Here is a 72,089-nt window from a genome sequence, read left to right on the forward strand (position 1 = left end):
CCCAAAGAACCAGGTCGCGGGTACAAACAGCCGAAATGGGTTTCCTCAGGAGGCGGGCTGGAGTCTCCCTTGTTGATCTCCGGATCTTGTTCACGAGTGAGGAACGTGCGTTTGGCCGGAGAATTGGAGCAGCGGGGGCGGTGCTGCAGTCGCTCTACCGCACCACTGTGACGAAAAAGAGAGCTGAGGAAGGCAAAGCTCTGGATCTACTGGTCAATCTTGGTTCCTACCCTCACCTGTGGTCATGAAAGCTGGGTCAGGACCCAAAGAACGAGGTTGCGGGTACAAGCGGCCGAAATGGGTTTTCTCAGGAGGGGGGCTGGAGTCTCCCTTAGAGAGAGGGGGAGAAGTTCAGCCATCCGTGAGGAACTCGGAGTAGAGCCGCTGCTCCTTTGCGTTGAAAGGAGCCAGTTGAGGTGGTTCAGGATCATCTGGTAAGGATGAACCCTGGTCGCCTCCCTAGGGAGGTGTTCCAGGCACGTCCAGCTGGGAGGAGGCCTCTGGGAAGACCCAGGACCAGGTGGAAGGATTAGATCTCCACACTGGCCTGGGAACGCCTCAGAAGAGGTGGGGTGAGAAAAATGCAACAAAGGGTCACAGGTCGGAGTCGAACCCGCGGCTTCTTCCTCGAGGACCTTCAGCCTCTTAACACAAGGCGACTGCTCAAATCACTCAGCCACTGCTGGAACATGAATTTTATTTGACTCATGTATTTGTTGCTTAGGAATCTGAGGCGAGCATTTTTTACATTTTTTTTTGTGTCCGTGGGGTGGCTAGTGTCACAGTGGTTTGAGCAGGGTTGGACTCTGACCTGCAGCCCTTTGTCAATGTCTCCCCCTCTCTCTCTCTCACCCCATTTCCTGTCCGTCCTACATAATAAAGGCTCTGAAACTGTCAAACAGATTAATAACAAATAATAATGTTGTGTCCTCAAGCTGGGAAAAACATATTTATTATATACGCAAATACAGCTTTATAAGATGTTCATTTGTTGAATATAATCTGACTTAAGTGTTAGTGTGTTAATATTTAGTCAGGCATCTTTTAGTTCGCCCGTTATTGGGTCAGGCTGTATATGGGACAGCTACTGTATGTTGTGATGGTTGGGTCCTTAGAGTGAGCTACACAGTGTTTACATGTGTGTACGCAACTAGCGGCTAAGAACGTTTTGTATATATAAAATAAGTGAAACTCAGGCCGATGTGTCTCTCTGTCCATAACATATAAGTCATATTCACATTACTATATATATTATTATAGTTACTGGAAATGTGTCTGTGTCTGTCCATCTGTCTGTCTTTGTCTCTCTCTGTCCATCTGTCTGTCTTTGTCTCTCTCTGTCATCTGTCCATCTTTGTGTCTGTCTTTGTCTCTCTCTGTCCATCTGTCTTTCTTTGTCTCTCTCTGTCTTTGTCTCTCTCTGTCTTTGTGCTGTCTTTGTCTCTCTCTGTCCATCTGTCTGTCTTTGTACATGTACACGCTTTGCTTCTGCTGCCTCCGCATTTCGCAGGTGTGTGTGTACCTGTGTTGTAGGAAGGTGTGCACCATGCTGCAGTTGATGAAACTGAGGGCCAGTCACACCATCATGGCCACGATGTTCTTGGTGAGCGCACTAGAGAAGCTTTCTTTTGACCACGCCACAGTGCCCTCTGTCAGCGTGGAGCTGCTGTTTCTCATTAGCAGGTCCAGAGGGACGGAGGAGGTGGAGTTGAGAAACATCTCCTCGTCCGCGATCGATCTGAACTAACACAGAAATGAAATCTGACGTTTGACAGTCAGATACAAACTATGATACACGTGTTTTGTTTTAGAGATGCATTATATGACTTGTGAACGCTTCAGACATCAGAGAAAACATGTCTCTCTCTGTCCATCTGTCTGTCTTTGTCTCTCTCTGTCCATCTGTCTGTCTTTGTCTCTCTCTGTCCATCTTTGTTTCTGTCTTTGTCTCTCTTTTTCCATCTGTCCGTCTTTGTCTCTCTCTGTCCGTCTTTGTGTCTGTCTTTGTCTCTCTCTGTCCATATGTCTGTCTTTGTCTCTCTCTGTCCATCTTTGTGTCTGTCTTTGTCTCTCTCTGTCTTTGTGTCTCTCTGTCCATCTGTCTGTCTCTCTCTGTCCATCTCTCCGTATTTGTCTCTCTCTGTCCATCTTTGTGTCTGTCTTTGTCTCTCTGTCCATCTGTCTTGTACGCATAGTTTGATTGTAAGAAAACACACAATTAGGAGTGTAATCACTTCATTCATAAAGTTAATTCTAACTTATTCAAATACTGTGTTTATTCAGATAAAGATGAGGCAACACCAATGTTATGCATATTTTGACGATGGCTGTGTAGGATTTAATTTCCATTTGTGTGATTCAAACATTAAAGCAGGGGTGTCAAACTCAGGCCTGTGAGCCAAATCTGGCCCGCGGTGTATTTATATTTGGCCCCGAAGACCATATCAAGGTTCTGTGAGAGCAGGGGCTTGTTTCACAAAGCAGGTTTAGTGAAAACTCTGAGTCTGTTAACCCTGAAATGAGGGAAACTCTGAGTTTTCCGTTTCACAAACGGAGGTAACTCAAACCAAAGAGAGACGGGTAACTCTAGCCTGTTTCACAAAGAGAGGTTACTTAACCCTCGGTCAGTTACCATGGTAACATGGTCTCTGAAACTATCCTGGTCGGGAGCAAGTTTTTCTCAGAAAAACTTGAGTATCTCTCTGTCTCCGCCCTCTTTCAGCCACACACGGTGTTTGATTTCCTCAATCATTCACTCAGCACGCGAGTTTTGGCGTAGTATAGTTCCGTCTGTTTTTTCAGAAAATCACTGCAAAAATCAGTCATTAGAAGTTATATTAGGTGGTGACTATTTCACTACCATGGCGTGTCCTTTTGATAACGATCCCGTGGATGAAGGTGCAGAATTACTGCACAGAAAATTAAATATTCGTCGGGAGATGATTATCAAACTATTGATTATAGATGTGCTTGCATTTCCAGGCAATTATCTTTTTGAGCGGTACCGTTTCATATCCCAGCAGATATTCTGTGTTGCGCTGCGTTTTTTTGCAAAAGGGAGTTTTTTTTATACAATGTATGAAAATCAGTCAGTAGGCCTATATAGAAGTTATATTAAGTGGTGACTATTTCACTACCATGGAATGTCCTTTTGATAACGATCCCGTGGATGAAGGTGACGCATTACCGCAAAGAGAATTAAATATTCGTCGGGAGATGATTATCAGACCGCGCATAGACGTCCTTAATATTTTGCAGCCATAATTACAAAATGAATGAAATGGATCTTCTGAGCAAGTTGAATGTGTTTGACTCAGCGTTTCCTAAATATAATCCCAGCTTTTCTTGCAATTCATAGGTTCAAAAGTGTGTGCTTTTAGTTGGGTTACCGGTATATAAACTACTACTATATAGCCTTTGATCCAGAATATCACCTATAATGAGAGGGGTGCATTTCACGGCAGAGGTGCTGAATATGCACAACACCGTTTCATGTCACAGTCCATCTCATCCCTCCTTACATTTCCAACATTAACAACCAGTAATTCTCTTATATCACAGCAGATATTATGTGTTGCGCTGCGTTTTTTTGCAAATGGGAGTTTTTTATACAACATATAAAACAGCCACTTACGGTAATATTTACTTTATAATGTAAAACATGGTCAAAATGAGGCGTCACCATGAGATTGTGCCGATGTTTTACCTGTTTGAACATTGTTTTTATGTTTCATCTTAAGCTGCTGCCAAGTGCGCTTATGCCCCGCCGGGGTTGCACTTAAATTAAATAAATTAATAGGCTCCCACTCAAGCAGTTCCCCCTGTGATATTACTGTGATTGCAACAGGACTACATTTAAACTTACGCACTGACCCGAGCAGCAATGTCCCCCCGCACCGTCTCCCTCTCTTTTGCTGCTGCAGCGCTGTTACACTTTCGGCGAAAACCTGCTCAAACTCTCCGTATAAGCGCATTAATATTTACAGTTGCAGTGTTAGCGTAGCGCTCCGCTTCCCCGTTGCCATGGTGACTCGTCGAATCAGGGCTCCATTGATGCTGTCTTTTTTTACTTGTGGTGCACGCGCTTAACTCCAGGTCAAACTACTCTGAGTTGATCAACCTAACGCAAATCTACTGTTCTGGAACTGAAAACTCAGAGTTTCCTATCTCAGAGTAGATCAACTCAGAGTTCAGGGTTAGACTCAGAGTTTTTTGAACCTGCTTTGTGAAACGGACCCCTGGGCCGTGAGTTTAAAGCACATACACGTCTATTTTTCTGTTAACAAACATGAGCATCCATGCTACCAGTCTCTGCAGACAAACTCAATCCACCCCTCCCCAAAAACGACCCAAAGAAATATTGAGAACAGGAGCTTTCAGCAGCGGTGGGAGGCAGATGATCTGTTTCTGAAGGTAAAGAGCTGTTTGTATCGTTTGCAGAGCCACCGTGGCTGTAAGTGATGAAAAAACATGACAAAACGACTAAAAACAGATTAAAACACCACAAAAATATGACAAAACGACTAAAAACAGATGAAACACCACAAAAATGTGACGAAACAACTAAAAACCGACGCAAAACACCACAAAAACGACTAAAAACAGATGAAAACACCACAAAAAAACGATAAAAAAACAATTAAAAACTGACGCAAAACACCCCAAAAACGACTAAAAACAGATGAAAACACCACAAAAACGACTAAAAACAGACGCAAAACACCACAAAAACAACTAAAAACAGACGCAAAACACCACAAAAACATGACAAAACGACTAACAACAGATAAAAACACCACAAAAACGACTAAAAAAAGAGGAAAACACCACAAAAATGCAACTTTGTCCCAGTTTTTAAATTTGGCCCACTGTGAATTGGAGTTTGACACTGCTGCTCTAAGGCGTGTTAACATTGTCACAATCACAACAAGAGTTATAACTTAAACAGAACTTATATATTATATATTATATAGTTTAATTTACAGACGCACAAAAGTAAGCATCGGTGATGGAGGTAAAAGAAAAACTAGACATTAATTAATGATAAAAACTGTTTTAAATGTCTATTAATGCAATTTCAGCAGTTCATAAATATGCATCACATTAAAATAAATGTATATAGTTGACCTGTTTAAGCATCCAGACTCAAATATTCAACATTTACACAACATCAACTTTATAAAAGAACAAATTTAGAAACACGTTACCTTTGCAAAATCAGCTAAATTAACGTGTATTACGAAGCCCTTCTCACCTGCTGGATCGCCGACTCCCGCCTGTCTTCTCATTTAAGACTTTATATCCCTGCGTCTGTGTGTGTGTATTGATCAGGTCGCCGTAGCGATAATGTCAGGGTCGTGATGTCACAGGTTATGTTATGGATCCTGCAACGAACGTGTGGAGACTTTTCTTATACCTTCGTTATGAAATATACGCGACGGACGAGTCAAGATGAACAACTGAAATAAGCGTCGCAAAACACCCCGAAAAACGTGATGAAACAACTAAAAACAGACAAAAACACCACAAAAATGTGATGAAACAACTTAAAACATGAAAACACCACAAAACGACTAAAAACAACTAAACAAGTAAAACAACAACTAAAAACAGATGAAACACCTCCCTAGGGAGGCGACCAGGGTTCATCCTTACCAGATGATCCTGAACCACCTCAACTGGCTCCTTTCAACGCAAAAGGAGCAGCGGCTCTACTCCGAGTTCCTCACGGATGGCTAAACTTCTCCCCCTCTCTCTAAGGGAGACTCCAGCCCCCCTCCGGAGGAAACACATTTCAGACGCTTGGACCTGGACCTGGTTCTTTGGGTCCTGACCCAGCTTTCATGACCACAGGTGAGGGTAGGAACCAGGACTGAGCGGTAGATCCAGAGCATTGCCTTCCTCAGCTCTCTTTTCGTCACAACGGTGCGGTAGAGCGACTACAGCACCGCGCCCGTTTTCCGATTCTCTGGCCAAACTCACGCTCCATCGTCCCCTCACTCGTGAACATGATCCCGAGGTCCTTGAACTCCTTCACTTGGGGTCAGGACTCATTCCCTACCTGGAGTAAGCAATCCACCGGTATCGAGGACTGTGCGTCCTTTAGGTCCAATATTTTCCTCTAAAGGATAAAGGTCTTCCGTGAGGAACTCGGAGTAGAGCCGCTGCTCCTTTGCGCCGAAAGGAACCAGTTGAGGTGGTTCAGGATAATCTAGTAAGGATGAACCCTGGGCGCCTCCCTAGGGAGGTGTTCCAGGCACGTCCAGCTGGGAGGAGGCCTCGTGATAAGACCCACGACCAGGTGGAGAGATTATATCTTATGTCTATATGTTTGTCAACAAACAGCACATTTTTATCCAGATATCGCGGCGTCGGAACGAAAGAGAGGCCCCTCTCCAATACCTCCCGCTCCACTTGGTCTAATACCAAAGTCCCAGACAAGTTCAAGATATTAGATGGGGTGGGGGTGGAAATTTTCCTTCCCCCATCTTTTAGTTGAACTGTTTCATCCAGTCTTTAAATATCTCGGTAGCTGTTTTGGCTGTCCAATGCACCAGGTCCCGGTTGTTTACTGTAAAGGCGTCATCTTCCACCATTTGTAATGTTATGAAATGTATTTGTAGGAAGGTGTTTGTCTGCTGTGCTATTTTTTTTTTGGGTAGGCCTGAGTTGGTCTGAACGCTGTATCAAGGGAACATAAATTTGTGCGTTCGGGAATGTCCTCCGAGCCAGGGCTACCAACTGTTGGAACTGTTTTGTAATGGTATCCAGCAGGTTCTCTCGCAGGCAGTTGTTGAGGCCCACAGACAGTACTACCTTCTGAGTGGAAGTGCTAACATCCAGTTTGGTGATAACTCCCTTGAGGTGGTGGATTTGAGCTCCCGGGAATCTTTCCACCTGAACTGACGGATAGGCATACCCAGGCAACATAGATTAGAGTCTCCCAGGATCACCACTGGATCTGTCACCTTAAATGACCACATCCAAATTTTTTGGATGGCATTTGGGTGCTGGGTTGGTCTTCTCAGTGGGCCCTGTGGAGCAGGTTCTAGGGTAGGAGGAGGCCCCTGGTCGGTGCGGCTAGTGAGAGTAGCCCTCCCTCCCCCAGGAGGATTCTCACCCCCGTCAGTTATACTTCCCGAGAGTTCCTCCACACCATCCCACTGGATGCAAGCACCGCCACATTGGACAATATTTGATGCCACATATCTGGATTATCAACAGTCTCTCTCTCTAACGGCTCCTCTGTGTCATCTAGTGAGCCCAGATTGAATGTGGGATATAAGAGAGGGTCTCGGAAGTCCTCCACCTCCAGTGGGTCAAATTCCGGCTCCTCCTCACAATGGGGGAGAGATGTTAATGGGCTCAATTCACTCGCTCCCTCCTCTCCCAACTCTCCAGCACGCCCCACATGAATCTCCGCCTGCACAGTGATCGTGCGTCCCTTCCCCGCCTCAGCCCGTAAGGGGGCTGCCACCTTCAAGGAAGGGGCGCAGCTCTCTCGAGTGTCAAAGGCAGGAGCAACAACAGGGGAGCGGCTGGAAACAGGGGGAGAGAGTGGCGGGGTGGGCCGTAGCATCGAAGGACCCAACAAATTAGGACCAGGCGTAGAGAGGGAGCGATGAAGGACAATGGAGGAGGAGAGACCAACACTGGTTGAGGAGGAGGATGGTTTAGAGCTAGGGCCAAGGTTAGGAATAGGGATAGGGTCAGGATTGGGGTAAGGATCAGGGTTAGGGTTAGGGTTAGGGTTAGGGTTAGGGCTGAACTATCTCTAAGAGAGACTCCAGCCACCCTCCTGAGAAAACCCATTTGGCCGTTTGCACCCGCGAGTTGGTATTACCCCTACTGAAATCAGGTATAAAAAAGGATACAGGATTTCAGATCATATGTCAGTCTTCACAGCAGAAATAGTGGCAGTTCTGTGGGCATTAAGATGGGTTGAGGACAATAAACAGGGAATTAATTTATTCGCAATGTTTGACACCAGAGTGAAGGTGCAACCAGACTCCCAAAGATGATTTTTGACTTTTATATTAGTTGTCACTCGGTCTGTGATGGTGGTGCCCCGAGGAACTCTGGTTTAACTAGAGTAATTTTTATTATGAATGTAAATTTCTGGATTAATCTGCAACAACCAGGACAAGAACCTTTCAACCAGCTTCCTTCACAAGGACCAGCCACTGGCATCGAAGCAACGCAACTTATCTTTCCCATGTCATGGACTGGTAACTAACACCAACTGGGCGTTTCTACATGTTATAAGACTTTATGAACGGCTAAGCAAAGAAATGTGACTTTGTCTCAACTAAACCGGAGTTACAGTCCCTTCCATGCGAACATGGTTTTAAGCGTTTCAGAGCCTGAAAAGGCTGTAAATGAGGGTTTTGAAGCGTTTAACAGCTTCTTAAGGCTGGAAATGACATTTCATGTGTTAATCGGCCAAATGCAATACAAAAGTGAAATCAACCACATATTTTTCATGGTTAGGCTGCCTCGCACCTATATTACTGGGAGATTTGTATTGTAAAGCTTCTAAACCGGAGTTATAATCCCTTCCATGTGAACGTGGTTTTAAGCGTTTCAGAACCTGAAAAGGCTCTAAATGAGGGTTTTGAAGCGTTTAACAGCTTCTTATGGCTGGAAATGACATTTCATGTGTTAATCGGCCAAATGCAATACAAAAGTAATATCAACCACATATTTTTCATGGTTAGGCTGCCTCGCACCTATATTACTGTGAGATTTGTATTGGAAAGCTTCTAAACCTGAGTTACAGTCCCTTCCATGCGAACGTGGTGTTAAGCGTTTTAGAGCTTGAAAGGGCTGTAAATGAGGGTTTTGAAGCGTTTAACAGCTTCTTATGGCTGGAAAAGACATTTCATGTGTAAATCGGCCAAATGCTATTGAAAAGTGAAATCAACCACATATTATTCATGGTTAGGCTGCCTCGCACCTGTATTACTGAGAGATTTGTATTGGAAACCTTCTAAACCGGAGTTACAGTCCCTTCCATGCGACCGTGGTTTTAAGCGTTTCAGAGCCTGAAAAGGCTGTAAATGAGGGTTTTGAAGCGTTTAACAGGTTCTTAAGGCTGGAAATGACATTTAATGTGTCATTCATTCATCTTCAACCGCTTATTCCGGGGTCTGGGTGGGGGTCGCGGGGGTGCTGGAGCCGATCCCAGCTGACATCGGGCGTGAGGCGGGGTACAACCTGGACAGGATGCCAGTCTATCGCAGGGCACATAGAGACAAACAGTGACAGACAACCATTCACACGTACGGGCAATTTTAGAGTCATCAATTAACCTAACACGTGCATGTCTTTGGTTTATGGGAGGAAACCCACGCAGACACGGGGAGAACATGCAAACTGCGCACAGAAAGGCCCAGGCCGGGATACAAACCTGTAACCTTCTTGCTGTGAGGCGACAGTGCCAACCACTACACCACCGTGTAGCCCACCATTTAATGTGTAAATAGGCCAGATGCTATTGAAAAGTGAAATCAACCACATATTTTTCATGGTTATCCTGCCTCGCACCTATATTACTGTGAGATTTGTATTGGAAAGCATCTAAACCAGAGTTGCAGTCCCTTCCATGCGAACGTGGTTTTAAGCGTTTCAGAGCCTGAAAAGGCAGTAAATGAGGGTTTTGAAGCGTTTAACAGCTTCTTAGGGCTGGAAATGACATTTCATGTGTTAATCGGCCAAATGCAATACAAAAGTGAAATCAACTACATATTTTTCATGGTTAGGCTGCCTCGCACCTATATTACTGTCAGATTTGTATTGGAAAGCATCTAAACCAGAGTTGCAGTCCCTTCCATGCGAACGTGGTTTTAAGCGTTTCAGAGCCTGAAAAGGCAGTAAATGAGGGTTTTGAAGCGTTTAACAGCTTCTTAAGGCTGGAAATGACATTTCATGTGTTAATCGGCCAAATGCAATACAAAAGTGAAATCAACTACATATTTTTCATGGTTAGGCTGCCTCGCACCTATATTACTGGGAGATTTGTATTGTAAAGCTTCTAAACCGGAGTTACAGTCCCTTCCATGCGAACGTGGTTTTAAGCGTTTCAGAGCCTGAAAAGGTAGTAAATGAGGGTTTTGAAGCGTTTAACAGCTTCTTAAGGCTGGAAATGACATTTCATGTGTTAATCGGCCAAATGCAATACAAAAGTGAAATCAACCACATATTTTTCATAGTTAGGCTGCCTCGCACCTATATTACTGGGAGATTTGTATTGTAAAGCTTCTAAACCGGAGTTACAGTCCCTTCCATGCGAACGTGGTTTTAAGCGTTTCAGAGCCTGAAAAGGCTGTAAATTAGGGTTTTGAAGCATTTAACAGCTTCTTAAGGCTGGAAATGACATTATATGTGTTAATCGGCCAAATGCAATAGAAAAGTGAATTCAATCACATATTTTTCATGGTTAGGCAGCCTCGCACCTATATTACTGTGAGATTTGTATTGGAAACCTTCTAAACCGGAGTTACAGTCCCTTCCATGCGACCGTGGTTTTAAGCGTTTCAGAGCCTGAAAAGGCTGTAAATGATGGTTTTGAAGCGTTTAATAGCTTCTTATGGCTGGAAATGACATTTCATGTGTAAATCGGCCAAATGCTATTTAAAAGTGAAATCAACCACATATTCTTCATGGTTAGGCTGCCTAACACCTGTATTACTCTGAGATTTGTATGGGAAAGCTTCTGAACCGGAGTTACAGTCGCTTCCATGCGAACGTGCCTTTAAGCGTTTCAGAGCCTGAAAAGGCTGTAAATGAGGGTTTTGAAGCAATTAACTGCTTCTTAAGGCTGGAAATTACATTTCATGTGTAAATCGGCCAAATGCTATTGAAAAGTGAAATCAACCACATATTATTCATTGTTAGGCTGCCTTAGCACCTATATTACTATGAGATTTGTATTGGAAAGGTTCCAAACCGGAGTTATAGTCCCTTCCATGCGAACGTGGTTCTAAGCGTTTCAGAGCCAGAAAAGGCTGTGAATGAGGGTTTTAAAGCGTTTAACAGCTTCTTAAGGCTGGAGATGACATTTCATGTGTTAATTGGCCAAATCCTATAGAAAAGTGAAATCAACCACATATTATTCATGGTTAGGCTGACACGCACCTATAATACTGTGAGATTTGTATCGGAAAGCTTCTGAACCGGAGTTACAGTACCTTTCATGCAAACTTGGTTTTAAGCGTTTCAGAGCCTAAAAAAGGCTGTAAATGAGGGTTTTGAAAGGTTTAACTGCTTCTTAATGCTGGAAATTACATTTCATGTGTAAATCGGCCAAATGCTATTCAAAAGTGAAATCAACCACATATTCTTCATGGTTAGGCTGCCTAACACCTGTATTACTCTGAGATTTGTATGGGAAAGCTTCTGAACCGGAGTTACAGTCGCTTCCATGCGAACGTGCCTTTAAGCGTTTCAGAGCCTGAAAAGGCTGTAAATGAGGGTTTTGAAGCAATTAACTGCTTCTTAAGGCTGGAAATTACATTCCATGTGTAAATCGGCCAAATGCTATTGAAAAGTGAAATCAACCACGTATTATTCATTGTTAGGCTGCCTTAGCACCTATATTACTGTGAGATTTGTATTGGAAAGGTTCCAAACCGGAGTTATAGTCCCTTCCATGCGAACGTGGTTCTAAGCGTTTCAGAGCCCGAAAAGGCTGTGAATGAGGGTTTTAAAGCGTTTAACAGCTTCTTAAGGCTGGAAATGACATTTCATGTGTTAATTGGCCAAATCCTATAGAAAAGTGAAATCAACCACATATTATTCATGGTTAGGCTGACACGCACCTATAATACTGTGAGATTTGTATCGGAAAGCTTCTGAACCGGAGTTACAGTCCCTTTCATGCGAACTTGGTTTTAAGCGTTTCAGAGCCTAAAAAAGGCTGTAAATGAGGGTTTTGAAGGGTTTAACTGCTTCTTAATGCTGGAAATTACATTTCATGTGTAAATAGGCCAAATGCTATTGAAAAGTGAAATCAACCACATATTTTTCATGGTTAAGCTGCCTCGCACCTTTATTACTGTGAGATTTGTATTGGAAAGCTTCTAAACAGGAGTTGCAGTCTCTTCCATGCGAACGTAGTTTTAAGCGTTTCAGAGCCTGAACAGGCTGTAAATGATGGTTTTGAAGCGTTTAACAGCTTCTTAAGGCTGGAAATGACATTTCATGTTTAAATAGGCCAAATGCAATAGAAAAGTGAAATCAACCACGTATTTTTCATGGTTGGGCTGCCTCGCACCTATATTACTGTGAGATTTGTATTGGAAAGGTTCCAAACCGGAGTTATAGTCCCTTCCATGCGAACGTGGTTCTAAGCGTTTCAGAGCCCGAAAAGGCTGTGAATGAGGGTTTTAAAGCGTTTAACAGCTTCTTAAGGCTGGAAATGACATTTCATGTGTTAATTGGCCAAATCCTATAGAAAAGTGAAATCAACCACATATTATTCACGGTTAGGCTGCCTTGCACCTGTATTACTGGGAGATTTGTATGGGAAAGCTTCTGAACCGGAGTTACAGTCGCTTCCATGCGAAGGTGGCTTCAAGCGTTTCAGAGCCTGAAAAGGCTGTAAATGAGGGTTTTGAAGCCTTTAACTGCTCCTTAAGGCTTGAAACGACATTTCACCTGTAAATCGGCCAAATGCTATCGAAAAGTGAAATCAACCACATATTCTTCATGGTTAGGCTGCCTTGCACCTGTATTACTGGGAGATTTGTATGGGAAAGCTTCTGAACCGGAGTTACAGTCGCTTCCATGCGAAGGTGGCTTCAAGCGTTTCAGAGCCTGAAAAGGCTGTAAATGAGGGTTTTGAAGCCTTTAACTGCTCCTTAAGGCTTGAAACGACATTTCACCTGTAAATCGGCCAAATGCTATCGAAAAGTGAAATCAACCACATATTCTTCATGGTTAGGCTGCCTTGCACCTGTATTACTGGGAGATTTGTATGGGAAAGCTTCTGAACCGGAGTTACAGTCGCTTCCATGCGAAGGTGGCTTTAAGCGTTTCAGAGCCTGAAAAGGCTGTAAATGAGGGTTTTGAAGCCTTTAACTGCTCCTTAAGGCTGGAAACGACATTTCACCTGTAAATCGGCCAAATGCCATCGAAAAGTGAAATCAACCACATATTCTTCATGGTTAGGCTGCCTTGCACCTGTATTACTGGGAGATTTGTATGGGAAAGCTTCTGAACCGGAGTTACAGTCCCTTTCATGCGAACTTGGTTTTAAGCGTTTCAGAGCCTAAAAAAGGCTGTAAATGAGGGTTTTGAAGGGTTTAACTGCTTCTTAATGCTGGAAATTACATTTCATGTGTAAATAGGCCAAATGCTATTGAAAAGTGAAATCAACCACATATTTTTCATGGTTAAGCTGCCTCGCACCTTTATTACTGTGAGATTTGTATTGGAAAGCTTCTAAACCGGAGTTGCAGTCTCTTCCATGCGAACGTAGTTTTAAGCGTTTCAGAGCCCGAACAGGCTGTAAATGATGGTTTTGAAGCCTTTAACAGCTTCTTAAGGCTGGAAATGACATTTCATGTTTAAATAGGCCAAATGCAATAGAAAAGTGAAATCAACCACATATTTTTCATGTTTGGGCTGCCTCGCACCTATATTACTGTGAGATTTGTATTGGAAAGCTTCTAAACCGGAGTTACAGTCCCTTGCATGCGAACGTGGTTTTAAGCGTTTCAGAGCCTGAAAAGGCTGTAAATGAGGGTTTTGAAGCGTATAACAACTTCTTCAGGCTGGAAATTACATTTTATGTGTAAATAGGCCAAATTCTATTGAAAAGTGAAATCAACCACATATCATTCACGGTTAGGCTGCCTTGCACCTGTATTACTGGGAGATTTGTATGGGAAAGCTTCTGAACCGGAGTTACAGTCGCTTCCATGCGAAGGTGGCTTTAAGCATTTCAGAGCCTGAAAAGGCTGTAAATGAGGGTTTTGAAGCCTTTAACTGCTCCTTAAGGCTGGAAACGACATTTCACCTGTAAATCGGCCAAATGCTATCGAAAAGTGAAATCAACCACATATTCTTCATGGTTAGGCTGCCTTGCACCTGTATTACTGGGAGATTTGTATGGGAAAGCTTCTGAACCGGAGTTACAGTCGCTTCCATGCGAAGGTGGCTTTAAGAGTTTCAGAGCCTGAAAAGGCTGTAAATGAGGGTTTTGAAGCCTTTAACTGCTCCTTAAGGCTGGAAACGACATTTCATCTGTAAATCTCACCTGTAAATCGGCCAAATGCTATCGAAAAGTGAAATCAACCACATATTCTTCATGGTTAGGCTGCCTTGCACCTGTATTACTGGGAGATTTGTATGGGAAAGCTTCTGAACCGGAGTTACAGTCGCTTCCATGCGAAGGTGGCTTTAAGCGTTTCAGAGCCTGAAAAGGCTGTAAATGAGGGTTTTGAAGCCTTTAACTGCTCCTTAAGGCTGGAAACTACATTTCACCTGTAAATCGGCCAAATGCTATCGAAAAGTGAAATCAACCACATATTCTTCATGGTTAGGCTGCCTTGCACCTGTATTACTGGGAGATTTGTATGGGAAAGCTTCTGAACCGGAGTTACAGTCGCTTCCATGCGAAGGTGGCTTTAAGCGTTTCAGAGCCTGAAAAGGCTGTAAATGAGGGTTTTGAAGCCTTTAACTGCTCTTTAAGGCTGGAAACGACATTTCACCTGTAAATCGGCCAAATGCTATCGAAAAGTGAAATCAACCACATATTCTTCATGGTTAGGCTGCCTTGCACCTGTATTACTGGGAGATTTGTATGGGAAAGCTTCTGAACCGGAGTTACAGTCGCTTCCATGCGAAGGTGGCTTTAAGCGTTTCAGAGCCTGAAAAGGCTGTAAATGAGGGTTTTGAAGCCTTTAACTGCTCCTTAAGGCTGGAAACGACATTTCACCTGTAAATCGGCCAAATGCTATCGAAAAGTGAAATCAACCACATATTCTTCATGGTGAGGCTGCCTTGCACCTGTATTACTGGGAGATTTGTAAGGGAAAGCTTCTGAACCGGAGTTACAGTTGCTTCCATGCGACGGTGGCTTTAAGCGTTTCAGAGCCTGAAAAGGCTGTAAATGAGGGTTTTGAAGCCTTTAACTGCTCCTTAAGGCTGGAAACGACATTTCACCTGTAAATCGGCCAAATGCTATCGAAAAGTGAAATCAACCACATATTCTTCATGGTGAGGCTGCCTTGCACCTGTATTACTGGGAGATTTGTAAGGGAAAGCTTCTGAACCGGAGTTATAGTTGCTTCCATGCGACGGTGGCTTTAAGCGTTTCAGAGCCTGAAAAGGCTGTAAAATGAGGGTTTTGAAGCAATTAACTGCTTTTTAAGGCTGGAAACGACATTTCACCTGTAAATCGGCCCAATGCTATCGAAAAGTGAAATCAACCACATATTCTTCATGGTTAGGCTGCTTTGCACCTGTATTACTGGGAGATTTGTATGGGAAAGCTTCTGAACCGGAGTTACAGTCGCTTCCATGCGAAGGTGGCTTTAAGCGTTTCAGAGCCTGAAAAGGCTGTAAATGAGGGTTTTGAAGCCTTTAACTGCTCCTGAAGGCTGGAAACGACATTTCACCTGTAAATCGGCCAAATGCTATCGAAAAGTGAAATCAACCACATATTCTTCATGGTGAGGCTGCCTTGCACCTGTATTACTGGGAGATTTGTAAGGGAAAGCTTCTGAACCGGAGTTATAGTTGCTTCCATGCGACGGTGGCTTTAAGCGTTTCAGAGCCTGAAAAGGCTGTAAAATGAGGGTTTTGAAGCAATTAACTGCTTCTTAAGGCTGGAAATTACATTTCATGTGTAAATTGGCCAAATGCTATTGAAAAGTGAAATCAACCACATATTATTCATTGTTAGGCTGCCTTAGCACCTATATTACTGGGAGATTTGTATTGGAAAGCTTCTAAACCGGAGTTATAGTCCCTTCCATGCGAACGTGGTTCTAAGCGTTTCAGAGCCCGAAAAGGCTGTGAATGAGGGTTTTAAAGCGTTTAACTGCTTCTTAATGCTGGAAATTACATTTCATGTGTAAATAGGCCAAATGCTATTGAAAAGTGAAATCAACCACATATTTTTCATGGTTAAGCTGCCTCGCACCTTTATTACTGTGAGATTTGTATTGGAAAGCTTCTAAACCGGAGTTGCAGTCTCTTCCATGCGAACGTAGTTTTAAGCGTTTCAGAGCCTGAACAGGCTGTAAATGATGGTTTTGAAGCGTTTAACAGCTTCTTAAGGCTTGAAATTACATTTCATGTTTAAATAGGCCAAATGCAATAGAAAAGTGAAATCAACCACATATTTTTCATGGTTGGGCTGACTCGCACCTATATTACTGTGAGATCTGTATTGGAAAGCTTCTAAACCGGAGTTACAGTCCCTTGCATGCGAAGGTGGCTTTAAGCGTTTCAGAGCCTGAAAAGGCTGTAAATGAGGGTTTTGAAGCCTTTAACTGCTCCTGAAGGCTGGAAACAACATTTCACCTGTAAATCGGCCCAATGCTATGGAAAAGTGAAATCAACCACATATTCTTCATGGTTAGGCTGCTTTGCACCTGTATTACTGGGAGATTTGTATGGGAAAGCTTCTGAACCGGAGTTACAGTCGCTTCCATGCTAAGGTGGCTTTAAGCGTTTCAGAGCCTGAAAAGGCTGTAAATGAGGGTTTTGAAGCCTTTAACTGCTCCTGAAGGCTGGAAACGACATTTCACCTGTAAATCGGCCCAATGCTATCGAAAAGTGAAATCAACCACATATTCTTCATGGTTAGGCTGCTTTGCACCTGTATTACTGGGAGATTTGTATGGGAAAGCTTCTGAACCGGAGTTACAGTCGCTTCCATGCGAAGGTGGCTTTAAGCGTTTCAGAGCCTGAAAAGGCTGTAAATGAGGGGTTTGAAGCCTTTAACTGCTCCTGAAGGCTGGAAACGACATTTCACCTGTAAATCGGCCCAATGCTATGGAAAAGTGAAATCAACCACATATTCTTCATGGTTAGGCTGCTTTGCACCTGTATTACTGGGAGATTTGTATGGGAAAGCTTCTGAACCGGAGTTACAGTCGCTTCCATGCGAAGGTGGCTTTAAGCGTTTCAGAGCCTGAAAAGGCTGTAAATGAGGGTTTTGAAGCCTTTAACTGCTCCTGAAGGCTGGAAACGACATTTCACCTGTAAATCGGCCCAATGCTATGGAAAAGTGAAATCAACCACATATTCTTCATGGTTCGGCTGCTTTGCACCTGTATTACTGGAAGATTTGTATGGGAAAGCTTCTGAACCGGAGTTACTGTCGCTTCCATGCGAAGGTGGCTTTAAGCGTTTCAGAGCCTGAAAAGGCTGTAAATGAGGGTTTTGAAGCCTTTAACTGCTCCTGAAGGCTGGAAACGACATTTCACCTGTAAATCGGCCCAATGCTATCGAAAAGTGAAATCAACCACATATTCTTCATGGTTCGGCTGTTTTGCACCTGTATTACTGGGAGATTTGTATGGGAAAGCTTCTGAACCGGAGTTACAGTTGCTTCCATGCGACGGTGGCTTTAAGCGTTTCAGAGCCTGAAAAGGCTGTAAATGAGGGTTTTGAAGCCTTTAACTGCTCCTTAAGGCTGGAAACGACATTTCACCTGTAAATCGGCCAAATGCTATCGAAAAGTGAAATCAACCACATATTCTTCATGGTTAGGCTGCTTTGCACCTGTATTACTGGGAGATTTGTATGGGAAAGCTTCTGAACCGGAGTTATAGTTGCTTCCATGCGACGGTGGCTTTAAGCGTTTCAGAGCCTGAAAAGGCTGTAAAATGAGGGTTTTGAAGCAATTAACTGCTTCTTAAGGCTGGAAATTACATTTCATGTGTAAATTGGCCAAATGCTATTGAAAAGTGAAATCAACCACATATTATTCATTGTTAGGCTGCCTTAGCACCTATATTACTGTGAGATTTGTATTGGAAAGCTTCTAAACCGGAGTTATAGTCCCTTCCATGCGAACGTGGTTCTAAGCGTTTCAGAGCCCGAAAAGGCTGTGAATGAGGGTTTTAAAGCGTTTAACTGCTTCTTAATGCTGGAAATTACATTTCATGTGTAAATAGGCCAAATGCTATTGAAAAGTGAAATCAACCACATATTTTTCATGGTTAAGCTGCCTCGCACCTTTATTACTGTGAGATTTGTATTGGAAAGCTTCTAAACCGGAGTTGCAGTCTCTTCCATGCGAACGTAGTTTTAAGCGTTTCAGAGCCTGAACAGGCTGTAAATGATGGTTTTGAAGCGTTTAACAGCTTCTTAAGGCTTGAAATTACATTTCATGTTTAAATAGGCCAAATGCAATAGAAAAGTGAAATCAACCACATATTTTTCATGGTTGGGCTGCCTCGCACCTATATTACTGTGAGATTTGTATTGGAAAGCTTCTAAACCGGAGTTACAGTCCCTTGCATGCGAAGGTGGCTTTAAGCGTTTCAGAGCCTGAAAAGGCTGTAAATGAGGGTTTTGAAGCCTTTAACTGCTCCTGAAGGCTGGAAACAACATTTCACCTGTAAATCGGCCCAATGCTATGGAAAAGTGAAATCAACCACATATTCTTCATGGTTAGGCTGCTTTGCACCTGTATTACTGGGAGATTTGTATGGGAAAGCTTCTGAACCGGAGTTACAGTCGCTTCCATGCTAAGGTGGCTTTAAGCGTTTCAGAGCCTGAAAAGGCTGTAAATGAGGGTTTTGAAGCCTTTAACTGCTCCTGAAGGCTGGAAACGACATTTCACCTGTAAATCGGCCCAATGCTATCGAAAAGTGAAATCAACCACATATTCTTCATGGTTAGGCTGCTTTGCACCTGTATTACTGGGAGATTTGTATGGGAAAGCTTCTGAACCGGAGTTACAGTCGCTTCCATGCGAAGGTGGCTTTAAGCGTTTCAGAGCCTGAAAAGGCTGTAAATGAGGGGTTTGAAGCCTTTAACTGCTCCTGAAGGCTGGAAACGACATTTCACCTGTAAATCGGCCCAATGCTATGGAAAAGTGAAATCAACCACATATTCTTCATGGTTAGGCTGCTTTGCACCTGTATTACTGGGAGATTTGTATGGGAAAGCTTCTGAACCGGAGTTACAGTCGCTTCCATGCGAAGGTGGCTTTAAGCGTTTCAGAGCCTGAAAAGGCTGTAAATGAGGGTTTTGAAGCCTTTAACTGCTCCTGAAGGCTGGAAACGACATTTCACCTGTAAATCGGCCCAATGCTATGGAAAAGTGAAATCAACCACATATTCTTCATGGTTAGGCTGCTTTGCACCTGTATTACTGGAAGATTTGTATGGGAAAGCTTCTGAACCGGAGTTACTGTCGCTTCCATGCGAAGGTGGCTTTAAGCGTTTCAGAGCCTGAAAAGGCTGTAAATGAGGGTTTTGAAGCCTTTAACTGCTCCTGAAGGCTGGAAACGACATTTCACCTGTAAATCGGCCCAATGCTATCGAAAAGTGAAATCAACCACATATTCTTCATGGTTCGGCTGTTTTGCACCTGTATTACTGGGAGATTTGTATGGGAAAGCTTCTGAACCGGAGTTACAGTCGCTTCCATGCGAAGGTGGCTTTAAGCGTTTCACAGCCTGAAAAGGCTGTAAATGAGGGTTTTGAAGCCTTTAACTGCTCCTGAAGGCTGGAAACGACATTTCACCTGTAAATCGGCCCAATGCTTTGGAAAAGTGAAATCAACCACATATTCTTCATGGTTAGGCTGCTTTGCACCTGTATTACTGGGAGATTTGTATGGGAAAGCTTCTGAACCGGAGTTACAGTCGCTTCCATGCGAAGGTGGCTTTAAGCGTTTCAGAGCCTGAAAAGGCTGTAAATGAGGGTTTTGAAGCCTTTAACTGCTCCTGAAGGCTGGAAACGACATTTCACCTGTAAATCGGCCCAATGCTATCGAAAAGTGAAATCAACCACATATTCTCCATGGTTAGGCTGCTTTGCACCTGTATTACTGGGAGATTTGTATGGGAAAGCTTCTGAACCGGAGTTACAGTCGCTTCCATGCGAAGGTGGCTTTAAGCGTTTCAGAGCCTGAAAAGGCTGTAAATGAGGGTTTTGAAGCCTTTAACTGCTCCTGAAGGCTGGAAACGACATTTCACCTGTAAATCGGCCCAATGCTATCGAAAAGTGAAATCAACCACATATTCTTGATGGTTAGGCTGCTTTGCACCTGTATTACTGGGAGATTTGTATGGGAAAGCTTCTGAACCGGAGTTACAGTCGCTTCCATGCGAAGGTGGCTTTAAGCGTTTCAGAGCCTGAAAAGGCTGTAAATGAGGGTTTTGAAGCCTTTAACTGCTCCTGAATGCTGGAAACGACATTTCACCTGTAAATTGGCCCAATGCTATCGAAAAGTGAAATCAACCACATATTCTTCATGGTTAGGCTGCTTTGCACCTGTATTACTGGGAGATTTGTATGGGAAAGCTTCTGAACCGGAGTTACAGTCGCTTCCATGCGAAGGTGGCTTTAAGCGTTTCACAGCCTGAAAAGGCTGTAAATGAGGGTTTTGAAGCCTTTAACTGCTCCTGAATACTGGAAACGACATTTCACCTGTAAATCGGCCCAATGCTATCGAGAAGTGAAATCAACCACATATTCTTCATGGTTAGGCTGCTTTGCACCTGTATTACTGGGAGATTTGTATGGGAAAACTTCTGAACCGGAGTTACAGTCGCTTCCATGCGAAGGTGGCTTTAAGCGTTTCAGAGCCTGAAAAGGCTGTAAATGAGGGTTTTAAAGCCTTTAACTGCTCCTGAAGGCTGGAAACGACATTTCACCTGTAAATCGGCCCAATGCTATCGAAAAGTGAAATCAACCACATATTCTTCATGGTTAGGCTGCTTTGCACCTGTATTACTGGGAGATTTGTATGGGAAAGCTTCTGAACCGGAGTTACAGTCGCTTCCATGCGAAGGTGGCTTTAAGCGTTTCACAGCCTGAAAAGGCTGTAAATGAGGGTTTTGAAGCCTTTAACTGCTCCTGAAGGCTAGAAACGACATTTCACCTGTAAATCGGCCCAATGCTATCGAGAAGTGAAATCAACCACATATTCTTCATGGTTAGGCTGCTTTGCACCTGTATTACTGGGAGATTTGTATGGGAAAGCTTCTGAACCGGAGTTACAGTCGCTTCCATGCGAAGGTGGCTTTAAGCGTTTCACAGCCTGAAAAGGCTGTAAATGAGGGTTTTGAAGCCTTTAACTGCTCCTGAAGGCTAGAAACGACATTTCACCTGTAAATCGGCCCAATGCTATCGAGAAGTGAAATCAACCACATATTCTTCATGGTTAGGCTGCTTTGCACCTGTATTACTGGGAGATTTGTATGGGAAAGCTTCTGAACCGGAGAAACAGTCGCTTCCATGCGAAGGTGGCTTTAAGCATTTCAGAGCCTGAAAAGGCTGTAAATGAGGGTTTTGAAGCCTTTGACTGCTCCTTAAGGCTGGAAACGACATTTCACCTGTAAATCGGCCAAATGCTATCGAAAAGTGAAATCAACCACATATTCTTCATTGTTAGGCTGCCTTGCACCTGTATTACTGGGAGATTTGTATGGGAAAGCTTCTGAAGTAGAGTTACAGTTGCTTCCATGCGAAGGTGGCTTTAAGCGTTTCAGAGCCTGAAAAGGCTGTAAATGAGGGTTTTGAAGCCTTTAACTGCTCCTGAAGGCTGGAAACGACATTTCACCTGTAAATCGGCCCAATGCTATCGAAAAGTGAAATCAACCACATATTCTTCATGGTTAGGCTGCTTTGCACCTGTATTACTGGGAGATTTGTATGGGAAAGCTTCTGAAGCGGAGTTACAGTCGCTTCCATGCGAAGGAGGCTTTAAGCGTTTCAGAGCCTGAAAAGGCTGTAAATGAGGGTTTTGAAGCCTTTAACTGCTACTTAAGGCTGGAAACGACATTTCACCTGTAAATCGGCCAAATGCTATCGAAAAGTGAAATCAACCACATATTCTTCATGGTTAGGCTGCTTTGCACCTGTATTACTGGGAGATTTGTATGGGAAAGCTTCTGAACCGGAGTTACAGTCGCTTCCATGCGAAGGTGGCTTTAAGCGTTTCAGAGCCTGAAAAGGCTGTAAATGAGGGTTTTGAAGCCTTTAACTGCTCCTGAAGGCTGGAAACGACATTTCACCTGTAAATCGGCCCAATGCTATGGAAAAGTGAAATCAACCACATATTCTTCATGGTTAGGCTGCTTTGCACCTGTATTACTGGGAGATTTGTATGGGAAAGCTTCTGAACCGGAGTTACAGTCGCTTCCATGCGAAGGTGGCTTTAAGCGTTTCAGAGCCTGAAAAGGCTGTAAATGAGGGTTTTGAAGCCTTTAACTGCTCCTGAAGGCTGGAAACGACATTTCACCTGTAAATCGGCCAAATGCTATCGAAAAGTGAAATCAACCACATATTCTTCATGGTTAGGCTGCTTTGCACCTGTATTACTGGGAGATTTGTATGGGAAAGCTTCTGAACCGGAGTTACAGTCGCTTCCATGCGAAGGTGGCTTTAAGCGTTTCAGAGCCTGAAAAGGCTGTAAATGAGGGTTTTGAAGCCTTTAACTGCTCCTGAAGGTTGGAAAGGACATTTCACCTGTAAATCGGCCCAATGCTATCGAAAAGTGAAATCAACCACATATTCTTCATGGTTAGGCTGCTTTGCACCTGTATTACTGGGAGATTTGTATGGGAAAGCTTCTGAACCGGAGTTACAGTCGCTTCCATGCGAAGGTGGCTTTAAGCGTTTCAGAGCCTGAAAAGGCTGTAAATGAGGGTTTTGAAGCCTTTAACTGCTCCTGAAGGCTGGAAACGACTTTTCACCTGTAAATCGGCCCAATGCTATGGAAAAGTGAAATCAACCACATATTCTTCATGGTTAGGCTGCTTTGCACCTGTATTACTGGGAGATTTGTATGGGAAAGCTTCTGAACCGGAGTTACAGTCGCTTCCATGCGAAGGTGGCTTTAAGCGTTTCAGAGCCTGAAAAGGCTGTAAATGAGGGTTTTGAAGCCTTTAACTGCTCCTGAAGGCTGGAAACGACATTTCACCTGTAAATCGGCCCAATGCTATCGAAAAGTGAAATCAACCACATATTCTTCATGGTTAGGCTGCTTTGCACCTGTATTACTGGGAGATTTGTATGGGAAAGCTTCTGAACCGGAGTTACAGTCGCTTCCATGCGAAGGTGGCTTTAAGCGTTTCAGAGCCTGAAAAGGCTGTAAATGAGGGTTTTGAAGCCTTTAACTGCTCCTGAAGGCTGGAAACGACATTTCACCTGTAAATCGGCCCAATGCTATGGAAAAGTGAAATCAACCACATATTCTTCATGGTTAGGCTGCTTTGCACCTGTATTACTGGGAGATTTGTATGGGAAAGCTTCTGAACCGCAGTTACAGTCGCTTCCATGCGAAGGTGGCTTTAAGCGTTTCAGAGCCTGAAAAGGCTGTAAATGAGGGTTTTGAAGCCTTTAACTGCTCCTGAAGGCTGGAAACGACATTTCACCTGTAAATCGGCCCAATGCTATCGAAAAGTGAAATCAACCACATATTCTTCATGGTTAGGCTGCTTTGCACCTGTATTGCTGGGAGATTTGTATGGGAAAGCTTCTGAACCGGAGTTACAGTCGCTTCCATGCGAAGGTGGCTTTAAGCGTTTCAGAGCCTGAAAAGGCTGTAAATGAGGGTTTTGAAGCCTTTAACTGCTCCTGAAGGCTGGAAACGACATTTCACCTGTAAATCGGCCCAATGCTATCGAAAAGTGAAATCAACCACATATTCTTCATGGTTAGGCTGCTTTGCACCTGTATTACTGGGAGATTTGTATGGGAAAGCTTCTGAACCGGAGTTACAGTCGCTTCCATGCGAAGGTGGCTTTAAGCGTTTCAGAGCCTGAAAAGGCTGTAAATGAGGGTTTTGAAGCCTTTAACTGCTCCTGAAGGCTGGAAACGACATTTCACCTGTAAATCGGCCCAATGCTATCGAAAAGTGAAATCAACCACACATTCTTCATGTTTAGGCTGCTTTGCACCTGTATTACTGGGAGATTTGTATGGGAAAGCTTCTGAACCGGAGTTACAGTCGCTTCCATGCGAAGGTGGCTTTAAGCGTTTCAGAGCCTGAAAAGGCTGTAAATGAGGGTTTTGAAGCCTTTAACTGCTCCTGAAGGCTGGAAACGACATTTCACCTGTAAATCGGCCCAATGCTATGGAAAAGTGAAATCAACCACATATTCTTCATGGTTAGGCTGCTTTGCACCTGTATTACTGGGAGATTTGTATGGGAAAGCTTCTGAACCGGAGTTACAGTCGCTTCCATGCGAAGGTGGCTTTAAGCGTTTCAGAGCCTGAAAAGGCTGTAAATGAGGGTTTTGAAGCCTTTAACTGCTCCTGAAGGCTGGAAACGACATTTCACCTGTAAATCGGCCAAATGCTATCGAAAAGTGAAATCAACCACATATTCTTCATGGTTAGGCTGCTTTGCACCTGTATTACTGGGAGATTTGTATGGGAAAGCTTCTGAAACGGAGTTACAGTCGCTTCCATGCGAAGGTGGCTTTAAGCGTTTCAGAGCCTGAAAAGGCTGTAAATGAGGGTTTTGAAGCCTTTAACTGCTCCTGAAGGCTGGAAACGACATTTCACCTGTAAATCGGCCCAATGCTATCGAAAAGTGAAATCAACCACATATTCTTCATGGTTTGGCTGCTTTGCACCTGTATTACTGGGAGATTTGTATGGGAAAGCTTCTGAACCGGAGTTACAGTCGCTTCCATGCGAAGGTGGCTTTAAGCGTTTCAGAGCCTGAAAAGGCTGTAAATGAGGGTTTTGAAGCCTTTAACTGCTCCTGAAGGCTGGAAACGACATTTCACCTGTAAATCGGCCCAATGCTATGGAAAAGTGAAATCAACCACATATTCTTCATGGTTAGGCTGCTTTGCACCTGTATTACTGGGAGATTTGTATGGGAAGCTTCTGAACCGGAGTTACAGTCGCTTCCATGCGAAGGTGGCTTTAAGCGTTTCAGAGCCTGAAAAGGCTGTAAATGAGGGTTTTGAAGCCTTTAACTGCTTCTGAAGGCTGGAAACGACATTTCACCTGTAAATCGGCCCAATGCTATCGAAAAGTGAAATCAACCACATATTCTTCATGGTTAGGCTGCTTTGCACCTGTATTACTGGGAGATTTGTATGGGAAAGCTTCTGAACCGGAGTTACAGTCGCTTCCATGCGAAGGTGGCTTTAAGCGTTTCAGAGCCTGAAAAGGCTGTAAATGAGGGTTTTGAAGCCTTTAACTGCTCCTGAAGGCTGGAAACGACATTTCACCTGTAAATCGGCCCAATGCTATCGAAAAGTGAAATCAACCACATATTCTTCATGGTTAGGCTGCTTTGCACCTGTATTACTGGGAGATTTGTATGGGAAAGCTTCTGAACCGGAGTTACAGTCGCTTCCATGCGAAGGTGGCTTTAAGCGTTTCAGAGCCTGAAAAGGCTGTAAATGAGGGTTTTGAAGCCTTTAACTGCTCCTGAAGGCTGGAAACGACATTTCACCTGTAAATCGGCCCAATGCTATCGAAAAGTGAAATCAACCACATATTCTTCATGGTTTGGCTGCTTTGCACCTGTATTACTGGGAGATTTGTATGGGAAAGCTTCTGAACCGGAGTTACAGTCGCTTCAATGCGAAGGTGGCTTTAAGCGTTTCAGAGCCTGAAAAGGCTGTAAATGAGGGTTTTGAAGCCTTTAACTGCTCCTGAAGGCTGGAAACGACATTTCACCTGTAAATCGGCCAAATGCTATCGAAAAGTGAAATCAACCACATATTCTTCATGGTTAGGCTGCCTTGCACCTGTATTACTGGGAGATTTGTATGGGAAAGCTTCTGAAGTAGAGTTACAGTTGCTTCCATGCGAAGGTGGCTTTAAGCGTTTCAGAGCCTGAAAAGGCTGTAAATGAGGGTTTTGAAGCCTTTAACTGCTCCTTAAGGCTGGAAACGACATTTCACCTGTAAATCGGCCAAATGCTATCGAAAAGTGAAATCAACCACATATTCTTCATGGTTAGGCTGCCTTGCACCTGTATTACTGGGAGATTTGTATGGGAAAGCTTCTGAAGCGGAGTTACAGTCGCTTCCATGCGAAGGAGGCTTTAAGCGTTTCAGAGCCTGAAAAGGCTGTAAATGAGGGTTTTGAAGCCTTTAACTGCTACTTAAGGCTGGAAACGACATTTCACCTGTAAATCGGCCAAATGCTATCGAAAAGTGAAATCAACCACATATTCTTCATGGTTAGGCTGCTTTGCACCTGTATTACTGGGAGATTTGTATGAGAAAGCTTCTGAACCGGAGTTACAGTCGCTTCCATGCGAAGGTGGCTTTAAGCGTTTCAGAGCCTGAAAAGGCTGTAAATGAGGGTTTTGAAGCCTTTAACTGCTCCTGAAGGCTGGAAACGACATTTCACCTGTAAATCGGCCCAATGCTATGGAAAAGTGAAATCAACCACATATTCTTCATGGTTAGGCTGCTTTGCACCTGTATTACTGGGAGATTTGTATGGGAAAGCTTCTGAACCGGAGTTACAGTCGCTTCCATGCGAAGGTGGCTTTAAGCGTTTCAGAGCCTGAAAAGGCTGTAAATGAGGGTTTTGAAGCCTTTAACTGCCCCTGAAGGCTGGAAACGACATTTCACCTGTAAATCGGCCAAATGCTATGGAAAAGTGAAATCAACCACATATTCTTCATGGTTAGGCTGCTTTGCACCTGTATTACTGGGAGATTTGTATGGGAAAGCTTCTGAACCGGAGTTACAGTCGCTTCCATGCGAAGGTGGCTTTAAGCGTTTCAGAGCCTGAAAAGGCTGTAAATGAGGGTTTTGAAGCCTTTAACTGCTCCTGAAGGTTGGAAAGGACATTTCACCTGTAAATCGGCCCAATGCTATCGAAAAGTGAAATCAACCACATATTCTTCATGGTTAGGCTGCTTTGCACCTGTATTACTGGGAGATTTGTATGGGAAAGCTTCTGAACCGGAGTTACAGTCGCTTCCATGCGAAGGTGGCTTTAAGCGTTTCAGAGCCTGAAAAGGCTGTAAATGAGGGTTTTGAAGCCTTTAACTGCTCCTGAAGGCTGGAAACGACTTTTCACCTGTAAATCGGCCCAATGCTATCGAAAAGTGAAATCAACCACATATTCTTCATGGTTAGGCTGCTTTGCACCTGTATTACTGGGAGATTTGTATGGGAAAGCTTCTGAACCGGAGTTACAGTCGCTTCCATGCGAAGGTGGCTTTAAGCGTTTCAGAGCCTGAAAAGGCTGTAAATGAGGGTTTTGAAGCCTTTAACTGCTCCTGAAGGCTGGAAACGACATTTCACCTGTAAATCGGCCCAATGCTATGGAAAAGTGAAATCAACCACATATTCTTCATGGTTAGGCTGCTTTGCACCTGTATTACTGGGAGATTTGTATGGGAAAGCTTCTGAACCGGAGTTACAGTCGCTTCCATGCGAAGGTGGCTTTAAGCGTTTCAGAGCCTGAAAAGGCTGTAAATGAGGGTTTTGAAGCCTTTAACTGCTCCTGAAGGCTGGAAACGACATTTCACCTGTAAATCGGCCCAATGCTATGGAAAAGTGAAATCAACCACATATTCTTCATGGTTAGGCTGCTTTGCACCTGTATTACTGGGAGATTTGTATGGGAAAGCTTCTGAACCGGAGTTACAGTCGCTTCCATGCGAAGGTGGCTTTAAGCGTTTCAGAGCCTGAAAAGGCTGTAAATGAGGGTTTTGAAGCCTTTAACTGCTCCTGAAGGCTGGAAACGACATTTCACCTGTAAATCGGCCCAATGCTATCGAAAAGTGAAATCAACCACATATTCTTCATGGTTAGGCTGCTTTGCACCTGTATTACTGGGAGATTTGTATGGGAAAGCTTCTGAACCGGAGTTACAGTCGCTTCCATGCGAAGGTGGCTTTAAGCGTTTCAGAGCCTGAAAAGGCTGTAAATGAGGGTTTTGAAGCCTTTAACTGCTCCTGAAGGCTGGAAACGACATTTCACCTGTAAATCGGCCCAATGCTATCGAAAAGTGAAATCAACCACATATTCTTCATGGTTTGGCTGCTTTGCACCTGTATTACTGGGAGATTTGTATGGGAAAGCTTCTGAACCGGAGTTACAGTCGCTTCCATGCGAAGGTGGCTTTAAGCGTTTCAGAGCCTGAAAAGGCTGTAAATGAGGGTTTTGAAGCCTTTAACTGCTCCTGAAGGCTGGAAACGACATTTCACCTGTAAATCGGCCAAATGCTATCGAAAAGTGAAATCAACCACATATTCTTCATGGTTAGGCTGCCTTGCACCTGTATTACTGGGAGATTTGTATGGGAAAGCTTCTGAAGTAGAGTTACAGTTGCTTCCATGCGAAGGTGGCTTTAAGCGTTTCAGAGCCTGAAAAGACTGTAAATGAGGGTTTTGAAGCCTTTAACTGCTCCTTAAGGCTGGAAACGACATTTCACCTGTAAATCGGCCAAATGCTATCGAAAAGTGAAATCAACCACATATTCTTCATGGTTAGGCTGCCTTGCACCTGTATTACTGGGAGATTTGTATGGGAAAGCTTCTGAAGCGGAGTTACAGTCGCTTCCATGCGAAGGAGGCTTTAAGCGTTTCAGAGCCTGAAAAGGCTGTAAATGAGGGTTTTGAAGCCTTTAACTGCTACTTAAGGCTGGAAACGACATTTCACCTGTAAATCGGCCAAATGCTATCGAAAAGTGAAATCAACCACATATTCTTCATGGTTAGGCTGCTTTGCACCTGTATTACTGGGAGATTTGTATGGGAAAGCTTCTGAACCGGAGTTACAGTCGCTTCCATGCGAAGGTGGCTTTAAGCGTTTCAGAGCCTGAAAAGGCTGTAAATGAGGGTTTTGAAGCCTTTAACTGCTCCTGAAGGCTGGAAACGACATTTCACCTGTAAATCGGCCCAATGCTATGGAAAAGTGAAATCAACCACATATTCTTCATGGTTAGGCTGCTTTGCACCTGTATTACTGGGAGATTTGTATGGGAAAGCTTCTGAACCGGAGTTACAGTCGCTTCCATGCGAAGGTGGCTTTAAGCGTTTCAGAGCCTGAAAAGGCTGTAAATGAGGGTTTTGAAGCCTTTAACTGCTCCTGAAGGCTGGAAACGACTTTTCACCTGTAAATCGGCCCAATGCTATGGAAAAGTGAAATCAACCACATATTCTTCATGGTTAGGCTGCTTTGCACCTGTATTACTGGGAGATTTGTATGGGAAAGCTTCTGAACCGGAGTTACAGTCGCTTCCATGCGAAGGTGGCTTTAAGCGTTTCAGAGCCTGAAAAGGCTGTAAATGAGGGTTTTGAAGCCTTTAACTGCTCCTGAAGGCTGGAAACGACATTTCACCTGTAAATCGGCCCAATGCTATCGAAAAGTGAAATCAACCACATATTCTTCATGGTTAGGCTGCTTTGCACCTGTATTACTGGGAGATTTGTATGGGAAAGCTTCTGAACCGGAGTTACAGTCGCTTCCATGCGAAGGTGGCTTTAAGCGTTTCAGAGCCTGAAAAGGCTGTAAATGAGGGTTTTGAAGCCTTTAACTGCTCCTGAAGGCTGGAAACGACATTTCACCTGTAAATCGGCCCAATGCTATCGAAAAGTGAAATCAACCACATATTCTTCATGGTTAGGCTGCTTTGCACCTGTATTACTGGGAGATTTGTATGGGAAAGCTTCTGAACCGGAGTTACAGTCGCTTCCATGCGAAGGTGGCTTTAAGCGTTTCAGAGCCTGAAAAGGCTGTAAATGAGGGTTTTGAAGCCTTTAACTGCTCCTGAAGGCTGGAAACGACATTTCACCTGTAAATCGGCCCAATGCTATCGAAAAGTGAAATCAACCACATATTCTTCATGGTTAGGCTGCTTTGCACCTGTATTACTGGGAGATTTGTATGGGAAAGCTTCTGAACCGGAGTTACAGTCGCTTCCATGCGAAGGTGGCTTTAAGCGTTTCAGAGCCTGAAAAGGCTGTAAATGAGGGTTTTGAAGCCTTTAACTGCTCCTGAAGGCTGGAAACGACATTTCACCTGTAAATCGGCCCAATGCTATGGAAAAGTGAAATCAACCACATATTCTTCATGGTTAGGCTGCTTTGCACCTGTATTACTGGGAGATTTGTATGGGAAAGCTTCTGAACCGGAGTTACAGTCGCTTCCATGCGAAGGTGGCTTTAAGCGTTTCAGAGCCTGAAAAGGCTGTAAATGAGGGTTTTGAAGCCTTTAACTGCTCCTGAAGGCTGGAAACGACATTTCACCTGTAAATCGGCCCAATGCTATCGAAAAGTGAAATCAACCACACATTCTTCATGTTTAGGCTGCTTTGCACCTGTATTACTGGGAGATTTGTATGGGAAAGCTTCTGAACCGGAGTTACAGTCGCTTCCATGCGAAGGTGGCTTTAAGCGTTTCAGAGCCTGAAAAGGCTGTAAATGAGGGTTTTGAAGCCTTTAACTGCTACTTAAGGCTGGAAACGACATTTCACCTGTAAATCGGCCAAATGCTATCGAAAAGTGAAATCAACCACATATTCTTCATGGTTAGGCTGCTTTGCACCTGTATTACTGGGAGATTTGTATGGGAAAGCTTCTGAACCGGAGTTACAGTCGCTTCCATGCGAAGGTGGCTTTAAGCGTTTCAGAGCCTGAAAAGGCTGTAAATGAGGGTTTTGAAGCCTTTAACTGCTCCTGAAGGCTGGAAACGACATTTCACCTGTAAATCGGCCCAATGCTATGGAAAAGTGAAATCAACCACATATTCTTCATGGTTAGGCTGCTTTGCACCTGTATTACTGGGAGATTTGTATGGGAAAGCTTCTGAACCGGAGTTACAGTCGCTTCCATGCGAAGGTGGCTTTAAGCCTTTCAGAGCCTGAAAAGGCTGTAAATGAGGGTTTTGAAGCCTTTAACTGCTCCTGAAGGCTGGAAACGACATTTCACCTGTAAATCGGCCCAATGCTATCGAAAAGTGAAATCAACCACATATTCTTCATGGTTAGGCTGCTTTGCACCTGTATTACTGGGAGATTTGTATGGGAAAGCTTCTGAACCGGAGTTACAGTCGCTTCCATGCGAAGGTGGCTTTAAGCGTTTCAGAGCCTGAAAAGGCTGTAAATGAGGGTTTTGAAGCCTTTAACTGCTCCTGAAGGCTGGAAACGACTTTTCACCTGTAAATCGGCCCAATGCTATCGAAAAGTGAAATCAACCACATATTCTTCATGGTTAGGCTGCTTTGCACCTGTATTACTGGGAGATTTGTATGGGAAAGCTTCTGAACCGGAGTTACAGTCGCTTCCATGCGAAGGTGGCTTTAAGCGTTTCAGAGCCTGAAAAGGCTGTAAATGAGGGTTTTGAAGCCTTTAACTGCTCCTGAAGGCTGGAAACGACATTTCACCTGTAAATCGGCCCAATGCTATCGAAAAGTGAAATCAACCACATATTCTTCATGGTTAGGCTGCTTTGCACCTGTATTACTGGGAGATTTGTATGGGAAAGCTTCTGAACCGGAGTTACAGTCGCTTCCATGCGAAGGTGGCTTTAAGCGTTTCAGAGCCTGAAAAGGCTGTAAATGAGGGTTTTGAAGCCTTTAACTGCTCCTGAAGGCTGGAAACGACATTTCACCTGTAAATCGGCCCAATGCTATGGAAAAGTGAAATCAACCACATATTCTTCATGGTTAGGCTGCTTTGCACCTGTATTACTGGGAGATTTGTATGGGAAAGCTTCTGAACCGGAGTTACAGTCGCTTCCATGCGAAGGTGGCTTTAAGCGTTTCAGAGCCTGAAAAGGCTGTAAATGAGGGTTTTGAAGCCTTTAACTGCTCCTGAAGGCTGGAAACGACATTTCACCTGTAAATCGGCCCAATGCTATCGAAAAGTGAAATCAACCACATATTCTTCATGGTTAGGCTGCTTTGCACCTGTATTACTGGGAGATTTGTATGGGAAAGCTTCTGAACCGGAGTTACAGTCGCTTCCATGCGAAGGTGGCTTTAAGCGTTTCAGAGCCTGAAAAGGCTGTAAATGAGGGTTTTGAAGCCTTTAACTGCTCCTGAAGGCTGGAAACGACATTTCACCTGTAAATCGGCCCAATGCTATCGAAAAGTGAAATCAACCACATATTCTTCATGGTTAGGCTGCTTTGCACCTGTATTACTGGGAGATTTGTATGGGAAAGCTTCTGAACCGGAGTTACAGTCGCTTCCATGCGAAGGAGGCTTTAAGCGTTTCAGAGCCTGAAAAGGCTGTAAATGAGGGTTTTGAAGCCTTTAACTGCTCCTGAAGGCTGGAAACGACATTTCACCTGTAAATCGGCCCAATGCTATCGAAAAGTGAAATCAACCACATATTCTTCATGGTTAGGCTGCTTTGCACCTGTATTACTGGGAGATTTGTATGGGAAAGCTTCTGAACCGGAGTTACAGTCGCTTCCATGCGAAGGTGGCTTTAAGCGTTTCAGAGCCTGAAAAGGCTGTAAATGAGGGTTTTGAAGCCTTTAACTGCTCCTGAAGGCTGGAAACGACATTTCACCTGTAAATCGGCCCAATGCTATCGAAAAGTGAAATCAACCACATATTTTTCATGGTTAGGCTGCTTTGCACCTGTATTACTGGGAGATTTGTATGGGAAAGCTTCTGAACCGGAGTTACAGTCGCTTCCATGCGAAGGTGGCTTTAAGCGTTTCAGAGCCTGAAAAGGCTGTAAATGAGGGTTTTGAAGCCTTTAACTGCTCCTGAAGGCTGGAAACGACATTTCACCTGTAAATCGGCCCAATGCTATGGAAAAGTGAAATCAACCACATATTCTTCATGGTTAGGCTGCTTTGCACCTGTATTACTGGGAGATTTGTATGGGAAAGCTTCTGAACCGGAGTTACAGTCGCTTCCATGCGAAGGTGGCTTTAAGCGTTTCAGAGCCTGAAAAGGCTGTAAATGAGGGTTTTGAAGCCTTTAACTGCTCCTGAAGGCTGGAAACGACATTTCACCTGTAAATCGGCCCAATGCTATCGAAAAGTGAAATCAACCACATATTCTTCATGGTTAGGCTGCTTTGCACCTGTATTACTGGGAGATTTGTATGGGAAAGCTTCTGAACCGGAGTTACAGTCGCTTCCATGCGAAGGTGGCTTTAAGCGTTTCAGAGCCTGAAAAGGCTGTAAATGAGGGTTTTGAAGCCTTTAACTGCTCCTGAAGGCTGGAAACGACATTTCACCTGTAAATCGGCCCAATGTAATCGAAAAGTGAAATCAACCACATATTCTTCATGGTTAGGCTGCTTTGCACCTGTATTACTGGGAGATTTGTATGGGAAAGCTTCTGAACCGGAGTTACAGTCGCTTCCATGCGAAGGTGGCTTTAAGCGTTTCAGAGCCTGAAAAGGCTGTAAATGAGGGTTTTGAAGCCTTTAACTGCTCCTGAAGGCTGGAAACGACATTTCACCTGTAAATCGGCCCAATGCTATCGAAAAGTGAAATCAACCACACATTCTTCATGTTTAGGCTGCTTTGCACCTGTATTACTGGGAGATTTGTATGGGAAAGCTTCTGAACCGGAGTTACAGTCGCTTCCATGCGAAGGTGGCTTTAAGCGTTTCAGAGCCTGAAAAGGCTGTAAATGAGGGTTTTGAAGCCTTTAACTGCTCCTGAAGGCTGGAAACGACATTTCACCTGTAAATCGGCCCAATGCTATGGAAAAGTGAAATCAACCACACATTCTTCATGTTTAGGCTGCTTTGCACCTGTATTACTGGGAGATTTGTATGGGAAAGCTTCTGAACCGGAGTTACAGTCGCTTCCATGCGAAGGTGGCTTTAAGCGTTTCAGAGCCTGAAAAGGCTGTAAATGAGGGTTTTGAAGCCTTTAACTGCTCCTGAAGGCTGGAAACGACATTTCACCTGTAAATCGGCCCAATGCTATGGAAAAGTGAAATCAACCACATATTCTTCATGGTTAGGCTGCTTTGCACCTGTATTACTGGGAGATTTGTATGGGAAAGCTTCTGAACCGGAGTTACAGTCGCTTCCATGCGAAGGTGGCTTTAAGCGTTTCAGAGCCTGAAAAGGCTGTAAATGAGGGTTTTGAAGCCTTTAACTGCTCCTGAAGGCTGGAAACGACATTTCACCTGTAAATCGGCCCAATGCTATCGAAAAGTGAAATCAACCACATATTCTTCATGGTTAGGCTGCTTTGCACCTGTATTACTGGGAGATTTGTATGGGAAAGCTTCTGAACCGGAGTTACAGTCGCTTCCATGCGAAGGTGGCTTTAAGCGTTTCAGAGCCTGAAAAGGCTGTAAATGAGGGTTTTGAAGCCTTTAACTGCTCCTGAAGGCTGGAAACAACATTTCACCTGTAAATCGGCCCAATGCTATCGAAAAGTGAAATCAACCACATATTCTTCATGGTTAGGCTGCTTTGCACCTGTATTACTGGGAGATTTGTATGGGAAAGCTTCTGAACCGGAGTTACAGTCGCTTCCATGCGAAGGTGGCTTTAAGCGTTTCAGAGCCTGAAAAGGCTGTAAATGAGGGGTTTGAAGCCTTTAACTGCTCCTCAAGGCTGGAAACGACATTTCACCTGTAAATCGGCCCAATGCTATGGAAAAGTGAAATCAACCACATATTCTTCATGGTTAGGCTGCTTTGCACCTGTATTACTGGGAGATTTGTATGGGAAAGCTTCTGAACCGGAGTTACAGTCGCTTCCATGCGAAGGTGGCTTTAAGCGTTTCAGAGCCTGAAAAGGCTGTAAATGAGGGTTTTGAAGCCTTTAACTGCTCCTGAAGGCTGGAAACGACATTTCACCTGTAAATCGGCCCAATGCTATGGAAAAGTGAAATCAACCACATATTCTTCATGGTTAGGCTGCTTTGCACCTGTATTACTGGGAGATTTGTATGGGAAAGCTTCTGAACCGGAGTTACAGTCGCTTCCATGCGAAGGTGGCTTTAAGCGTTTCAGAGCCTGAAAAGGCTGTAAATGAGGGTTTTGAAGCCTTTAACTGCTCCTGAAGGCTGGAAACGACATTTCACCTGTAAATCGGCCCAATGCTATCGAAAAGTGAAATCAACCACATATTCTTCATGGTTAGGCTGCTTTGCACCTGTATTACTGGGAGATTTGTATGGGAAAGCTTCTGAACCGGAGTTACAGTCGCTTCCATGCGAAGGTGGCTTTAAGCGTTTCAGAGCCTGAAAAGGCTGTAAATGAGGGTTTTGAAGCCTTTAACTGCTCCTGAAGGCTGGAAACAACATTTCACCTGTAAATCGGCCCAATGCTATCGAAAAGTGAAATCAACCACATATTCTTCATGGTTAGGCTGCTTTGCACCTGTATTACTGGGAGATTTGTATGGGAAAGCTTCTGAACCGGAGTTACAGTCGCTTCCATGCGAAGGTGGCTTTAAGCGTTTCAGAGCCTGAAAAGGCTGTAAATGAGGGGTTTGAAGCCTTTAACTGCTCCTGAAGGCTGGAAACGACATTTCACCTGTAAATCGGCCCAATGCTATGGAAAAGTGAAATCAACCACATATTCTTCATGGTTAGGCTGCTTTGCACCTGTATTACTGGGAGATTTGTATGGGAAAGCTTCTGAACCGGAGTTACAGTCGCTTCCATGCGAAGGTGGCTTTAAGCGTTTCAGAGCCTGAAAAGGCTGTAAATGAGGGTTTTGAAGCCTTTAACTGCTCCTGAAGGCTGGAAACGACATTTCACCTGTTAATCGGCCCAATGCTATGGAAAAGTGAAATCAACCACATATTCTTCATGGTTAGGCTGCTTTGCACCTGTACTACTGGGAGATATGTATGGGAAAGCTTCTGAACCGGAGTTACAGTCGCTTCCATGCGAAGGTGGCTTTAAGCGTTTCAGAGCCTGAAAAGGCTGTAAATGAGGGTTTTGAAGCCTTTAACTGCTCCTGAAGGCTGGAAACGACATTTCACCTGTAAATCGGCCCAATGCTATCGAAAAGTGAAATCAACCACATATTCTTCATGGTTAGGCTGCTTTGCACCTGTATTACTGGGAGATTTGTATGGGAAAGCTTCTGAACCGGAGTTACAGTCGCTTCCATGCGAAGGTGGCTTTAAGCGTTTCAGAGCCTGAAAAGGCTGTAAATGAGGGTTTTGAAGCCTTTAACTGCTCCTGAAGGCTGGAAACAACATTTCACCTGTAAATCGGCCCAATGCTATCGAAAAGTGAAATCAACCACATATTCTTCATGGTTAGGCTGCTTTGCACCTGTATTACTGGGAGATTTGTATGGGAAAGCTTCTGAAGCGGAGTTACAGTCGCTTCCATGCGAAGGTGGCTTTAAGCGTTTCAGAGCCTGAAAAGGCTGTAAATGAGGGGTTTGAAGCCTTTAACTGCTCCTCAAGGCTGGAAACGACATTTCACCTGTAAATCGGCCCAATGCTATGGAAAAGTGAAATCAACCACATATTCTTCATGGTTAGGCTGCTTTGCACCTGTACTACTGGGAGATATGTATGGGAAAGCTTCTGAACCGGAGTTACAGTCGCTTCCATGCGAAGGTGGCTTTAAGCGTTTCAGAGCCTGAAAAGGCTGTAAATGAGGGTTTTGAAGCCTTTAACTGCTCCTGAAGGCTGGAAACGACATTTCACCTGTAAATCGGCCCAATGCTATGGAAAAGTGAAATCAACCACATATTCTTCATGGTTAGGCTGCTTTGCACCTGTATTACTGGGAGATTTGTATGGGAAAGCTTCTGAACCGGAGTTACAGTCGCTTCCATGCGAAGGTGGCTTTAAGCGTTTCAGAGCCTGAAAAGGCTGTAAATGAGGGTTTTGAAGCCTTTAACTGCTCCTGAAGGCTGGAAACGACATTTCACCTGTAAATCGGCCCAATGCTATCGAAAAGTGAAATCAACCACATATTCTTCATGGTTTGGCTGCTTTGCACCTGTATTACTGGGAGATTTGTATGGGAAAGCTTCTGAACCGGAGTTACAGTCGCTTCCATGCGAAGGTGGCTTTAAGCGTTTCAGAGCCTGAAAAGGCTGTAAATGAGGGTTTTGAAGCCTTTAACTGCTCCTGAAGGCTGGAAACGACATTTCACCTGTAAATCGGCCAAATGCTATCGAAAAGTGAAATCAACCACATATTCTTCATGGTTAGGCTGCCTTGCACCTGTATTACTGGGAGATTTGTATGGGAAAGCTTCTGAACCGGAGAAACAGTCGCTTCCATGCGAAGGTGGCTTTAAGCATTTCAGAGCCTGAAAAGGCTGTAAATGAGGGTTTTGAAGCCATTGACTGCTCCTTAAGGCTTGAAAAGACATTTCACCTGTAAATCGGCCAAATGCTATCGAAAAGTGAAATCAACCACATATTCTTCATGGTTAGGCTGCCTTGCACCTGTATTACTGGGAGATTTGTATGGGAAAGCTTCTGAAGTAGAGTTACAGTTGCTTCCATGCGAAGGTGGCTTTAAGCGTTTCAGAGCCTGAAAAGGCTGTAAATGAGGGTTTTGAAGCCTTTAACTGCTACTTAAGGCTGGAAACGACATTTCACCTGTAAATCGGCCCAATGCTATCGAAAAGTGAAATCAACCACATATTCTTCATGGTTAGGCTGCCTTGCACCTGTATTACTGGGAGATTTGTATGGGAAAGCTTCTGAAGTAGAGTTACAGTCGCTTCCATGCGAAGGAGGCTTTAAGCGTTTCAGAGCCTGAAAAGGCTTTAAATGAGGGTTTTGAAGCCTTTAACTGCTACTTAAGGCTGGAAACGACATTTCACCTGTAAATCGGCCAAATGCTATCGAAAAGTGAAATCAACCACATATTCTTCATGGTTAGGCTGCTTTGCACCTGTATTACTGGGAGATTTGTATGGGAAAGCTTCTGAACCGGAGTTACAGTCGCTTCCATGCGAAGGTGGCTTTAAGCGTTTCAGAGCCTGAAAAGGCTGTAAATGAGGGTTTTGAAGCCTTTAACTGCTCCTGAAGGCTGGAAACGACATTTCACCTGTAAATCGGCCCAATGCTATCGAAAAGTGAAATCAACCACATATTCTTCATGGTTAGGCTGCTTTGCACCTGTATTACTGGGAGATTTGTATGGGAAAGCTTCTGAACCGGAGTTACAGTCGCTTCCATGCGAAGGTGGCTTTAAGCGTTTCAGAGCCTGAAAAGGCTGTAAATGAGGGTTTTGAAGCCTTTAACTGCTCCTGAAGGTTGGAAAGGACATTTCACCTGTAAATCGGCCCAATGCTATGGAAAAGTGAAATCAACCACATATTCTTCATGGTTAGGCTGCTTTGCACCTGTATTACTGGGAGATTTGTATGGGAAAGCTTCTGAACCGGAGTTACAGTCGCTTCCATGCGAAGGTGGCTTTAAGCGTTTCAGAGCCTGAAAAGGCTGTAAATGAGGGTTTTGAAGCCTTTAACTGCTCCTGAAGGCTGGAAACGACTTTTCACCTGTAAATCGGCCCAATGCTATCGAAAAGTGAAATCAACCACATATTCTTCATGGTTAGGCTGCTTTGCACCTGTATTACTGGGAGATTTGTATGGGAAAGCTTCTGAACCGGAGTTACAGTCGCTTCCATGCGAAGGTGGCTTTAAGCGTTTCAGAGCCTGAAAAGGCTGTAAATGAGGGTTTTGAAGCCTTTAACTGCTCCTGAAGGCTGGAAACGACATTTCACCTGTAAATCGGCCCAATGCTATGGAAAAGTGAAATCAACCACATATTCTTCATGGTTAGGCTGCTTTGCACCTGTATTACTGGGAGATTTGTATGGGAAAGCTTCTGAACCGGAGTTACAGTCGCTTCCATGCGAAGGTGGCTTTAAGCGTTTCAGAGCCTGAAAAGGCTGTAAATGAGGGTTTTGAAGCCTTTAACTGCTCCTGAAGGTTGGAAAGGACATTTCACCTGTAAATCGGCCCAATGCTATGGAAAAGTGAAATCAACCACATATTCTTCATGGTTAGGCTGCTTTGCACCTGTATTACTGGGAGATTTGTATGGGAAAGCTTCTGAACCGGAGTTACAGTCGCTTCCATGCGAAGGTGGCTTTAAGCGTTTCAGAGCCTGAAAAGGCTGTAAATGAGGGTTTTGAAGCCTTTAACTGCTCCTGAAGGCTGGAAACGACTTTTCACCTGTAAATCGGCCCAATGCTATCGAAAAGTGAAATCAACCACATATTCTTCATGGTTAGGCTGCTTTGCACCTGTATTACTGGGAGATTTGTATGGGAAAGCTTCTGAACCGGAGTTACAGTCGCTTCCATGCGAAGGTGGCTTTAAGCGTTTCAGAGCCTGAAAAGGCTGTAAATGAGGGTTTTGAAGCCTTTAACTGCTCCTGAAGGCTGGAAACGACATTTCACCTGTAAATCGGCCCAATGCTATCGAAAAGTGAAATCAACCACATATTCTTCATGGTTAGGCTGCTTTGCACCTGTATTACTGGGAGATTTGTATGGGAAAGCTTCTGAACCGGAGTTACAGTCGCTTCCATGCGAAGGTGGCTTTAAGCGTTTCAGAGCCTGAAAAGGCTGTAAATGAGGGTTTTGAAGCCTTTAACTGCTCCTGAAGGCTGGAAACGACATTTCACCTGTAAATCGGCCCAATGCTATCGAAAAGTGAAATCAACCACATATTCTTCATGGTTAGGCTGCTTTGCACCTGTATTACTGGGAGATTTGTATGGGAAAGCTTCTGATCCGGAGTTACAGTCGCTTCCATGCGAAGGTGGCTTTAAGCGTTTCAGAGCCTGAAAAGGCTGTAAATGAGGGTTTTGAAGCCTTTAACTGCTCCTGAAGGCTGGAAACGACATTTCACCTGTAAATCGGCCCAATGCTATGGAAAAGTGAAATCAACCACATATTCTTCATGGTTAGGCTGCTTTGCACCTGTATTACTGGGAGATTTGTATGGGAAAGCTTCTGAACCGGAGTTACAGTCGCTTCCATGCGAAGGTGGCTTTAAGCGTTTCAGAGCCTGAAAAGGCTGTAAATGAGGGTTTTGAAGCCTTTAACTGCTCCTGAAGGCTGGAAACGACATTTCACCTGTAAATCGGCCCAATGCTATGGAAAAGTGAAATCAACCACATATTCTTCATGGTTAGGCTGCTTTGCACCTGTATTACTGGGAGATTTGTATGGGAAAGCTTCTGAACCGGAGTTACAGTCGCTTCCATGCGAAGGTGGCTTTAAGCATTTCAGAGCCTGAAAAGGCTGTAAATGAGGGTTTTGAAGCCTTTAACTGCTCCTGAAGGCTGGAAACGACATTTCACCTGTAAATCGGCCCAATGCTATGGAAAAGTGAAAACAACCACATATTCTTCATGGTTAGGCTGCTTTGCACCTGTATTACTGGGAGATTTGTATGGGAAAGCTTCTGAACCGGAGTTACAGTCGCTTCCATGCGAAGGTGGCTTTAAGCGTTTCAGAGCCTGAAAAGGCTGTAAATGAGGGTTTTGAAGCCTTTAACTGCTCCTGAAGGCTGGAAACGACATTTCACCTGTAAATCGGCCCAATGCTATGGAAAAGTGAAATCAACCACATATTCTTCATGGTTAGGCTGCTTTGCACCTGTATTACTGGGAGATTTGTATGGGAAAGCTCCTGAACCGGAGTTACAGTCGCTTCCATGCGAAGGTGGCTTTAAGCGTTTCAGAGCCTGAAAAGGCTGTAAATGAGGGTTTTGAAGCCTTTAACTGCTCCTGAAGGCTGGAAACGACATTTCACCTGTAAATCGGCCCAATGCTATCGAAAAGTGAAATCAACCACATATTCTTCATGGTTAGGCTGCTTTGCACCTGTATTACTGGGAGATTTGTATGGGAAAGCTTCTGAACCGGAGTTACAGTCGCTTCCATGCGAAGGTGGCTTTAAGCGTTTCAGAGCCTGAAAAGGCTGTAAATGAGGGTTTTGAAGCCTTTAACTGCTCCTGAAGGCTGGAAACGACATTTCACCTGTAAATCGGCCCAATGCTATCGAAAAGTGAAATCAACCACACATTCTTCATGTTTAGGCTGCTTTGCACCTGTATTACTGGGAGATTTGTATGGGAAAGCTTCTGAACCGGAGTTACAGTCGCTTCCATGCGAAGGTGGCTTTAAGCGTTTCAGAGCCTGAAAAGGCTGTAAATGAGGGTTTTGAAGCCTTTAACTGCTCCTGAAGGCTGGAAACGACATTTCACCTGTAAATCGGCCCAATGCTATGGAAAAGTGAAATCAACCACATATTCTTCATGGTTAGGCTGCTTTGCACCTGTATTACTGGGAGATTTGTATGGGAAAGCTTCTGAACCGGAGTTACAGTCGCTTCCATGCGAAGGTGGCTTTAAGCGTTTCAGAGCCTGAAAAGGCTGTAAATGAGGGTTTTGAAGCCTTTAACTGCCCCTGAAGGCTGGAAACGACATTTCACCTGTAAATCGGCCCAATGCTATCGAAAAGTGAAATCAACCACATATTCTTCATGGTTAGGCTGCTTTGCACCTGTATTACTGGGAGATTTGTATGGGAAAGCTTCTGAACCGGAGTTACAGTCGCTTCCATGCGAAGGTGGCTTTAAGCGTTTCAGAGCCTGAAAAGGCTGTAAATGAGGGTTTTGAAGCCTTTAACTGCTCCTGAAGGCTGGAAACGACATTTCACCTGTAAATCGGCCCAATGCTTTGGAAAAGTGAAATCAACCACATATTCTTCATGGTTAGGCTGCTTTGCACCTATATTACTGGGAGATTTGTATGGGAAAGCTTCTGAACCGGAGTTACAGTCGCTTCCATGCGAAGGTGGCTTTAAGTGTTTCAGAGCCTGAAAAGGCTGTAAATGAGGGTTTTGAAGCCTTTAACTGCTCCTGAAGGCTGGAAACGACATTTCACCTGTAAATCGGCCCAATGCTATGGAAAAGTGAAATCAACCACATATTCTTCATGGTTAGGCTGCTTTGCACCTGTATTACTGGGAGATTTGTATGGGAAAGCTTCTGAACCGGAGTTACAGTCGCTTCCATGCGAAGGTGGCTTTAAGCGTTTCAGAGCCTGAAAAGGCTGTAAATGAGGGTTTTGAAGCCTTTAACTGCTCCTGAAGGCTGGAAACGACATTTCCCCTGTAAATCGGCCCAATACTATCGAAAAGTGAAGTCAACCACATATTCTTCATGGTTAGGCTGCTTTGCACCTGTTTTACTGGGAGATTTGTATGGGAAAGCTTCTGAACCGGAGTTACAGTCGCTTCCATGCGAAGGTGGCTTTAAGCGTTTCAGAGCCTGAAAAGGCTGTAAATGAGGGTTTTGAAGCCTTTAACTGCTCCTGAAGGCTGGAAACGACATTTCACCTGTAAATCGGCCCAATGCTTTGGAAAAGTGAAATCAACCACATATTCTTCATGGTTAGGCTGCTTTGCACCTGTATTACTGGGAGATTTATATGGGAAAGCTTCTGAACCGGAGTTACAGTCGCTTCCATGCGAAGGTGGCTTTAAGCGTTCCAGAGCCTGAAAAGGCTGTAAATGAGGGTTTTGAAGCCTTTAACTGCTCCTGAAGGCTGGAAACGACATTTCACCTGTAAATCGGCCCAATGCTATGGAAAAGTGAAATCAACCACATATTCTTCATGGTTAGGCTGCTTTGCACCTGTATTACTGGGAGATTTGTATGGGAAAGTTTCTGAACCGGAGTTACAGTCGCTTCCATGCGAAGGTGGCTTTAAGCGTTTCAGAGCCTGAAAAGGCTGTAAATGAGGGTTTTGAAGCCTTTAACTGCTCCTGAAGGCTGGAAACGACATTTCACCTGTAAATCGGCCCAATGCTATCGAAAAGTGAAATCAACCACATATTCTTCATGGTTAGGCTGCTTTGCACCTGTATTACTGGGAGATTTGTATGGGAAAGCTTCTGAACCGGAGTTACAGTCGCTTCCATGCGAAGGTGGCTTTAAGCGTTTCAGAGCCTGAAAAGGCTGTAAATGAGGGTTTTGAAGCCTTTAACTGCTCCTGAAGGCTGGAAACGACATTTCACCTGTAAATCGGCCCAATGCTATGGAAAAGTGAAATCAACCACATATTCTTCATGGTTAGGCTGCTTTGCACCTGTATTACGGGGAGATTTGTATGGGAAAGCTTCTGAACCGGAGTTACAGTCGCTTCCATGCGAAGGTGGCTTTAAGCGTTTCAGAGCCTGAAAAGGCTGTAAATGAGGGTTTTGAAGCCTTTAACTGCTCCTGAAGGCTGGAAACGACATTTCACCTGTAAATCGGCCCAATGCTTTGGAAAAGTGAAATCAACCACATATTCTTCATGGTTAGGCTGCTTTGCACCTGTATTACTGGGAGATTTGTATGGGAAAGCTTCTGAACCGGAGTTACAGTCGCTTCCATGCGAAGGTGGCTTTAAGCGTTTCAGAGCCTGAAAAGGCTGTAAATGAGGGTTTTGAAGCCTTTAACTGCTCCCGAAGGCTGGAAACGACATTTCACCTGTAAATCGGCCCAATGCTATCGAAAAGTGAAATCAACCACATATTCTTCATGGTTAGGCTGCTTTGCACCTGTATTACTGGGAGATTTGTATGGGAAAGCTTCTGAACCGGAGTTACAGTCGCTTCCATGCGAAGGTGGCTTTAAGCGTTTCAGAGCCTGAAAAGGCTGTAAATGAGGGTTTTGAAGCCTTTAACTGCTCCTGAAGGCTGGAAACGACATTTCACCTGTAAATCGGCCCAATGCTTTGGAAAAGTGAAATCAACCACATATTCTTCATGGTTAGGCTGCTTTGCACCTGTATTACTGGGAGATTTGTATGGGAAAGCTTCTGAACCGGAGTTACAGTCGCTTCCATGCGAAGGTGGCTTTAAGCGTTTCAGAGCCTGAAAAGGCTGTAAATGAGGGTTTTGAAGCCTTTAACTGCTCCCGAAGGCTGGAAACGACATTTCACCTGTAAATCGGCCCAATGCTATCGAAAAGTGAAATCAACAACATATTCTTCATGGTTAGGCTGCTTTGCACCTGTATTACTGGGAGATTTGTATGGGAAAGCTTCTGAACCGGAGTTACAGTCGCTTCCATGCGAAGGTGGCTTTAAGCGTTTCAGAGCCTGAAAAGGCTGTAAATGAGGGTTTTGAAGCCTTTAACTGATCCTGAAGGCTGGAAACGACATTTCACCTGTAAATCGGCCCAATGCTATGGAAAAGTGAAATCAACCACATATTCTTCATGGTTAGGCTGCTTTGCACCTGTATTACTGGGAGATTTGTATGGGAAAGCTTCTGAACCGGAGTTACAGTCGCTTCCATGCGAAGGTGGCTTTAAGCGTTTCAGAGCCTGAAAAGGCTGTAAATGAGGGTTTTGAAGCCTTTAACTGCTCCTGAAGGCTGGAAACGACATTTCACCTGTAAATCGGCCCAATGCTATGGAAAAGTGAAATCAACCACATATTCTTCATGGTTAGGCTGCTTTGCACCTGTATTACTGGGAGATTTGTATGGGAAAGCTTCTGAACCGGAGTTACAGTCGCTTCCATGCGAAGGTGGCTTTAAGCGTTCCAGAGCCTGAAAAGGCTGTAAATGAGGGTTTTGAAGCCTTTAACTGCTCCTGAAGGCTGGAAACGACATTTCACCTGTAAATCGGCCCAATGCTATGGAAAAGTGAAATCAACCACATATTCTTCATGGTTAGGCTGCTTTGCACCTGTATTACTGGGAGATTTGTATGGGAAAGTTTCTGAACCGGAGTTACAGTCGCTTCCATGCGAAGGTGGCTTTAAGCGTTTCAGAGCCTGAAAAGGCTGTAAATGAGGGTTTTGAAGCCTTTAACTGCTCCTGAAGGCTGGAAACGACATTTCACCTGTAAATCGGCCCAATGCTATGGAAAAGTGAAATCAACCACATATTCTTCATGGTTAGGCTGCTTTGCACCTGTATTACTGGGAGATTTGTATGGGAAAGCTTCTGAACCGGAGTTACAGTCGCTTCCATGCGAAGGTGGCTTTAAGCGTTTCAGAGCCTGAAAAGGCTGTAAATGAGGGTTTTGAAGCCTTTAACTGCTCCTGAAGGCTGGAAACGACATTTCACCTGTAAATCGGCCCAATGCTATGGAAAAGTGAAATCAACCACATATTCTTCATGGTTAGGCTGCTTTGCACCTGTATTACTGGGAGATTTGTATGGGAAAGCTTCTGAACCGGAGTTACAGTCGCTTCCATGCGAAGGTGGCTTTAAGCGTTTCAGAGCCTGAAAAGGCTGTAAATGAGGGTTTTGAAGCTTTTAACTGCTCCTGAAGGCTGGAAACGACATTTCACCTGTAAATCGGCCCAATGCTATCGAAAAGTGAAATCAACCACATATTCTTCATGGTTAGGCTGCTTTGCACCTGTATTACTGGGAGATTTGTATGGGAAAGCTTCTGAACCGGAGTTACAGTCGCTTCCATGCGAAGGTGGCTTTAAGCGTTTCAGAGCCTGAAAAGGCTGTAAATGAGGGTTTTGAAGCCTTTAACTGCTCCCGAAGGCTGGAAACGACATTTCACCTGTAAATCGGCCCAATGCTATCGAAAAGTGAAATCAACCACATATTCTTCATGGTTAGGCTGCTTTGCACCTGTATTACTGGGAGATTTGTATGGGAAAGCTTCTGAACCGGAGTTACAGTCGCTTCCATGCGAAGGTGGCTTTAAGCGTTTCAGAGCCTGAAAAGGCTGTAAATGAGGGTTTTGAAGCCTTTAACTGCTCCTGAAGGCTGGAAACGACATTTCACCTGTAAATCGGCCCAATGCTATCGAAAAGTGAAATCAACCACATATTCTTCATGGTTAGGCTGCTTTGCACCTGTATTACTGGGAGATTTGTATGGGAAAGCTTCTGAACCGGAGTTACAGTCGCTTCCATGCGAAGGTGGCTTTAAGCGTTTCAGAGCCTGAAAAGGCTGTAAATGAGGGTTTTGAAGCCTTTAACTGCTCCTGAAGGCTGGAAACGACATTTCACCTGTAAATCGGCCCAATGCTATCGAAAAGTGAAATCAACCACATATTCTTCATGGTTAGGCTGCTTTTCACCTGTATTACTGGGAGATTTGTATGGGAAAGCTTCTGAACCGGAGTTACAGTCGCTTCCATGCGAAGGTGGCTTTAAGCGTTTCAGAGCCTGAAAAGGCTGTAAATGAGGGTTTTGAAGCCTTTAACTGCTCCTGAAGGCTGGAAACGACATTTCACCTGTAAATCGGCCCAATGCTATCGAAAAGTGAAATCAACCACATATTCTTCATGGTTAGGCTGCTTTTCACCTGTATTACTGGGAGATTTGTATGGGAAAGCTTCTGAACCGGAGTTACAGTCGCTTCCATGCGAAGGTGGCTTTAAGCGTTTCAGAGCCTGAAAAGGCTGTAAATGAGGGTTTTGAAGCCTTTAACTGCTCCTGAAGGCTGGAAACGACATTTCACCTGTAAATCGGCCCAATGCTATGGAAAAGTGAAATCAACCACATATTCTTCATGGTTAGGCTGCTTTGCACCTGTATTACTGGGAGATTTGTATGGGAAAGCTTCTGAACCGGAGTTACAGTCGCTTCCATGCGAAGGTGGCTTTAAGTGTTTCAGAGCCTGAAAAGGCTGTAAATGAGGGTTTTGAAGCCTTTAACTGCTCCTGAAGGCTGGAAACGACATTTCACCTGTAAATCGGCCCAATGCTATGGAAAAGTGAAATCAACCACATATTCTTCATGGTTAGGCTGCTTTGCACCTGTATTACTGGGAGATTTGTATGGGAAAGCTTCTGAACCAGAGTTACAGTCGCTTCCATGCGAAGGTGGCTTTAAGCGTTTCAGAGCCTGAAAAGGCTGTAAATGAGGGTTTTGAAGCCTTTAACTGCTCCTGAAGGCTGGAAACGACATTTCCCCTGTAAATCGACCCAATGCTATCGAAAAGTGAAATCAACCACATATTCTTCATGGTTAGGCTGCTTTGCACCTGTTTTACTGGGAGATTTGTATGGGAAAGCTTCTGAACCGGAGTTACAGTCGCTTCCATGCGAAGGTGGCTTTAAGCGTTTCAGAGCCTGAAAAGGCTGTAAATGAGGGTTTTGAAGCCTTTAACTGCTCCTGAAGGCTGGAAACGACATTTCACCTGTAAATCGGCCCAATGCTTTGGAAAAGTGAAATCAACCACATATTCTTCATGGTTAGGCTGCTTTGCACCTGTATTACTGGGAGATTTGTATGGGAAAGCTTCTGAACCGGAGTTACAGTCGCTTCCATGCGAAGGTGGCTTTAAGCGTTTCAGAGCCTGAAAAGGCTGTAAATGAGGGTTTTGAAGCCTTTAACTGCTCCCGAAGGCTGGAAACGACATTTCACCTGTAAATCGGCCCAATGCTATCGAAAAGTGAAATCAACCACATATTCTTCATGGTTAGGCTGCTTTGCACCTGTATTACTGGGAGATTTGTATGGGAAAGCTTCTGAACCGGAGTTACAGTCGCTTCCATGCGAAGGTGGCTTTAAGCGTTTCAGAGCCTGAAAAGGCTGTAAATGAGGGTTTTGAAGCCTTTAACTGCTCCTGAAGGCTGGAAACGACATTTCACCTGTAAATCGGCCCAATGCTATGGAAAAGTGAAATCAACCACATATTCTTCATGGTTAGGCTGCTTTGCACCTGTATTACTGGGAGATTTGTATGGGAAAGCTTCTGAACCGGAGTTACAGTCGCTTCCATGCGAAGGTGGCTTTAAGCGTTTCAGAGCCTGAAAAGGCTGTAAATGAGGGTTTTGAAGCCTTTAACTGCTCCTGAAGGCTGGAAACGACATTTCACCTGTAAATCGGCCCAATGCTATGGAAAAGTGAAATCAACCACATATTCTTCATGGTTAGGCTGCTTTGCACCTGTATTACTGGGAGATTTGTATGGGAAAGCTTCTGAACCGGAGTTACAGTCGCTTCCATGCGAAGGTGGCTTTAAGCGTTTCAGAGCCTGAAAAGGCTGTAAATGAGGGTTTTGAAGCCTTTAACTGCTCCTGAAGGCTGGAAACGACATTTCACCTGTAAATCGGCCCAATGCTATGGAAAAGTGAAATCAACCACATATTCTTCATGGTTAGGCTGCTTTGCACCTGTATTACTGGGAGATTTGTATGGGAAAGCTTCTGAACCGGAGTTACAGTCGCTTCCATGCGAAGGTGGCTTTAAGCGTTTCAGAGCCTGAAAAGGCTGTAAATGAGGGTTTTGAAGCCTTTAACTGCTCCTGAAGGCTGGAAACGACATTTCACCTGTAAATCGGCCCAATGCTATGGAAAAGTGAAATCAACCACATATTCTTCATGGTTAGGCTGCTTTGCACCTGTATTACTGGGAGATTTGTATGGGAAAGCTTCTGAACCGGAGTTACAGTCGCTTCCATGCGAAGGTGGCTTTAAGCGTTTCAGAGCCTGAAAAGGCTGTAAATGAGGGTTTTGAAGCCTTTAACTGCTCCTGAAGGCTGGAAACGACATTTCACCTGTAAATCGGCCCAATGCTATGGAAAAGTGAAATCAACCACATATTCTTCATGGTTAGGCTGCTTTGCACCTGTATTACTGGGAGATTTGTATGGGAAAGCTTCTGAACCGGAGTTACAGTCGCTTCCATGCGAAGGTGGCTTTAAGCGTTTCAGAGCCTGAAAAGGCTGTAAATGAGGGTTTTGAAGCCTTTAACTGCTCCTGAAGGCTGGAAACGACATTTCACCTGTAAATCGGCCCAATGCTATCGAAAAGTGAAATCAACCACATATTCTTCATGGTTAGGCTGCTTTGCACCTGTATTACTGGGAGATTTGTATGGGAAAGCTTCTGAACCGGAGTTACAGTCGCTTCCATGCGAAGGTGGCTTTAAGCGTTTCAGAGCCTGAAAAGGCTGTAAATGAGGGTTTTGAAGCCTTTAACTGCTCCTGAAGGCTGGAAACGACATTTCACCTGTAAATCGGCCCAATGCTATCGAAAAGTGAAATCAACCACATATTCTTCATGGTTAGGCTGCTTTGCACCTGTATTACTGGGAGATTTGTATGGGAAAGCTTCTGAACCGGAGTTACAGTCGCTTCCATGCGAAGGTGGCTTTAAGCGTTTCAGAGCCTGAAAAGGCTGTAAATGAGGGTTTTGAAGCCTTTAACTGCTCCTGAAGGCTGGAAACGACATTTCACCTGTAAATCGGCCCAATGCTATGGAAAAGTGAAATCAACCACATATTCTTCATGGTTAGGCTGATTTGCACCTGTATTACTGGGAGATTTGTATGGGAAAGCTTCTGAACCGGAGTTACAGTCGCTTCCATGCGAAGGTGGCTTTAAGTGTTTCAGAGCCTGAAAAGGCTGTAAATGAGGGTTTTGAAGCCTTTAACTGCTCCTGAAGGCTGGAAACGACATTTCACCTGTAAATCGGCCCAATGCTATGGAAAAGTGAAATCAACCACATATTCTTCATGGTTAGGCTGCTTTGCACCTGTATTACTGGGAGATTTGTATGGGAAAGCTTCTGAACCGGAGTTACAGTCGCTTCCATGCGAAGGTGGCTTTAAGCGTTTCAGAGCCTGAAGAGGCTGTAAATGAGGGTTTTGAAGCCTTTAACTGCTCCTGAAGGCTGGAAACGACATTTCCCCTGTAAATCGGCCCAATACTATCGAAAAGTGAAATCAACCACATATTCTTCATGGTTAGGCTGCTTTGCACCTGTTTTACTGGGAGATTTGTATGGGAAAGCTTCTGAACCGGAGTTACAGTCGCTTCCATGCGAAGGTGGCTTTAAGCGTTTCAGAGCCTGAAAAGGCTGTAAATGAGGGTTTTGAAGCCTTTAACTGCTCCTGAAGGCTGGAAACGACATTTCACCTGTAAATCGGCCCAATGCTATGGAAAAGTGAAATCAACCACATATTCTTCATGGTTAGGCTGCTTTGCACCTGTATTACTGGGAGATTTGTATGGGAAAGCTTCTGAACCGGAGTTACAGTCGCTTCCATGCGAAGGTGGCTTTAAGCGTTTCAGAGCCTGAAAAGGCTGTAAATGAGGGTTTTGAAGCCTTTAACTGCTCCTGAAGGCTGGAAACGACATTTCCCCTGTAAATCGGCCCAATACTATCGAAAAGTGAAATCAACCACATATTCTTCATGGTTAGGCTGCTTTGCACCTGTTTTACTGGGAGATTTGTATGGGAAAGCTTCTGAACCGGAGTTACAGTCGCTTCCATGCGAAGGTGGCTTTAAGCGTTTCAGAGCCTGAAAAGGCTGTAAATGAGGGTTTTGAAGCCTTTAACTGCTCCTGAAGGCTGGAAACGACATTTCACCTGTAAATCGGCCCAATGCTTTGGAAAAGTGAAATCAACCACATATTCTTCATGGTTAGGCTGCTTTGCACCTGTATTACTGGGAGATTTGTATGGGAAAGCTTCTGAACCGGAGTTACAGTCGCTTCCATGCGAAGGTGGCTTTAAGCGTTTCAGAGCCTGAAAAGGCTGTAAATGAGGGTTTTGAAGCCTTTAACTGCTCCCGAAGGCTGGAAACGACATTTCACCTGTAAATCGGCCCAATGCTATCGAAAAGTGAAATCAACAACATATTCTTCATGGTTAGGCTGCTTTGCACCTGTATTACTGGGAGATTTGTATGGGAAAGCTTCTGAACCGGAGTTACAGTCGCTTCCATGCAGGGTGGCTTTAAGCGTTTCAGAGCCTGAAAAGGCTGTAAATGAGGGTTTTGAAGCCTTTAACTGATCCTGAAGGCTGGAAACGACATTTCACCTGTAAATCGGCCCAATGCTATGGAAAAGTGAAATCAACCACATATTCTTCATGGTTAGGCTGCTTTGCACCTGTATTACTGGGAGATTTGTATGGGAAAGCTTCTGAACCGGAGTTACAGTCGCTTCCATGCGAAGGTGGCTTTAAGCGTTTCAGAGCCTGAAAAGGCTGTAAATGAGGGTTTTGAAGCCTTTAACTGCTCCTGAAGGCTGGAAACGACATTTCACCTGTAAATCGGCCCAATGCTATGGAAAAGTGAAATCAACCACATATTCTTCATGGTTAGGCTGCTTTGCACCTGTATTACTGGGAGATTTGTATGGGAAAGCTTCTGAACCGGAGTTACAGTCGCTTCCATGCGAAGGTGGCTTTAAGCGTTCCAGAGCCTGAAAAGGCTGTAAATGAGGGTTTTGAAGCCTTTAACTGCTCCTGAAGGCTGGAAACGACATTTCACCTGTAAATCGGCCCAATGCTATGGAAAAGTGAAATCAACCACATATTCTTCATGGTTAGGCTGCTTTGCACCTGTATTACTGGGAGATTTGTATGGGAAAGTTTCTGAACCGGAGTTGCAGTCGCTTCCATGCGAAGGTGGCTTTAAGCGTTTCAGAGCCTGAAAAGGCTGTAAATGAGGGTTTTGAAGCCTTTAACTGCTCCTGAAGGCTGGAAACGACATTTCACCTGTAAATCGGCCCAATGCTATCGAAAAGTGAAATCAACCACATATTCTTCATGGTTAGGCTGCTTTGCACCTGTATTACTGGGAGATTTGTATGGGAAAGCTTCTGAACCGGAGTTACAGTCGCTTCCATGCGAAGGTGGCTTTAAGCGTTTCAGAGCCTGAAAAGGCTGTAAATGAGGGTTTTGAAGCCTTTAACTGCTCCTGAAGGCTGGAAACGACATTTCACCTGTAAATCGGCCCAATGCTATGGAAAAGTGAAATCAACCACATATTCTTCATGGTTAGGCTGCTTTGCACCTGTATTACTGGGAGATTTGTATGGGAAAGCTTCTGAACCGGAGTTACAGTCGCTTCCATGCGAAGGTGGCTTTAAGCGTTTCAGAGCCTGAAAAGGCTGTAAATGAGGGTTTTGAAGCTTTTAACTGCTCTTGAAGGCTGGAAACGACATTTCACCTGTAAATCGGCCCAATGCTATCGAAAAGTGAAATCAACCACATATTCTTCATGGTTAGGCTGCTTTGCACCTGTATTACTGGGAGATTTGTATGGGAAAGCTTCTGAACCGGAGTTACAGTCGCTTCCATGCGAAGGTGGCTTTAAGCGTTTCAGAGCCTGAAAAGGCTGTAAATGACGGTTTTGAAGCCTTTAACTGCTCCCGAAGGCTGGAAACGACATTTCACCTGTAAATCGGCCCAATGCTATCGAAAAGTGAAATCAACCACATATTCTTCATGGTTAGGCTGCTTTGCACCTGTATTACTGGGAGATTTGTATGGGAAAGCTTCTGAACCGGAGTTACAGTCGCTTCCATGCGAAGGTGGCTTTAAGCGTTTCAGAGCCTGAAAAGGCTGTAAATGAGGGTTTTGAAGCCTTTAACTGCTCCTGAAGGCTGGAAACGACATTTCACCTGTAAATCGGCCCAATGCTATGGAAAAGTGAAATCAACCACATATTCTTCATGGTTAGGCTGCTTTGCACCTGTATTACTGGGAGATTTGTATGGGAAAGCTTCTGAACCGGAGTTACAGTCGCTTCCATGCGAAGGTGGCTTTAAGCGTTTCAGAGCCTGAAAAGGCTGTAAATGAGGGTTTTGAAGCCTTTAACTGCTCCTGAAGGCTGGAAACGACATTTCACCTGTAAATCGGCCCAATGCTATCGAAAAGTGAAATCAACCACATATTCTTCATGGTTAGGCTGCTTTGCACCTGTATTACTGGGAGATTTGTATGGGAAAGCTTCTGAACCGGAGTTACAGTCGCTTCCATGCGAAGGTGGCTTTAAGCGTTTCAGAGCCTGAAAAGGCTGTAAATGAGGGTTTTGAAGCCTTTAACTGCTCCTGAAGGCTGGAAACGACATTTCACCTGTAAATCGGCCCAATGCTATGGAAAAGTGAAATCAACCACATATTCTTCATGGTTAGGCTGCTTTGCACCTGTATTACTGGGAGATTTGTATGGGAAAGCTTCTGAACCGGAGTTACAGTCGCTTCCATGCGAAGGTGGCTTTAAGCGTTTCAGAGCCTGAAAAGGCTGTAAATGAGGGTTTTGAAGCCTTTAACTGCTCCTGAAGGCTGGAAACGACATTTCACCTGTAAATCGGCCCAATGCTATGGAAAAGTGAAATCAACCACATATTCTTCATGGTTAGGCTGCTTTGCACCTGTATTACTGGGAGATTTGTATGGGAAAGCTTCTGAACCGGAGTTACAGTCGCTTCCATGCGAAGGTGGCTTTAAGTGTTTCAGAGCCTGAAAAGGCTGTAAATGAGGGTTTTGAAGCCTTTAACTGCTCCTGAAGGCTGGAAACGACATTTCACCTGTAAATCGGCCCAATGCTATGGAAAAGTGAAATCAACCACATATTCTTCATGGTTAGGCTGCTTTGCACCTGTATTACTGGGAGATTTGTATGGGAAAGCTTCTGAACCAGAGTTACAGTCGCTTCCATGCGAAGGTGGCTTTAAGCGTTTCAGAGCCTGAAAAGGCTGTAAATGAGGGTTTTGAAGCCTTTAACTGCTCCTGAAGGCTGGAAACGACATTTCCCCTGTAAATCGGCCCAATGCTATCGAAAAGTGAAATCAACCACATATTCTTCATGGTTAGGCTGCTTTGCACCTGTTTTACTGGGAGATTTGTATGGGAAAGCTTCTGAACCGGAGTTACAGTCGCTTCCATGCGAAGGTGGCTTTAAGCGTTTCAGAGCCTGAAAAGGCTGTAAATGAGGGTTTTGAAGCCTTTAACTGCTCCTGAAGGCTGGAAACGACATTTCACCTGTAAATCGGCCCAATGCTTTGGAAAAGTGAAATCAACCACATATTCTTCATGGTTAGGCTGCTTTGCACCTGTATTACTGGGAGATTTGTATGGGAAAGCTTCTGAACCGGAGTTACAGTCGCTTCCATGCGAAGGTGGCTTTAAGCGTTTCAGAGCCTGAAAAGGCTGTAAATGAGGGTTTTGAAGCCTTTAACTGCTCCCGAAGGCTGGAAACGACATTTCACCTGTAAATCGGCCCAATGCTATCGAAAAGTGAAATCAACCACATATTCTTCATGGTTAGGCTGCTTTGCACCTGTATTACTGGGAGATTTGTATGGGAAAGCTTCTGAACCGGAGTTACAGTCGCTTCCATGCGAAGGTGGCTTTAAGCGTTTCAGAGCCTGAAAAGGCTGTAAATGAGGGTTTTGAAGCCTTTAACTGCTCCTGAAGGCTGGAAACGACATTTCACCTGTAAATCGGCCCAATGCTATGGAAAAGTGAAATCAACCACATATTCTTCATGGTTAGGCTGCTTTGCACCTGTATTACTGGGAGATTTGTATGGGAAAGCTTCTGAACCGGAGTTACAGTCGCTTCCATGCGAAGGTGGCTTTAAGCGTTTCAGAGCCTGAAAAGGCTGTAAATGAGGGTTTTGAAGCCTTTAACTGCTCCTGAAGGCTGGAAACGACATTTCACCTGTAAATCGGCCCAATGCTATGGAAAAGTGAAATCAACCACATATTCTTCATGGTTAGGCTGCTTTGCACCTGTATTACTGGGAGATTTGTATGGGAAAGCTTCTGAACCGGAGTTACAGTCGCTTCCATGCGAAGGTGGCTTTAAGCGTTTCAGAGCCTGAAAAGGCTGTAAATGAGGGTTTTGAAGCCTTTAACTGCTCCTGAAGGCTGGAAACGACATTTCACCTGTAAATCGGCCCAATGCTATGGAAAAGTGAAATCAACCACATATTCTTCATGGTTAGGCTGCTTTGCACCTGTATTACTGGGAGATTTGTATGGGAAAGCTTCTGAACCGGAGTTACAGTCGCTTCCATGCGAAGGTGGCTTTAAGCGTTTCACAGCCTGAAAAGGCTGTAAATGAGGGTTTTGAAGCCTTTAACTGCTCCTGAAGGCTGGAAACGACATTTCACCTGTAAATCGGCCCAATGCTATGGAAAAGTGAAATCAACCACATATTCTTCATGGTTAGGCTGCTTTGCACCTGTATTACTGGGAGATTTGTATGGGAAAGCTTCTGAACCGGAGTTACAGTCGCTTCCATGCGAAGGTGGCTTTAAGCGTTTCAGAGCCTGAAAAGGCTGTAAATGAGGGTTTTGAAGCCTTTACCTGCTCCTGAAGGCTGGAAACGACATTTCACCTGTAAATCGGCCCAATGCTATGGAAAAGTGAAATCAACCACATATTCTTCATGGTTAGGCTGCTTTGCACCTGTATTACTGGGAGATTTGTATGGGAAAGCTTCTGAACCGGAGTTACAGTCGCTTCCATGCGAAGGTGGCTTTAAGCGTTTCAGAGCCTGAAAAGGCTGTAAATGAGGGTTTTGAAGCCTTTAACTGCTCCTGAAGGCTGGAAACGACATTTCACCTGTAAATCGGCCCAATGCTATGGAAAAGTGAAATCAACCACATATTCTTCATGGTTAGGCTGCTTTGCACCTGTATTACTGGGAGATTTGTATGGGAAAGCTTCTGAACCGGAGTTACAGTCGCTTCCATGCGAAGGTGGCTTTAAGCGTTTCAGAGCCTGAAAAGGCTGTAAATGAGGGTTTTGAAGCCTTTAACTGCTCCTGAAGGCTGGAAACGACATTTCACCTGTAAATCGGCCCAATGCTATGGAAAAGTGAAATCAACCACATATTCTTCATGGTTAGGCTACTTTGCAAACTATATTACTGGAAGATTTGTATGGGAAAGCTTCTGAACCGGAGTTACAGTCGCTTCCATGCGAAGGTGGCTTTAAGCGTTTCAGAGCCTGAAAAGGCTGTAAATGAGGGTTTTGAAGCCTTTAACTGCTCCTGAAGGCTGGAAACGACATTTCACCTGTAAATCGGCCCAATGCTATGGAAAAGTGAAATCAACCACATATTCTTCATGGTTAGGCTGCTTTGCACCTGTATTACTGGGAGATTTGTATGGGAAAGCTTCTGAACCGGAGTTACAGTCGCTTCCATGCGAAGGTGGCTTTAAGCGTTTCAGAGCCTGAAAAGGCTGTAAATGAGGGTTTTGAAGCCTTTAACTGCTCCTGAAGGCTGGAAACGACATTTCACCTGTAAATCGGCCCAATGCTATGGAAAAGTGAAATCAACCACATATTCTTCATGGTTAGGCTGCTTTGCACCTGTATTACTGGGAGATTTGTATGGGAAAGCTTCTGAACCGGAGTTACAGTCGCTTCCATGCGAAGGTGGCTTTAAGCGTTTCAGAGCCTGAAAAGGCTGTAAATGAGGGTTTTGAAGCCTTTAACTGCTCCTGAAGGCTGGAAACGACATTTCACCTGTAAATCGGCCCAATGCTATGGAAAAGTGAAATCAACCACATATTCTTCATGGTTAGGCTGCTTTGCACCTGTATTACTGGGAGATTTGTATGGGAAAGCTTCTGAACGGGAGTTACAGTCGCTTCCATGCGAAGGTGGCTTTAAGCGTTTCAGAGCCTGAAAAGGCTGTAAATGAGGGTTTTGAAGCCTTTAACTGCTCCTGAAGGCTGGAAACGACATTTCACATGTAAATCGGCCCAATGCTATGGAAAAGTGAAATCAACCACATATTCTTCATGGTTAGGCTGCTTTGCACCTGTATTACTGGGAGATTTGTATGGGAAAGCTTCTGAACCGGAGTTACAGTCGCTTCCATGCGAAGGTGGCTTTAAGCGTTTCAGAGCCTGAAAAGGCTGTAAATGAGGGTTTTGAAGCCTTTAACTGCTCCTGAAGGCTGGAAACGACATTTCACCTGTAAATCGGCCCAATGCTATGGAAAAGTGAAATCAACCACATATTCTTCATGGTTAGGCTGCTTTGCACCTGTATTACTGGGAGATTTGTATGGGAAAGCTTCTGAACCGGAGTTACAGTCGCTTCCATGCGAAGGTGGCTTTAAGCGTTTCAGAGCCTGAAAAGGCTGTAAATGAGGGTTTTGAAGCCTTTAACTGCTCCTGAAGGCTGGAAACGACATTTCACCTGTAAATCGGCCCAATGCTATGGAAAAGTGAAATCAACCACATATTCTTCATGGTTAGGCTGCTTTGCACCTGTATTACTGGGAGATTTGTATGGGAAAGCTTCTGAACCGGAGTTACAGTCGCTTCCATGCGAAGGTGGCTTTAAGCGTTTCAGAGCCTGAAAAGGCTGTAAATGAGGGTTTTGAAGCCTTTAACTGCTCCTGAAGGCTGGAAACGACATTTCACCTGTAAATCGGCCCAATGCTATGGAAAAGTGAAATCAACCACATATTCTTCATGGTTAGGCTGCTTTGCACCTGTATTACTGGGAGATTTGTATGGGAAAGCTTCTGAACCGGAGTTACAGTCGCTTCCATGCGAAGGTGGCTTTAAGCGTTTCACAGCCTGAAAAGGCTGTAAATGAGGGTTTTGAAGCCTTTAACTGCTCCTGAAGGCTGGAAACGACATTTCACCTGTAAATCGGCCCAATGCTATCGAAAAGTGAAATCAACCACACATTCTTCATGGTTAGGCTGCTTTGCACCTGTATTACTGGGAGATTTGTATGGGAAAGCTTCTGAACCGGAGTTACAGTCGCTTCCATGCGAAGGTGGCTTTAAGCGTTTCAGAGCCTGAAAAGGCTGTAAATGAGGGTTTTGAAGCCTTTAACTGCTCCTGAAGGCTGGAAACGACATTTCACCTGTAAATCGGCCCAATGCTATCGAAAAGTGAAATCAACCACATATTCTTCATGGTTAGGCTGCTTTGCACCTGTATTACTGGGAGATTTGTATGGGAAAGCTTCTGAACCGGAGTTACAGTCGCTTCCAAGCGAAGGTGGCTTTAAGCGTTTCAGAGCCTGAAAAGGCTGTAAATGAGGGTTTTGAAGCCTTTAACTGCTCCTGAAGGCTGGAAACGACATTTCACCTGTAAATCGGCCCAATGCTATGGAAAAGTGAAATCAACCACATATTCTTCATGGTTAGGCTGCTTTGCACCTGTATTACTGGGAGATTTGTATGGGAAAGCTTCTGAACCGAAGTTACAGTCGCTTCCATGCGAAGGTGGCTTTAAGCGTTTCAGAGCCTGAAAAGGCTGTAAATTAGGGTTTTGAAGCCTTTAACTGCTCCTGAAGGCTGGAAACGACATTTCACCTGTAAATCGGCCCAATGCTATGGAAAAGTGAAATCAACCACATATTCTTCATGGTTAGGCTGCTTTGCACCTGTATTACTGGGAGATTTGTATGGGAAAGCTTCTGAACCGGAGTTACAGTCGCTTCCATGCGAAGGTGGCTTTAAGCGTTTCAGAGCCTGAAAAGGCTGTAAATGAGGGTTTTGAAGCCTTTAACTGCTCCTGAAGGCTGGAAACGACATTTCACCTGTAAATCGGCCCAATGCTATGGAAAAGTGAAATCAACCACATATTCTTCATGGTTAGGCTGCTTTGCACCTGTATTACTGGGAGATTTGTATGGGAAAGCTTCTGAACCGGAGTTACAGTCGCTTCCATGCGAAGGTGGCTTTAAGCGTTTCAGAGCCTGAAAAGGCTGTAAATGAGGGTTTTGAAGCCTTTAACTGCTCCTGAAGGCTGGAAACGACATTTCACCTGTAAATCGGCCCAATGCTATGGAAAAGTGAAATCAACCACATATTCTTCATGGTTAGGCTGCTTTGCACCTGTATTACTGGGAGATTTGTATGGGAAAGCTTCTGAACCGGAGTTACAGTCGCTTCCATGCGAAGGTGGCTTTAAGCGTTTCACAGCCTGAAAAGGCTGTAAATGAGGGTTTTGAAGCCTTTAACTGCTCCTGAAGGCTGGAAACGACATTTCACCTGTAAATCGGCCCAATGCTATCGAAAAGTGAAATCAACCACACATTCTTCATGGTTAGGCTGCTTTGCACCTGTATTACTGGGAGATTTGTATGGGAAAGCTTCTGAACCGGAGTTACAGTCGCTTCCATGCGAAGGTGGCTTTAAGCGTTTCAGAGCCTGAAAAGGCTGTAAATGAGGGTTTTGAAGCCTTTAACTGCTCCTGAAGGCTGGAAACGACATTTCACCTGTAAATCGGCCCAATGCTATCGAAAAGTGAAATCAACCACATATTCTTCATGGTTAGGCTGCTTTGCACCTGTATTACTGGGAGATTTGTATGGGAAAGCTTCTGAACCGGAGTTACAGTCGCTTCCAAGCGAAGGTGGCTTTAAGCGTTTCAGAGCCTGAAAAGGCTGTAAATGAGGGTTTTGAAGCCTTTAACTGCTCCTGAAGGCTGGAAACGACATTTCACCTGTAAATCGGCCCAATGCTATGGAAAAGTGAAATCAACCACATATTCTTCATGGTTAGGCTGCTTTGCACCTGTATTACTGGGAGATTTGTATGGGAAAGCTTCTGAACCGAAGTTACAGTCGCTTCCATGCGAAGGTGGCTTTAAGCGTTTCAGAGCCTGAAAAGGCTGTAAATTAGGGTTTTGAAGCCTTTAACTGCTCCTGAAGGCTGGAAATGACATTTCACCTGTAAATCGGCCCAATGCTATGGAAAAGTGAAATCAACCACATATTCTTCATGGTTAGGCTGCTTTGCACCTGTATTACTGGGAGATTTGTATGGGAAAGCTTCTGAACCGGAGTTACAGTCGCTTCCATGCGAAGGTGGCTTTAAGCGTTTCAGAGCCTGAAAAGGCTGTAAATGAGGGTTTTGAAGCCTTTAACTGCTCCTGAAGGCTGGAAACGACATTTCACCTGTAAATCGGCCCAATGCTATGGAAAAGTGAAATCAACCACATATTCTTCATGGTTAGGCTGCTTTGCACCTGTATTACTGGGAGATTTGTATGGGAAAGCTTCTGAACCGGAGTTACAGTCGCTTCCATGCGAAGGTGGCTTTAAGCGTTTCAGAGCCTGAAAAGGCTGTAAATGAGGGTTTTGAACCCTTTAACTGCTCCTGAAGGCTGGAAACGACATTTCACCTGTAAATCGGCCCAATGCTATGGAAAAGTGAAATCAACCACATATTCTTCATGGTTAGGCTGCTTTGCACCTGTATTACTGGGAGATTTGTATGGGAAAGCTTCTGAACCGGAGTTACAGTCGCTTCCATGCGAAGGTGGCTTTAAGCGTTTCAGAGCCTGAAAAGGCTGTAAATGAGGGTTTTGAAGCCTTTAACTGCTCCTGAAGGCTGGAAACGACATTTCACCTGTAAATCGGCCCAATGCTATGGAAAAGTGAAATCAACCACATATTCTTCATGGTTAGGCTGCTTTGCACCTGTATTACTGTGAGATTTGTATGGGAAAGCTTCTGAACCGGAGTTACAGTCGCTTCCATGCGAAGGTGGCTTTAAGCGTTTCAGAGCCTGAAAAGGCTGTAAATGAGGGTTTTGAAGCCTTTAACTGCTCCTGAAGGCTGGAAACGACATTTCACCTGTAAATCGGCCCAATGCTATGGAAAAATGAAATCAACCACATATTCTTCATGGTTAGGCTGCTTTGCACCTGTATTACTGGGAGATTTGTATGGGAAAGCTTCTGAACGGGAGTTACAGTCGCTTCCATGCGAAGGTGGCTTTAAGCGTTTCAGAGCCTGAAAAGGCTGTAAATGAGGGTTTTGAAGCCTTTAACTGCTCCTGAAGGCTGGAAACGACATTTCACCTGTAAATCGGCCCAATGCTATGGAAAAGTGAAATCAACCACATATTCTTCATGGTTAGGCTGCTTTGCACCTGTATTACTGGGAGATTTGTATGGGAAAGCTTCTGAACCGGAGTTACAGTCGCTTCCATGCGAAGGTGGCTTTAAGCGTTTCAGAGCCTGAAAAGGCTGTAAATGAGGGTTTTGAAGCCTTTAACTGCTCCTGAAGGCTGGAAACGACATTTCACCTGTAAATCGGCCCAATGCTATGGAAAAGTGAAATCAACCACATATTCTTCATGGTTAGGCTGCTTTGCACCTGTATTACTGGGAGATTTGTATGGGAAAGCTTCTGAACCGGAGTTACAGTCGCTTCCATGCGAAGGTGGCTTTAAGCGTTTCAGAGCCTGAAAAGGCTGTAAATGAGGGTTTTGAAGCCTTTAACTGCTCCTGAAGGCTGGAAACGACATTTCACCTGTAAATCGGCCCAATGCTATCGAAAAGTGAAATCAACCACACATTCTTCATGGTTAGGCTGCTTTGCACCTGTATTACTGGGAGATTTGTATGGGAAAGCTTCTGAACCGGAGTTACAGTCGCTTCCATGCGAAGGTGGCTTTAAGCGTTTCAGACCCTGAAAAGGCTGTAAATGAGGGTTTTGAAGCCTTTAACTGCTCCTGAAGGCTGGAAACGACATTTCACCTGTAAATCGGCCCAATGCTATGGAAAAGTGAAATCAACCACATATTCTTCATGGTTAGGCTGCTTTGCACCTGTATTACTGGGAGATTTGTATGGGAAAGCTTCTGAACCGGAGTTACAGTCGCTTCCATGCGAAGGTGGCTTTAAGCGTTTCAGAGCCTGAAAAGGCTGTAAATGAGGGTTTTGAAGCCTTTAACTGCTCCTGAAGGCTGGAAACGACATTTCACCTGTAAATCGGCCCAATGCTATCGAAAAGTGAAATCAACCACATATTCTTCATGGTTAGGCTGCTTTGCACCTGTATTACTGGGAGATTTGTATGGGAAAGCTTCTGAACCGGAGTTACAGTCGCTTCCAAGCGAAGGTGGCTTTAAGCGTTTCAGAGCCTGAAAAGGCTGTAAATGAGGGTTTTGAAGCCTTTAACTGCTCCTGAAGGCTGGAAACGACATTTCACCTGTAAATCGGCCCAATGCTATGGAAAAGTGAAATCAACCACATATTCTTCATGGTTAGGCTGCTTTGCACCTGTATTACTGGGAGATTTGTATGGGAAAGCTTCTGAACCGGAGTTACAGTCGCTTCCATGCGAAGGTGGCTTTAAGCGTTTCAGAGCCTGAAAAGGCTGTAAATTAGGGTTTTGAAGCCTTTAACTGCTCCTGAAGGCTTGAAACGACATTTCACCTGTAAATCGGCCCAATGCTATGGAAAAGTGAAATCAACCACATATTCTTCATGGTTAGGCTGCTTTGCACCTGTATTACTGGGAGATTTGTATGGGAAAGCTTCTGAACCGGAGTTACAGTCGCTTCCATGCGAAGGTGGCTTTAAGCGTTTCAGAGCCTGAAAAGGCTGTAAATGAGGGTTTTGAAGCCTTTAACTGCTCCTGAAGGCTGGAAACGACATTTCACCTGTAAATCGGCCCAATGCTATGGAAAAGTGAAATCAACCACATATTCTTCATGGTTAGGCTGCTTTGCACCTGTATTACTGGGAGATTTGTATGGGAAAGCTTCTGAACCGGAGTTACAGTCGCTTCCATGCGAAGGTGGCTTTAAGCGTTTCACAGCCTGAAAAGGCTGTAAATGAGGGTTTTGAAGCCTTTAACTGCTCCTGAAGGCTGGAAACGACATTTCACCTGTAAATCGGCCCAATGCTATCGAAAAGTGAAATCAACCACACATTCTTCATGGTTAGGCTGCTTTGCACCTGTATTACTGGGAGATTTGTATGGGAAAGCTTCTGAACCGGAGTTACAGTCGCTTCCATGCGAAGGTGGCTTTAAGCGTTTCAGAGCCTGAAAAGGCTGTAAATGAGGGTTTTGAAGCCTTTAACTGCTCCTGAAGGCTGGAAACGACATTTCACCTGTAAATCGGCCCAATGCTATGGAAAAATGAAATCAACCACATATTCTTCATGGTTAGGCTGCTTTGCACCTGTATTACTGGGAGATTTGTATGGGAAAGCTTCTGAACGGAGTTACAGTCGCTTCCATGCGAAGGTGGCTTTAAGCGTTTCAGAGCCTGAAAAGGCTGTAAATGAGGGTTTTGAAGCCTTTAACTGCTCCTGAAGGCTGGAAACGACATTTCACCTGTAAATCGGCCCAATGCTATGGAAAAGTGAAATCAACCACATATTCTTCATGGTTAGGCTGCTTTGCACCTGTATTACTGGGAGATTTGTATGGGAAAGCTTCTGAACCGGAGTTACAGTCGCTTCCATGCGAAGGTGGCTTTAAGCGTTTCAGAGCCTGAAAAGGCTGTAAATGAGGGTTTTGAAGCCTTTAACTGCTCCTGAAGGCTGGAAACGACATTTCACCTGTAAATCGGCCCAATGCTATGGAAAAGTGAAATCAACCACATATTCTTCATGGTTAGGCTGCTTTGCACCTGTATTACTGGGAGATTTGTATGGGAAAGCTTCTGAACCGGAGTTACAGTCGCTTCCATGCGAAGGTGGCTTTAAGCGTTTCAGAGCCTGAAAAGGCTGTAAATGAGGGTTTTGAAGCCTTTAACTGCTCCTGAAGGCTGGAAACGACATTTCACCTGTAAATCGGCCCAATGCTATCGAAAAGTGAAATCAACCACACATTCTTCATGGTTAGGCTGCTTTGCACCTGTATTACTGGGAGATTTGTATGGGAAAGCTTCTGAACCGGAGTTACAGTCGCTTCCATGCGAAGGTGGCTTTAAGCGTTTCAGACCCTGAAAAGGCTGTAAATGAGGGTTTTGAAGCCTTTAACTGCTCCTGAAGGCTGGAAACGACATTTCACCTGTAAATCGGCCCAATGCTATGGAAAAGTGAAATCAACCACATATTCTTCATGGTTAGGCTGCTTTGCACCTGTATTACTGGGAGATTTGTATGGGAAAGCTTCTGAACCGGAGTTACAGTCGCTTCCATGCGAAGGTGGCTTTAAGCGTTTCAGAGCCTGAAAAGGCTGTAAATGAGGGTTTTGAAGCCTTTAACTGCTCCTGAAGGCTGGAAACGACATTTCACCTGTAAATCGGCCCAATGCTATGGAAAAGTGAAATCAACCACATATTCTTCATGGTTAGGCTGCTTTGCACCTGTATTACTGGGAGATTTGTATGGGAAAGCTTCTGAACCGGAGTTACAGTCGCTTCCATGCGAAGGTGGCTTTAAGCGTTTCACAGCCTGAAAAGGCTGTAAATGAGGGTTTTGAAGCCTTTAACTGCTCCTGAAGGCTGGAAACGACATTTCACCTGTAAATCGGCCCAATGCTATCGAAAAGTGAAATCAACCACACATTCTTCATGGTTAGGCTGCTTTGCACCTGTATTACTGGGAGATTTGTATGGGAAAGCTTCTGAACCGGAGTTACAGTCGCTTCCAAGCGAAGGTGGCTTTAAGCGTTTCAGAGCCTGAAAAGGTTGTAAATGAGGGTTCTGAAGCCTTTAACTGCTCCTGAAGGCTGGAAACGACATTTCACCTGTAAATCGGCCCAATGCTATGGAAAAGTGAAATCAACCACATATTCTTCATGGTTAGGCTGCTTTGCACCTGTATTACTGGGAGATTTGTATGGGAAAGCTTCTGAACCGGAGTTACAGTCGCTTCCATGCGAAGGTGGCTTTAAGCGTTTCAGAGCCTGAAAAGGCTGTAAATGAGGGTTTTGAAGCCTTTAACTGCTCCTGAAGGCTGGAAACGACATTTCACCTGTAAATCGGCCCAATGCTATGGAAAAGTGAAATCAACCACATATTCTTCATGGTTAGGCTGCTTTGCACCTGTATTACTGGGAGATTTGTATGGGAAAGCTTCTGAACCGGAGTTACAGTCGCTTCCATGCGAAGGTGGCTTTAAGCGTTTCAGAGCCTGAAAAGGCTGTAAATGAGGGTTTTGAAGCCTTTAACTGCTCCTGAAGGCTGGAAACGACATTTCACCTGTAAATCGGCCCAATGCTATGGAAAAGTGAAATCAACCACATATTCTTCATGGTTAGGCTGCTTTGCACCTGTATTACTCGGAGATGTGTATGGGAAAGCTTCTGAACCGGAGTTACAGTCGCTTCCATGCGAAGGTGGCTTTAAGCGTTTCAGAGCCTGAAAAGGCTGTAAATGAGGGTTTTGAAGCCTTTAACTGCTCCTGAAGGCTGGAAACGACATTTCACCTGTAAATCGGCCCAATGCTATGGAAAAGTGAAATCAACCACATATTCTTCATGGTTAGGCTGCTTTGCACCTGTATTACTCAGAGATTTGTATGGGAAAGCTTCTGAACCGGAGTTACAGTCGCTTCCATGCGAAGGTGGCTTTAAGCGTTTCAGAGCCTGAAAAGGCTGTAAATGAGGGTTTTGAAGCCTTTAACTGCTCCTGAAGGCTGGAAACGACATTTCACCTGTAAATCGGCCCAATGCTATGGAAAAGTGAAATCAACCACATATTCTTCATGGTTAGGCTGCTTTGCACCTGTATTACTGGGAGATTTGTATGGGAAAGCTTCTGAACCGGAGTTACAGTCGCTTCCATGCAAAGGTGGCTTTAAGCGTTTCAGAGCCTGAAAAGGCTGTAAATGAGGGTTTTGAAGCCTTTAACTGCTCCTGAAGGCTGGAAACGACATTTCACCTGTAAATCGGCCCAATGCTATGGAAAAGTGAAATCAACCACATATTCTTCATGGTTAGGCTGCTTTGCACCTGTATTACTGGGAGATTTGTATGGGAAAGCTTCTGAACCGGAGTTACAGTCGCTTCCATGCGAAGGTGGCTTTAAGCGTTTCAGAGCCTGAAAAGGCTGTAAATGAGGGTTTTGAAGCCTTTAACTGCTCCTGAAGGCTGGAAACGACATTTCACCTGTAAATCGGCCCAATGCTATGGAAAAGTGAAATCAACCACATATTCTTCATGGTTAGGCTGCTTTGCACCTGTATTACTGGGAGATTTGAATGGGAAAGCTTCTGAACCGGAGTTACAGTCGCTTCCATGCGAAGGTGGCTTTAAGCGTTTCAGAGCCTGAAAAGGCTGTAAATGAGGGTTTTGAAGCCTTTAACTGCTCCTGAAGGCTGGAAACGACATTTCACCTGTAAATCGGCCCAATGCTATGGAAAAGTGAAATCAACCACATATTCTTCATGGTTAGGCTGCTTTGCACCTGTATTACTCGGAGATTTGTATGGGAAAGCTTCTGAACCGGAGTTACAGTCGCTTCCATGCGAAGGTGGCTTTAAGCGTTTCAGAGCCTGAAAAGGCTGTAAATGAGGGTTTTTAAGCCTTTAACTTTCCTGAAGGCTGGAAACGACATTTCACCTGTAAATCGGCCCAATGCTATGGAAAAGTGAAATCAACCACATATTCTTCATGGTTAGGCTGCTTTGCACCTGTATTACTCAGAGATTTGTATGGGAAAGCTTCTGAACCGGGGTTACAGTCGCTTCCATGCGAAGGTGGCTTTAAGCGTTTCAGAGCCTGAAAAGGCTGTAAATGAGGGTTTTGAAGCCTTTAACTGCTCCTGAAGGCTGGAAACGACATTTCACCTGTAAATCGGCCCAATGCTATGGAAAAGTGAAATCAACCACATATTCTTCATGGTTAGGCTGCTTTGCACCTGTATTACTGGGAGATTTGTATGGGAAAGCTTCTGAACCGGAGTTACAGTCGCTTCCATGCGAAGGTGGCTTTAAGCGTTTCAGAGCCTGAAAAGGCTGTAAATGAGGGTTTTGAAGCCTTTAACTGCTCCTGAAGGCTGGAAACGACATTTCACCTGTAAATCGGCCCAATGCTATGGAAAAGTGAAATCAACCACATATTCTTCATGGTTAGGCTGCTTTGCACCTGTATTACTCGGAGATGTGTATGGGAAAGCTTCTGAACCGGAGTTACAGTCGCTTCCATGCGAAGGTGGCTTTAAGCCTTTCAGAGCCTGAAAAGGCTGTAAATGAGGGTTTTGAAGCCTTTAACTTTCCTGAAGGCTGGAAACGACATTTCACCTGTAAATCGGCCCAATGCTATGGAAAAGTGAAATCAACCACATATTCTTCATGGTTAGGCTGCTTTGCACCTGTATTACTCAGAGATTTGTATGGGAAAGCTTCTGAACCGGAGTTACAGTCGCTTCCATGCGAAGGTGGCTTTAAGCGTTTCAGAGCCTGAAAAGGCTGTAAATGAGGGTTTTGAAGCCTTTAACTGCTCCTGAAGGCTGGAAACGACATTTCACCTGTAAATCGGCCCAATGCTATGGAAAAGTGAAATCAACCACATATTCTTCATGGTTAGGCTGCTTTGCACCTGTATTACTGGGAGATTTGTATGGGAAAGCTTCTGAACCGGAGTTACAGTCGCTTCCATGCAAAGGTGGCTTTAAGCGTTTCAGAGCCTGAAAAGGCTGTAAATGAGGGTTTTGAAGCCTTTAACTGCTCCTGAAGGCTGGAAACGACATTTCACCTGTAAATCGGCCCAATGCTATGGAAAAGTGAAATCAACCACATATTCTTCATGGTTAGGCTGCTTTGCACCTGTATTACTGGGAGATTTGTATGGGAAAGCTTCTGAACCGGAGTTACAGTCGCTTCCATGCGAAGGTGGCTTTAAGCGTTTCAGAGCCTGAAAAGGCTGTAAATGAGGGTTTTGAAGCCTTTAACTGCTCCTGAAGGCTGGAAACGACATTTCACCTGTAAATCGGCCCAATGCTATGGAAAAGTGAAATCAACCACATATTCTTCATGGTTAGGCTGCTTTGCACCTGTATTACTCGGAGATTTGTATGGGAAAGCTTCTGAACCGGAGTTACAGTCGCTTCCATGCGAAGGTGGCTTTAAGCCTTTCAGAGCCTGAAAAGGCTGTAAATGAGGGTTTTGAAGCCTTTAACTTTCCTGAAGGCTGGAAACGACATTTCACCTGTAAATCGGCCCAATGCTATGGAAAAGTGAAATCAACCACATATTCTTCATGGTTAGGCTGCTTTGCACCTGTATTACTCGGAGATTTGTATGGGAAAGCTTCTGAACCGGAGTTACAGTCGCTTCCATGCGAAGGTGGCTTTAAGCGTTTCAGAGCCTGAAAAGGCTGTAAATGAGGGTTTTGAAGCCTTTAACTGCTCCTGAAGGCTGGAAACGACATTTCACCTGTAAATCGGCCCAATGCTATGGAAAAGTGAAATCAACCACATATTCTTCATGGTTAGGCTGCTTTGCACCTGTATTACTGGGAGATTTGTATGGGAAAGCTTCTGAACCGGAGTTACAGTCGCTTCCATGCGAAGGTGGCTTTAAGCGTTTCAGAGCCTGAAAAGGCTGTAAATGAGGGTTTTGAAGCCTTTAACTGCTCCTGAAGGCTGGAAACGACATTTCACCTGTAAATCGGCCCAATGCTATGGAAAAGTGAAATCAACCACATATTCTTCATGGTTAGGCTGCTTTGCACCTGTATTACTGGGAGATTTGTATGGGAAAGCTTCTGAACCGGAGTTACAGTCGCTTCCATGCGAAGGTGGCTTTAAGCGTTTCAGAGCCTGAAAAGGCTGTAAATGAGGGTTTTGAAGCCTTTAACTGCTCCTGAAGGCTGGAAACGACATTTCACCTGTAAATCGGCCCAATGCTATGGAAAAGTGAAATCAACCACATATTCTTCATGGTTAGGCTGCTTTGCACCTGTATTACTGGGAGATTTGTATGGGAAAGCTTCTGAACCGGAGTTACAGTCGCTTCCATGCGAAGGTGGCTTTAAGCGTTTCAGAGCCTGAAAAGGCTGTAAATGAGGGTTTTGAAGCCTTTAACTGCTCCTGAAGGCTGGAAACGACATTTCACCTGTAAATCGGCCCAATGCCATCGAAAAGTGAAATCAACCACATATTCTTCATGGTTAGGCTGCTTTGCACCTGTATTACTGGGAGATTTGTATGGGAAAGCTTCTGAACCGGAGTTACAGTCGCTTCCATGCGAAGGTGGCTTTAAGCGTTTCAGAGCCTGAAAAGGCTGTAAATGAGGGTTTTGAAGCCTTTAACTGCTCCTGAAGGCTGGAAACGACATTTCACCTGTAAATCGGCCCAATGCTATGGAAAAGTGAAATCAACCACATACTCTTCATGGTTAGGCTGCTTTGCACCTGTATTACTGGGAGATTTGTATGGGAAAGCTTCTGAACCGGAGTTACAGTCGCTTCCATGCGAAGGTGGCTTTAAGCGTTTCAGAGCCTGAAAAGGCTGTAAATGAGGGTTTTGAAGCCTTTAACTGCTCCTGAAGGCTGGAAACGACATTTCACCTGTAAATCGGCCCAATGCTATGGAAAAGTGAAATCAACCACATATTCTTCATGGTTAGGCTGCTTTGCACCTGTATTACTGGGAGATTTGTATGGGAAAGCTTCTGAACCGGAGTTACAGTCGCTTCCATGCGAAGGTGGCTTTAAGCGTTTCAGAGCCTGAAAAGGCTGTAAATGAGGGTTTTGAAGCCTTTAACTGCTCCTGAAGGCTGGAAACGACATTTCACCTGTAAATCGGCCCAATGCTATGGAAAAGTGAAATCAACCACATATTCTTCATGGTTAGGCTGCTTTGCACCTGTATTACTGGGAGATTTGTATGGGAAAGCTTCTGAACCGGAGTTACAGTCGCTTCCATGCGAAGGTGGCTTTAAGCGTTTCAGAGCCTGAAAAGGCTGTAAATGAGGGTTTTGAAGCCTTTAACTGCTCCTGAAGGCTGGAAACGACATTTCACCTGTAAATCGGCCCAATGCTATGGAAAAGTGAAATCAACCACATATTCTTCATGGTTAGGCTGCTTTGCACCTGTATTACTGGGAGATTTGTATGGGAAAGCTTCTGAACCGGAGTTACAGTCGCTTCCATGCGAAGGTGGATTTAAGCGTTTCAGAGCCTGAAAAGGCTGTAAATGAGGGTTTTGAAGCCTTTAACTGCTCCTGAAGGCTGGAAACGACATTTCACCTGTAAATCGGCCCAATGCTATCGAAAAGTGAAATCAACCACATATTCTTCATGGTTAGGCTGCTTTGCACCTGTATTACTGGGAGATTTGTATGGGAAAGCTTCTGAACCGGAGTTACAGTCGCTTCCATGCGAAGGTGGCTTTAAGCGTTTCAGAGCCTGAAAAGGCTGTAAATGAGGGTTTTGAAGCCTTTAACTGCTCCTGAAGGCTGGAAACGACATTTCACCTGTAAATCGGCCCAATGCTATGGAAAAGTGAAATCAACCACATATTCTTCATGGTTAGGCTGCTTTGCACCTGTATTACTGGGAGATTTGTATGGGAAAGCTTCTGAACCGGAGTTACAGTCGCTTCCATGCGAAGGTGGCTTTAAGCGTTTCAGAGCCTGAAAAGGCTGTAAATGAGGGTTTTGAAGCCTTTAACTGCTCCTGAAGGCTGGAAACGACATTTCACCTGTAAATCGGCCCAATGCTATGGAAAAGTGAAATCAACCACATATTCTTCATGGTTAGGCTGCTTTGCACCTGTATTACTGGGAGATTTGTATGGGAAAGCTTCTGAACCGGAGTTACAGTCGCTTCCATGCGAAGGTGGCTTTAAGCGTTTCAGAGCCTGAAAAGGCTGTAAATGAGGGTTTTGAAGCCTTTAACTGCTCCTGAAGGCTGGAAACGACATTTCACCTGTAAATCGGCCCAATGCTATGGAAAAGTGAAATCAACCACATATTCTTCATGGTTAGGCTGCTTTGCACCTGTATTACTGGGAGATTTGTATGGGAAAGCTTCTGAACCGGAGTTACAGTCGCTTCCATGCGAAGGTGGCTTTAAGCCTTTCAGAGCCTGAAAAGGCTGTAAATGAGGGTTTTGAAGCCTTTAACTGCTCCTGAAGGCTGGAAACGACATTTCACCTGTAAATCGGCCCAATGCTATCGAAAAGTGAAATCAACCACATATTCTTCATGGTTAGGCTGCTTTGCACCTGTATTACTGGGAGATTTGTATGGGAAAGCTTCTGAACCGGAGTTACCGTCGCTTCCATGCGAAGGTGGCTTTAAGCGTTTCAGAGCCTGAAAAGGCTGTAAATGAGGGTTTTGAAGCCTTTAACTGCTCCTGAAGGCTGGAAACGACATTTCACCTGTAAATCGGCCCAATGCTATGGAAAAGTGAAATCAATAACATATTCTTCATGGTTAGGCTGCTTTGCACCTGTATTACTGGGAGATTTGTATGGGAATGCTTAAGAACCGGAGTTACAGTCGCTTCCATGCGAAGGTGGCTTTAAGCGTTTCAGAGCCTGAAAAGGCTGTAAATGAGGGTTTTGAAGCCTTTAACTGCTCCTGAAGGCTGGAAACGACATTTCACCTGTAAATCGGCCCAATGCTATGGAAAAGTGAAATCAACCACATATTCTTCATGGTTAGGCTGCTTTGCACCTGTATTACTGGGAGATTTGTATGGGAAAGCTTCTGAACCGGAGTTACAGTCGCTTCCATGCGAAGGTGGCTTTAAGCGTTTCAGAGCCTGAAAAGGCTGTAAATGAGGGTTTTGAAGCCTTTAACTGCTCCTGAAGGCTGGAAACGACATTTCACCTGTAAATCGGCCCAATGCTATGGAAAAGTGAAATCAACCACATATTCTTCATGGTTAGGCTGCTTTGCACCTGTATTACTGGGAGATTTGTATGGGAAAGCTTCTGAACCGGAGTTACAGTCGCTTCCATGCGAAGGTGGCTTTAAGCGTTTCAGAGCCTGAAAAGGCTGTAAATGAGGGTTTTGAAGCCTTTAACTGCTCCTGAAGGCTGGAAACGACATTTCACCTGTAAATCGGCCCAATGCTATCGAAAAGTGAAATCAACCACATATTCTTCATGGTTAGGCTGCTTTGCACCTGTATTACTGGGAGATTTGTATGGGAAAGCTTCTGAACCGGAGTTACAGTCGCTTCCATGCGAAGGTGGCTTTAAGCCTTTCAGAGCCTGAAAAGGCTGTAAATGAGGGTTTTGAAGCCTTTAACTGCTCCTGAAGGCTGGAAACGACATTTCACCTGTAAATCGGCCCAATGCTATCGAAAAGTGAAATCAACCACATATTCTTCATGGTTAGGCTGCTTTGCACCTGTATTACTGGGAGATTTGTATGGGAAAGCTTCTGAACCGGAGTTACCGTCGCTTCCATGCGAAGGTGGCTTTAAGCGTTTCAGAGCCTGAAAAGGCTGTAAATGAGGGTTTTGAAGCCTTTAACTGCTCCTGAAGGCTGGAAACGACATTTCACCTGTAAATCGGCCCAATGCTATGGAAAAGTGAAATCAATAACATATTCTTCATGGTTAGGCTGCTTTGCACCTGTATTACTGGGAGATTTGTATGGGAAAGCTTCGGAACCGGAGTTACAGTCGCTTCCATGCGAAGGTGGCTTTAAGCGTTTCAGAGCCTGAAAAGGCTG

The sequence above is a fragment of the Echiichthys vipera genome, assembly GCF_963691815.1.
Source record: "Echiichthys vipera genome assembly, chromosome: 9".
Taxonomy (NCBI): domain Eukaryota; kingdom Metazoa; phylum Chordata; class Actinopteri; order Perciformes; family Trachinidae; genus Echiichthys; species Echiichthys vipera.